General features: G+C 43.7%; 6 protein-coding genes across 6 annotated transcripts; 1 reads left to right on the plus strand and 5 right to left on the minus strand.

Moving 5' to 3' along the window:
• The first annotated feature begins 12,542 nt into the window (after nt 1–12,542).
• LOC115078440 (olfactory receptor 5V1-like) lies at nt 12,543–13,478 on the plus strand. The gene has a single exon (XM_029581354.1). The coding sequence runs from the start codon at nt 12,543–12,545 to the stop codon at nt 13,476–13,478; it is 936 nt and encodes a 311-aa protein (XP_029437214.1).
• A 10,919-nt stretch (nt 13,479–24,397) lies between these two features.
• LOC115078441 (olfactory receptor 1019-like) lies at nt 24,398–25,369 on the minus strand. The gene has a single exon (XM_029581355.1). The coding sequence runs from the start codon at nt 25,367–25,369 to the stop codon at nt 24,398–24,400; it is 972 nt and encodes a 323-aa protein (XP_029437215.1).
• Nucleotides 25,370–40,923: 15,554 nt separating this feature from the next.
• Nucleotides 40,924–41,892, minus strand: LOC115078442 (olfactory receptor 6M1-like). The gene has a single exon (XM_029581356.1). It carries the CDS (start codon nt 41,890–41,892, stop codon nt 40,924–40,926), a length of 969 nt encoding a protein of 322 aa, XP_029437216.1.
• Nucleotides 41,893–48,194: 6,302 nt separating this feature from the next.
• On the minus strand, nt 48,195–49,121 carry LOC115078443 (olfactory receptor 5V1-like). Its single transcript, XM_029581357.1, has one exon. It carries the CDS (start codon nt 49,119–49,121, stop codon nt 48,195–48,197), a length of 927 nt encoding a protein of 308 aa, XP_029437217.1.
• Nucleotides 49,122–58,828: 9,707 nt separating this feature from the next.
• On the minus strand, nt 58,829–59,755 carry LOC115077195 (olfactory receptor 5V1-like). The gene has a single exon (XM_029579465.1). The coding sequence runs from the start codon at nt 59,753–59,755 to the stop codon at nt 58,829–58,831; it is 927 nt and encodes a 308-aa protein (XP_029435325.1).
• An 8,061-nt stretch (nt 59,756–67,816) lies between these two features.
• LOC115077166 (olfactory receptor 1019-like) lies at nt 67,817–68,743 on the minus strand. The gene has a single exon (XM_029579416.1). It carries the CDS (start codon nt 68,741–68,743, stop codon nt 67,817–67,819), a length of 927 nt encoding a protein of 308 aa, XP_029435276.1.
• Between the last annotated feature and the right edge of the window lie 3,346 nt (nt 68,744–72,089).

The following is a 72,089-nucleotide window of genomic DNA, read 5'->3' on the forward strand; positions in this document are numbered from 1 at the left end:
AAGTACTAGGGTGATAGCAGGGGAAAAAGGGTGCCAGGGGGAGGTTTTGGTAGGAAATTAAGAGACAATAGGGGGACAAGAGAAGTTGGCAGAAAGTCAGAGCGGATGGCAGGAATTTGGCTGAGATGATAGGAATTTGGTTGAGATTGGGAAATCAAGGGTATGCTTGTTTGAACAGCCAAGTTTTAAGGTTCTGTTTGAATTTCCTGTGGCAGGGTTCCTGGCGTAGATTGGAGGGCATTTTATTCCATAGGGTGGTTCCAGCTATAACAGATGAGCACTCCCTAGTGGAAACATGTTTGGTTAGTTTAGGGGAAGGAGTCAGGAGTTTCGCTTGGTGTTGAGTTCTAGTTGGTCGGTACGGTATACGGAAAGTGAAGTGTTCGGAGAACCATTGCATATTCTGGTTATGTATGGCTTTGTGTATAAGAGGTAGTGATTTAAATATTATCCTGGTTGTTACTGGAAGCCAGTGTAGAGATTGGAGAACAGGGGAGATATGATCGTGACAGTGAGTGTTTGTGAGAATACGGGCAGTGGCATTTTGAGCATTTGTAAAGGTTGGATAGAATTTTTTGATAGGCCTAGAAGGATGGCATTACAGTAGTCAAGCTTAGATAAGATTGTGGCTTGTAGAACTGTGCGGAAATTGTAGGGGTGTAGCAGGGTTTTAATTCTTTTTAGCATTTGAAGTTTGAAGAATCCGTTTTTTATAGTGGAGGAGATGAAATTTTTAAAAGTAAAGTGGTTGTCAATCATTATGCCAAGGCTGCGTACTGGTTGAGGGGTGAAGGGGCAGGGTTGTGCGGGTGGAGAAGATTTGTTTGTGGTGTTGTTTAGGGGTGAAATGAAGAGCAACTCCGTTTTGCTGGTGTTGAGTGCTAGAAAGTTATCGGTGAGAAGTTTGTTTATTTCAGTGAGTGTTGCATTCCAGACTTTTAGAGCATTGGGAAGCGAGTCAGTTATAGGGATGAGAATTTGCACATCATCCGTGTAGATGAAGTGGAGGAAACCCAGTTTTGAGAGAAGTTTGCAGAGAGGGATGAGGTAGATATTAAAAAGTGTTGAGGAGAGAGACGAACCTTGTGGAACTCCTTGTGATAATTTCTTTGGTTTTGATTCACAACATCCAACCTTGACACTATAGCTTCTATCATTAAGGTATGATTAGAACCAGAGGAGGGCCGAACCGGCAATACCAATTTCTTTGAGGCGCAAGATGAGTGTGTTGTGATTGACAGTGTCAAAGGCGGATGAAATATCAAGAAGAGCGAGAATGTAAGAATGGGTGTTGCCATTGATGTCTATGGAGGAGAATGACTTGGTTAGGAGAGTGATACCATTGAAGTCTATGGAGGAGAATGATGTGGTTAGGAGAGTGATACCATTGAAGTCTATGGAGGAGAATGATGCGGTTAGGAGGGTGATGCCATTGATGTCTATGGAGGAGGAGGATGTGGTTAGGAGGGAGATACCATTGAAGTCTATGGAGGTGAATGATGTAGTAAGGAGGGAGATACCATTGAAGTCTATGGAGGTGAATGATGTGGTTAGGAGAGTGATACCATTGAAGTCTATGGAGGAGAATGAAGTGGTTAGGAGAGTGATACCATTGATGTCTATGGAGGTGAATGATGTAATTAGGAGGGTGATACCATTGAAGTCTATGGAGACGAATGACATAGAATTGGAGGGATATACCACTGAAGTGATGCATTAGTAAATAATATTAAATAATATATTAGAAGTGAAATCTAATGATTAGCAAAATAGATGAGTCATGTCCTAATAAAACATTGGCAACTAGAGGAGGCTTTTCTGTACACTCACTCAGTGAGGCATGCAGTCTATGAACCACTTGTGCTGATTACAAAGCTGCTACACCAGTCCTCCCTCTAAGCCAGGTCCTTCTAGTAAAGAATTAAGGCTGAAAAGTTACAAATAATTTTAGGTGAGAGGTGGGAGAGGACTTCATGGTAACTGGCACTGGGGGAAACAATCTTCATCGCTACCCACAATATGATGTAGATAGTTTCTAATAAAATATTCTAACAAGAACTGACACCAACTCTTGCGATGAACTGGAAGGTTTGATCTCTTTATCTGTTGAGGTGTATTACTGTATCTGTTTATTTTAGAGGTTTAATGTGCTCAAAACTTTGCCTTGAATAATTTAGACTTTCTATTCTTGTAGAGTACAGGACATTACATATTCAAACCAAACACACTCAGGAGAGCTCACTTTCTTTGCTGTGCCCTCTGCACTGGTGCATTTTCTGCCTCAGGGCTCCTTTCCCAGAGGGACCTGCAGGGAGTATTAATACTTCTACCTGCCGAGGATTCCCATATCAGACCTACTACAGTCTATCAGTTGTCCTGAAGGTAAGGATGCAAGCACAGTTTTATAATTTGTGTTAGTAGTATTATCAAGTTTGCAGGAAACTGTGTCATCTAGAGCATTCCGTGAAAAAAAGAAATAATAATGCAAGACACTGCGGTTGTACACAGAGAGCAGTAAGGAAGGATAGTGAGGTGCAGATGAAGGTAGCAGGCTCATTCCCAAAGCAGCTTAAGCTTACAATGTCAGAGAAGCAACCAATGAAAGTGAGTCACATATGGAAGGGAATGCAGCTCCGAGAGGGCTGGTATTGAATGGATGTGGAGAAGAGGACTATATCTTGTAAAGGATTTCTCTGAATCAGAATAAATGAGGCAGGATTTGGAGATGGGGAGAGAGGTGCATGGGTAGGAGAGAAGGTGATCTGTTAGTCAGAAGCCCAGAGGGAGAAGGCACAGAGGAAGGAATCAGAGCGGCAGACAGGAGTGATGTTTGTGCTGTGTTCAGGGCATGGGGGGTGAAAAGATAAACTGGAGTGGATAAGTTCTGAGACTAAGGAAGGGCAGTGGAGCAGAAGGCTAAGAAGGACATTTCAGAGGTTTGATTTTAAAAGAAGAATTTATGAAAAGAGGAAAGCAGACACAGAGCACTGGAACAGGAAAAGGGTTCTGGCAGCGGCAGTCGGCACTGATCATGCTGGGGTGAGGGAGCACTGCTAATCAGGACATAGCAATGAAGGTAAGGAATTAAGGGCAGCCTAAGTGAGGGACTGATGAGAGCAGGAATAAACTGATATGGAAGGTGATGAGGAGGAGGCAGAAACACAAGGACTGCTTTATTTGTGCTGCTAAAGTTATATTGAGAGCTGCATTGTAAGCAGCTACAACACTATGAATCCCAGCTAGGGTTGTCAACTGGCTCCAGATTTTTTAGGACAGGTTGAACCAGTCCTGGTTTTACCTCATTGTATGCTGGGCTTTACTCTGATTTCCCTATTGCATTCCCTATCAAAAGCAAGACTATAAGTAACCTTCATGCAGCGCAGTGAAACCAGGACTGGATCAACCTGTTCTGAAAATCTGAAATCAGTCAGCAACCCTAATCCTAGTCTAGCCTGAAAGGCTGCAGGCTACAGTGTGGCTCTCTGACCATTACAGTAATTGAATTAAAAGAATCCAGTGATGCTTTTCTGCACAGATTGCACATTGGTAGATTTAGGATGCTTTACAATTTTTCTCATCTCATGCCTGATATTCTATAGCACACAGTACACAAACCAATTGAGCCAGCAATGTCCCCACAGACAACACCCTTTCTACTCATGCAATCTCTTTTCTAAAACTGTAAAACTGTATTGTATGGAGATGATCCCACCGTGCTCCATTTCCATCTGCCTTCCTTGCTCATCAGACCCTCACTGCTTAAATTCTGGGTAACTGAATGAAGACCTTTGATGCTCCCCATTTTTTCCTTTGCCAAACTGCAATGTCCATCGTGTTCCCCTAGGCTTTGTCCTCTACACTTTCAGCTTTATCTGCCCTTCCACAGCATCTTGCAAAGAATGTACTAACTAGTTATCCAAATGTTCATCTTTTCAAGAGGTTTTAATTTGGTGAGCGGTTCTCATTATTCATATGCTTAACTAATTGAGAACATTTATTTATTTAGTTATTTAGTTGCACTTATTTGTATACTGCCCCTCCAGGCAAAGCAGATCAGGGTGGTTTACAATAAAACATCCATAATACATTGATAAGAAAATAAAACATAAAAGCATACAACATGAGTACTCTAGGTGTAGTATCAAATGCTGTCTGGAAGAGCTAAGTCTTCATGGATTTTTGAACATTTTAAAGTCTTTCATTTCTCTTAAAGACTCAGCATGGAGTTCCATAATCTCGGGCCAATGATGGAAATGGCTCTGTCTCTTACTTCACCTCGATGGGTGCGATGAATGGAGGGGCCTTCAAGTAACCCTTTATCAGCAGATCTCAGGATTATTGGGGCACCTTCATATGAAGCAATGCACCTGGCCAAACTCTACCTGGATGTATCAGTATTTTGTGTATTAAAGTCAACATTTTGAACTGGACATGGTATTGGATAGGAAGCCAAGGTAGGGAAGAAAGAATGGGGGTAACATAGTCATATTTTCTTTTCCCAGTTAATACCCATGCAGCAGCATTCTGTAACATCTGCAAAGGTCTTGGGCTACTTGCTGGGAGTCAATAGTCAATATTGCATTATCAGTATTCAAGAATATCAATGTATGTAGTACAGTTCTAAAATCATTCACGTTTAATAGAGGTTATAGGCGTTTGATTATCCAGAGCTTATTGTAGCCTGCTGTAATGCAATTACTTCTGACTGCTCTGGCTGAGGATGCATTTGGAGGTTACGCTGTTTGGTTTCAGAGTTCTCACCCAGACACAGACTAGTTTGAATGCCACAGGCCAACTGCTGAGTGAATTCATATTTACTGTTTTGCACTGTGAAATGTTTATGAAGAGGCAAGAGTCTGTTTATGGTAGTTATGCCAATAGTTCTATGGTCAGAAAGTACTAAAGTCTGAGAGAGTGAAGGTCGCTCAGCTGTACCTGAAAGTGTTAAGAATACAGAGGGAGGGAACATCACTGCTCTCAGAAGCATTTATTAGATAAGGAGTAATAACAGCTAGAGAGAGGGAGAGTGCACTTCTGGAATTGATTTCACAGACTGATTCTTTGTATGCATGTAATCTTTATATATATTGTTATTATCACTTCTTCTAGAGCTACCAAAAACATGATTAAATCAGTTCAGTTGTTACAAAATTCTGCAGCCAGAGTACTGTGTGGAGTGGGGATGTATGACCATATCATGCCTGTACCTAAGGACCTGCAATGGTTGTCAGTATCTTTTAGAATTCATTTTAAAGTGTTAGAAATAATACATAAGGTACTCTTTAAACTGGAAAATGGATGTTTGAGATCCAGATTACAGTGGTATGTGCCACAAAGGGAATTACGGTCTGTGAATAAAGGTCTTTTAGCGATTGCCTTAGTGAAGGAAGCTAACACGAACATGATGCATGAACGAGTGATTGCAGTGGCAGGACCAGTAGTCTGGAATTCAATGCCAGAGGAGATACGGATAATACGAGAGCATAAGCTATTTAGGAAATTGCTAAAAACCTGGCTTTTTAAGGAGGCTTCTAATATCTAAAGGTAAAGAGACAGGGCTGAAGAGTTGAGCAGCAAGGGGATTTGGTGGGGAAGGTCAAGAGTTGCTTATTCATGTGTGTTTTATATAATTTTATATTGGTATTGTATTTTATTTATTTTAAAATTTTATGTAAGTAAAATTTGTAAACTGCCTAGATTGATGAAAGGTGGTATAGAAAAAAAAGAGAAAATAAATAAATTTGTTCTATCCTCCTATTGCTCAAATAAACTCACTTTCCTAAGTACCTGGAACCGTGATGCACTGAATCAAAGTTGTGTTTCTCTATTTTTGCAGGGAATAAACTGCTGGGTTCAAGCCCCCAGGTATAATCCCAGTAATTGTATGTATATATATTGGGTAAGCCCCCGAGGTAATCCTGTGTGCATGCAGGCAACAATCCCCTCAGATATAACCTCAGTGATTTTGTGTGTTTACATTGGGTGAGCCCCCAAGGCAGTACTGTGTGCATGCAGGTGACAAGCCCTCAGGTAGCCCCAGTATAGACCTCAGTGAGATTAGCCTCCAAGGTCAGAGCCCCTGGGAAGAATGCCAGTGTGCACAGTCTGAACCCAGAACAAAATAGGCAATGAGTACGAATTCCAGGTGTATTTTAGGTGTATTTCTTGAAGGGCAGATTTATTTATTTTTCCATCATATAGCTTGTGTTAATGATTGTTCTTGTAATCTGCAGAATACAGGGTAGAACATAAGAAAACATATTGAGTACAGAATACTGTGTATATTTAACGTTAGCATCATGTTGTCACAGAATGTGTCATTTTATAAAAGTCAAAAGGACAGTAAGGTAGAATTAAAAGCAGAAAAGAAGGAAAAGCACCTTTTGGAGATTGCAGCAGCAGCATGTGGGAAGAAGCCATGGGTCTTAATGTTGCAGCAGACTTAAATTCTCTTGATGATGTAGAGAACAAGATTTCTGAGTATATCAATGCTATAATTCCCGAGAATAGGAATAACAGAGCATGGTCTTAATGTGGCTGTTGTTAACTATTACAAGAGCTTGGTCTCAGTACCTTGACAGATAAACTGAAACAAATGGACTATGATAGATTAACACAGGAAAGGTTATCTACTGAGCAAACAGCAGAAGATAGACAATGCTATGGGGAGCATGAGGCTGAATAAATTGAGAATCTAAAACTTGCTAGTAACCAGAATGAGGCTTTAAAGTCTAAAATTACCTGCTTAAATAAACAGTTAGTCGAAAAAGATGAAGAGTTAGAAATCCTTCGGGAATGCTGTAAACCCAGATTCCTGTCTGATTATGAGAATGAAAAAGAAGGTAGTAAGGAAAAAATTGATTGGACATTGATGAGTACTGATGAGTAGAAGTCTACATGTGTCAAGTGCAAATGATCTTTGAATTTCAGGTAGCATGATAACTGTAGAGTCATATTTTTGTTATTTTAATGTTGTCTTCTTATGTGTTTTAATTATGGATGTTTAATTTGTAAACCACCTAGAAATGTTGATAGGTAGTTAATACATTTTTTAAATAAATAAATAAATAAGGTGATATAAAGACTACTGGGGAGAGGGAAACAAATGATCCAGAACAGAGGGGGAGTGAGGATGTCACCACAGTATGCATCCATAACAGGACTTTAACCAGTAGTCCTGCACTTACTCAGAAGCATGAAACATCTTCTCAGTCAATGAAGTGTCATGGTATTTGCTTTCTGTATAGGAGAAACGGTCATATAACCAAGAATTATTATAGCCCCCAGATTTCACATTCATTACCTACTTCCCCCTTCCAGCAGGTCTGGGGGATTATTCCCAGACAGAAGATGATGTTAGCTGACTCCATTCCTTCTACTCTCTGTGTGGCACACCCAATACTTACTTAAACATGGGCCGATACAGTACAATGAGCTCTGGCGGAGCGCACTGTTAGCCCGGGTTTGGACGCAAGTTTTTGACATGCTAGCTTTACCCCTTATACGTGTCCAACCCCCCCGAAACTAATAGCGCCCATAACATGCAAATGCATGCTGATGGCCCTATTAGTTATTCCCGCGCGATACAGAAAGTAAAATGTGCAGCCAAGCCGCACATTTTACTTTCAGAAATTAATGCCTGCCCAAAGGTAGACGTTAATTTCTGCCGGTGCTGGGGAAGTGCACAGAAAAGCAGTAAAAACTGCTTTTCTGTACACCCTCCGACTTAATATCATAGCGATATTAAGTCGGAGGCCCCAAAATTAAAAAAAAATAAAATAAAATCGGCCGGTGGCCCACGGGTTGGAAGATGGACGCTCAATTTAGCCGGCATCCGTTTTCCTAACCCGTAGCTGTCAGCGGGCTCAAGAACCGATGCTGGAAAAATTGAGCATTGACTGTCAAACCCACTGACGGCCGCCGCTCCTGTCAAAATGGAGGCGCTAGGGATGTGCTAGTGACCCTAGTGCCTCTTTTTACCCCGGGCCCTAATTTACATGTTCTTCCCCCCTAAATCGTGACTTTTACTGAATCGGCCTGTTGAGGTATCTGGCCTCAGCGGATAACCTGAACTCTTCCTTGATTTTTGAGAAGCTGACAGTACTCAGGGCTAGACCAAAATGAAATGTTTGCTTGAAGTTATTTTGTTTCTCTTTGTGCGTGGCTCTGCATGCTGAGGGGCCAGTGCAATAAAATGGCCTCAATCTTGTGCATAGGTTAACCCGCAGTTGGATGCGTTGTTTTGGATGTGCTAGACTAACACCTGATGCAATAAGGGGGATCAGCACATCCAAAATGCACGTCCAAACCAATGCATAGCTAATAGCACTCATCACAAATAAATGCCATGTAGATGAAGCTATTAGTTTTTACCCCCAATGGAAAAAATAGCCATGCACCCAACACACACGTTTTAACTCAGCCCCAGAGCTGGCATTAAATCTTGCCACACATCAAGGACTCAACAAAAAGACACAAAAACTACTGCTTTTCTGTTGGGAGGGCAGCCCTGCCAAGTGCTGCTGTGAGACGACAAGCTCTCTTGATTCTTCGGGCTGGATATTTTTATTTTATGTTTTTGTTTGTACCAATGTAGATGTATTTTCTTCCAACTAAGCGTTCAAGTGAAGGGCATCACTCCTCCCACTGCAGTAAAGCCACCCTGCCCACCATGATCGCTCTCTCTCTCATTCCTGTGGAAAAAGAAAACAGAAGCTCATATTGAGTGCCTGTTTTCCTAATGTGCACATTTTATTTATTTATTTATTTATTTATGTATTTATTTAAGGGTTTTTATATACCGCGGCACGTTGGGAAACATCACCTCGGTTTACAGAGAACATTAAATTAGCAACAAGCTTTACAATCCACATCAGTTTACAATGAACATTAAATTAGCAACAATCTATACGATCTAGCAATTATAGAATTGTACATATCGGATAAAATTAAAAACTATAAACTAATTAACATTATAATACACATATTTACAATATTGGAATAAGGAGCGGGCGATGGAGATTGCACATAGCACAGCTCCCCTGTTCGCCTGATGCTTATTAATAAGACAGTTTATTAAAATATTGCATCATGCACCCAGGAGAGGTGGATGTATGTACATTGAAAAAATAGGAGCCCAGTTTGATGCATGCTTTTATGCATGTGATATTGCATCAGCCCCAGAGCTCTGTTTTTTTCTATGAAATTAGCTTCATCTTTTATTTGTTTTGGGATGCTTGATAGCAAAGCAGATGTGTGAGCTTTTTGCTCGTGCAAACAAAATTTAAAGTTTGCATTATAGTTAATTGTGCAGCTTTAGTACTTGTTTTAACAAAAAGGATTTATAGAAACAGGGAGAGAAGAGATGGGAAGTAATTTGTCTCATTGTAAACTGCTTTTTCCCTTACTTCCTTCTTACATGAACTGTTTATTGTCTATGACTAAACACAAAGGAATGTAAACTTTTTGCTTTCTTTGCTTAGAAATCAAAAACGTTGTTAGAAAAGAGTGAGATTTTTGTAACTATGTAAATTAATCAAAGTAGATGTTTTAGACTTTAATTGTTTTAGAAATGAAGATGTTTCTAGTTAACTCAATTGTTTATAGCTGTTCTTACCTTGTGATGTGGCTTGATTTAAAAGATTGAATTAACCTTTCGTTGTATGTGAGTTTGTTGTTTGTTTTTTTACAGATTGACAAGGATAAAGCATGCTCTGTCAGAAAAAGTGCAGAAATTGAAGGTTTATTTTTTCCAGTTATTACTTTTTGCTTTTTTGAATAGATCTGTTGTAAAACGTCTGAATTTTTGTTTAATTTTGGATCCAAATAATTGTTTCCAATTTAAAGGTCTACTTTTTGAGCTGTAATGTTTGATAACAGTTTACTGTTACTGGTTCTCTGTCATTATATATGTGTGTGTCATTATACCTTGTGTATGTTATATTGTGTACAGATGGAAACAGCAGAGTTTCACACAAACACAACTGTGTTTTACCTTGGTACTGAGTATGAAAAAAGTACAATGAATAAACAATAACTTCTGAAGTCATTTAAGTGAAACAGACACTATGCTTAAGTTCTATGGGCAAAATGTTTTAAATAATGTGTTCTACACTATAATATGTTAAAAGGTGATAACTGGGTTTTTTTTCCCCATTAACTTTTGTCTATATTCAGTTACAATCCATGAACCTGCAGATAAGAAAGTAGTGTTTTATTTGATTTCTTTTTTTTTTTTTTGCAAGTACTTGTGAATTTGTTTTCTCCTTTCCCTGTTCCTCCTTTTACTTTTTGGGCTTTACATTATGTGTCATGGTCTTCCATGAGCACCTAGGTCCCTTATGTCTGAATATTATGTGTTATCTTATAGAAAAGCGGGATTGAATATTATGCATCTGCTTCTTTGAACTATGACAAAACAATATTGGACTCCATATTAATAGTGTACATAGGGATTATTATGTACAAGAAGTTATTGACATTTATCATAGAGTTTCTTCATTACTTATACATAGACATAGAAATTGATGGCAGAAAAAGACCAGATGGCCCATCCAGTCTGCCCGACAATCTTATTTGAAATTGGATTCACAGAACTTTAGTCTGGGCTCTTTCTTTGCCATTATGGTTACATCTTCAATTTATTTATTTTGCTGCCACCCTCCATGGTTTTTGTTCATCTCATATTAGATATTAATCATTAGAACATAAGAACATGCCATACTGGGTCAGACCATTGGTCCGTCAAGCCCAGCATCCTGTTTCCAACAGTGGCCAATCCTAGTCACAAGTACCTGGCAAGTACCCAAATGTTAGATAAATCACAAGTTACTACTCCTTATTAATTAATATCAGTTTATGGATTTTTTCTCTAGGAACTTATCCAAATCTTTTTTAAACCCAGTTACACTAACTGCTGTAACCACATCCTCCGGCAAGGAATTCCAAAGTTTAACTATAGGGTCAGTGAAAATAATTTCCTTCAATTTATTTTAAATGAGCTACTTGTTAACTTCATGGAGTGCCCCCTGGTTCTTCTGTTATCTGAGAGAGTAAATAACCAATTTTCATTAACTTGTCCAAGTCCTTTCATGATTTTGTAGATCTCTATCATATCCCCCCTCAGCCGTCTCTTCTCCAAACTGAACAGCCCTAACTTCTTTAGCCTTTCCTCATAGGGGAGCTGTTCCATTCCCTTATCATTTTGGTTGCTCTTCTCTGCACTTTCTCCAGTGCAGCTATATCCTTTTTGAGATGTGGTGACCAGAATGGCACACAGAATTCAAGGTCTGGCCTCACCATAGAGCGATACAGAGGCATTATGACATTTTTCATTTTATTCACCATTCCCTTCCTAATAATTTACAACATTCTGTTTGCTTTTTTGATCACCACAGCATACTGGGCTGATGATTTCAATTTGTTATCCACTATGATGCCTAGATCTCTTTCTTGGGTAGTAATTCCTAAGTTAGAACCTAACATTATGTAACTACAGCAAGGATTACTTTTCCCTATATCCCTATATCACTTTGCCCTTGTCCACGTAATTGTGTGTGTTTACATTGGGTAAGACCCTGAGGCAATCCTGTGGGTATCCAGGTGACAGACCTCTCGGGTAACCCCCAGTAATTGTGTGTGTTTACAATGGGTAAGCCCTCAATGAAGTCCTGTGTGCATACAGGTGACAAGCCCCACAGGTAACTCCCAGTGTAGACCCCAGTGAGAGTAGCTCCCAGGTCAGAGCCCCTGGGCAGAATGCAGTATGCTTGTCTGAACCCAGAACCCATGCTTTGATGACTGATTGTATGTGAGGTTACAGGACACCAAGATTACAAGTGATAGGAATTTCATGAGAGCCTAGTATGAAACAGGATAGTTGTTCTAGAAGTGTTTTTTTGTGTAATGTAGACTATATCTATTATATATATATTTAATGTAAGCTTCTAATGGAATAGCCAGCACTTTAAAATATTTAATTCCTTTTCAAAATTTAAAGGTATGCTTAAGGGAATTTTCCATTGGGATAAAAAAATTGGACATCATCCACATATATTCTGTGATTATTTAGGTCTGCTAGTAGATTGCAAAGTGGAATTAAATAAATATTAAACAGAGTTGTGGATAAGGCAGATCCTTGAGGAAAACCACTTTTAATGGAGCTCCAGGCTGAGTTCTGAGTTTCATTCCAAATTTGTAGTGATCTATTATGTACAAATGAGTTTATCCAATTCAGAACTTGACCAGCAATGCCAATTTCATGTGGTCTGTTTGTAAGAATGGATTGGTCTATTGTATCAAAGGCTGTGGAAATATCCAACAGCTCTAAGAGATAACTATGCCCACTATCTAACCCATGCCAGAAAATATCAAAAACAGATAAGTATGGTCTCAGTTCTTCAGTGTTTTCTAAACCCAAATTGATTTGGATACAAGAAGTTATCTTGTATATTATTCTGTAGGTTTCAGGGAGTAAAAAACTTGTGTGCTCAGAATGAGCTGGAGTTCCAGTAATGTTTCTTAATTCTTAATTCCAGAATCCAATGGAAGAGGAAAATCTCACCACAGTGACAGAATTCATCATTCTGGGGTTTCCGGAATATCTAGAGCTACAAATCCCCCTTTTCCTTCTGTTTTTACTGATTTACCTGATCATCCTGATGGGGAACTTCACTATTATAGCCCTGACGTGCCTGGACCCTCGTCTGCACACCCCCATGTACTTTTTCCTCTGTAACTTGTCCTTCCTTGATATCTCTTCAACCTCAGTCACTGTCCCAAAACTGCTGGATATCTTCTTAAGGAAGCATCAGAGGATTTCTGCAATTGGGTGTTTTACACAGCTGCATTTTTTTCTGGTCCTGGCATCTGTAGAATTTTTCCTTCTTGCAGCCATGGCTTATGACCGCTATGTGGCGATATGTCACCCCCTGCGCTATGCCGTTATTATAAATCAGAGACTCTGTGTACTGATGGCTGCAGGGACCTGGATCTTTGGGTTTCTAGATCCAGTGATACACACTGTCCTTATTTCACATTTCTCTTATTGTAGATCAAATGAGATTAACCATTTCTTCTGTGACCCTTCAGCACTGCTGACAATGTCTTGCAGCAGAACACAAACCTTTGAAAGTATGTGCTACATTGCGGGTACTTTCATAGCACTTCCCTGCTTTATGACAACCCTGACATCTTACGTCTACATCATCTCCACCATCCTGAGGATCCAATCCACAGAGGGGAGATGCAAAACCTTCTCCACCTGCTCCTCTCACCTCACGGTCGTTATTCTCTTCTATGGGACTATATTGTGTTTGTATATGAGACCAGCTTACATGCAGTCATTGGACCAAAACAAGCTCTTTGCTCTGCTGTATAACATTTTAATTCCCATGTTTAACCCCATCATTTACAGTCTGAAAAACAGAGAGGTAAAAAGAGCCCTAAGAAATGTTTTTAAAAGGAAACTGGATTGCTAAGGATCAGAGAAACATGATGTGTTTATGAATGTAGAATATCATGGATGATAATGAGATAAAGCATTAAATCCTTGGTTTTTTATGGTTACATGGAAATGAGAATCTTCATCCACCAGTGAGCCACATCATATTGTATATTTCAATGATATGGGGAAGCTGAGATTTGAGTCACTTTCCCTTCACCATGGATGCCACAGAGAGGTCAGTGGGGTCTATGGTGAAGGGAAAGTGACCATCAGGATTCAGTAGGATTCACACTTGTTCTAATCTCCTTCAATGTCTTCATTAGTGAGGCTCATTGATTTGCCCATTAAAAATTATGGTGTATAGGAGACTGGTGAATAAAATGAGAAGCTTAGGAGTGAGTGCCGAGGTGGTGGCCTGGATTTCAAACTGGTTGATGGACAGAAGACAATGTGTGATGGTAAATGGAACTCTCTCTGAAGAGAGAGCAGTTTTAGCAGTGTACTGCAAGGATCAGTGTTGGGACCGGTCTTGTTCAATCTTTGTGAGCAACATTGCGGAAGGGATAGAAGGTAAGGTTTGTCTTTTTGCGTATGACACTAAGATCTGCAACAGAGTGGACACGCCGGAAGGAGTGGAGAGAATGAGATAGGATTTAAGGAAGCTGGAAGAGTGGTCGAAGATATGGCAGCTGAGATTCAATGCCAAGAAGTGCAGAGTCATGCATATGGGGAGTGGAAATCCGAATGAACTGTATTCGATGGGGGAAGAAAGGCTGATGTGCACGGAGCAGGAAAGGGACCTTGAGGTGATAGTGTCTAATGATCTGAAGTCGGTGAAACAATGTGACAAGGCGATAGCTAAAGCCAGAAGAATGTTGGGCTGCATAGAGAGAGGAATATCGAGTAAGAAAAGGGAAGTGATTATCCCCTTGTACAGGTCCTTGGTGAGGCCTCACCTGGAGTACTGTGTTCAGTTCTGGAGACTGTATCTCCAAAGAGACAGAGATAAGATGGAGGCGGTCCAGAGAAGGGCGACCAAAAAGGTGGAGGGTCTTCATCAAATGACTTACGAGGAGAGATTGAAGAATCTAAATATGTACACCCTGGAGGAAAGGAGGAGCAGAGGTGATATAATACAGACTTTCTGATACTTGAAAGGTTTTAATGATCCAAAGACAACAACAAACCTTTTCCGTTGGAAAAAAATCAACAGAACCAGGGGTCATGATTTGAAGCTCCAGGGAGGAAGATTCAGAACCAATGTCAGGAAGTATTTCTTCACGGAGAGGGTGGAGGATGCCTGGTATGCCCTTCCGGAGGAAGTGGTGTAGACCAGAACTGTGAAGGACTTCAAAGGGGCGTGGGATAAACACTGTGGATCCATAAAGTCTAGAGGACGTGAATGAAGAATGGGTGGCTCGCGGAAATGACGGCTACTACCTGGAGATAATACTCTTATTCAATAAACATACACACGGTAAATGTGACTACAATATTGCTCTAAGCTTCAACGGCAAGAGGAAATGTGGAACAAGGATTTGCATTCAGAAAAAAGTGGGGAGTAGCTTGCTTGTTACGGTGGTTACTACCCCAAACCAAATAAGCCTGATACTTCACTTTCAATGCATATCCAGCATAGCTCTCTGCTTCAACGGCAGGCGAGAACGATACTTCACACATATCCAGCATAGCTCTCTGCTTCAATGGCAGGGGAGAAAGACCGATACTTCACACATATCCAGCATAGCTCTCTGCTTCAACGGCAGGGGAGAAAGACTGATACTTCATGCATATCCAGCATAGCTCTCTGCTTCAATGGAAGGTGAGGAGGACCGATACCTCACGAATATCCAGCATAGCTCTCTGCTTCAACAGCAGGGGGAATGAAGAAAAGTGGATCTATATACAGACAACAACCAACAAGGACTGAATTACATAGTCTGGGTAAACAAATAAGCATGGGTGTAGCTTGCTTATTTGCGGTGGTTACTACCCCTAACTAATTAAGCTAGATATTTCACTTAGATGCAGTTCCAACACTGCTCTCTACATTAATGGTGGGGGTGGAAGGGAAAAAAACCCAAAAGGTTACTAAGAGCCAAGAGAAACAGATAAGTATGAGAAAAAAAAAGTGCAAAGCTTGCTGGGCAGACTGGATGGGCCGTTTGGTCTTCTTCTGCCGTCATTTCTGTGTTTCATTTCCTTTCTATAATTTACTCATTGAAACTTCAATTTGTGGCTTGGTCCTCTGACTCAGTAGCATTCCTGTGCCATGTGGATATTTTCTATTTTGTTCTCCAAGTCTGCTGTTCTGCTGCCTGGATGGGTTTGGGCTGGGGTTACTCTAGAGGCAGCATTTCCAGCTCCCTGGGGGAGGGAGTCAGATCACTGTTTGCCACCTGGTGTTGACTTCAAGGAAGTCCATGATTCAGGGTTCTGGATGGAGCGCTGCTGCATGGCTTCCAGGCCAGGCTGACACTACAGTGACCAATCTAGCTATGTATGGGAATATGATATTGTTTATGTCTGCACTTGTAGCTTAGTGTATTTCAGTATTTTTTACTGTTCCATCGACCTTCTATCCTGGTAAGATATTGTCTTTAGCATCTCTGTAACGTGTTCTCTCACCTAAGCAGTGCATGGAGAGTAGTAATAGACAAGCAGTCTCATAGTCACTAATCGCATGTTCATCTGCCTAGCATCTTACTTTGCATCAGGCGCTATGTTAATTTTTAGTCTTTGTTTTTAGGTGGTGATGCATTTCATTTTTTATATAGGTTTCAGTTTGCCCCCTGCCTCACATTGTCTGGGATGAAGGTTAAGAATCGAAGCTTTCTGTGAGGTTGGTGTGGCTGTGATCAATTAACAGAGTTAATATATTGGACTGGACACCACTGGAGAGTATTTACCCAACTGTGTGTCAGAAGCATCGACGATGCAGACTTGCACCATCTGAGACTCAAAACGTTTGTATTGGACTTGCCCTGGACATTGTGGGGTGAATTATCAAAGCTATTCATCAGGGTGGAGAAACACTTAGGCTTAGCTTAAACTCACCCTCCTTTCTCTGCTTACAAACACACGCCGGCTTCTACAGTGCTGCTCTCACTTTTAACTGGATTATATAGAAGAGTTGCTGGAGGCGGGTTTACATCAAGGGAGGAACACAGCTCATTGAACTGGCATTTTCAAATGTTTGCATGCAATTTTGCACCACCCTCTCCCTCCTTTGCCCCCATGGAGATAATTACATGGTCATTCTTAGTAAGTATACTTTGCAACTGCAAATGGTTAAAGGGAAACTATACCCATGGTTTCTTGCTTAAAAATGGCGCCGGCTGAAGACAACACAATTCAATTGCAGGAGGCCGTTCCGGACCGCTGCCGTTCTGGACCGCCGCTGGACCCCCAGGTAATTTAAGGCATTTGGGGGGGGGGGGTTCGGGATGGTGGGGGATTTAATTTAAAGGGTCGGGGGTGGGTTTTAGGGGGTTTTAGTGTGCCGGTTTTCCTGCCCTCCCCCTTCCCCCGATTTACGATTTTTTGACGATAAATCGGGGGAATTGGTATTGTATCGTGGCCCTAAAGATTTTTGACGATTTAAAATATATCGGACGATATTTTAAATCGTCAAAAAACGATTCACATCCCTACAATGGATATAGCTGGCTATCTTACAGTTAGACAGCTAAGTGTATCCAGCTAAATTTAGGGCAGATCTATGGAATGATCAGAGCTAGCCAGAGATATTATCTGCCTAACTCTGAATATTAGTTAGCTGGATAATTTGGCTGGTGAACCTAACTCCTCCCAGATATGCTCCTGCAATGCTCCTACATTATTTGGCTATATTTTAGTCAGATAATGGAATAACCAGGTAAACGTTAATCGGATAAGTGCACAAACTGTTGAAAAGTTGTCACTTAGCCAGAGAACATATCCTAACCCTGCACAGACTCAGTGTTTCCTTCCCGACAATGCCACTGTGAGAATGTTACATCGAGGGCCGTAGAGCTCTGCCACTGCACTGGCAGAGTCCTCAGGACCCTGTGTGGCAGGTCAGTGGAATTCCTCACACCCGCAGGTCATTCCTTCCCATTAGGCTGATGGCTCCCGGATAATTGCCCTGAACTTTAAAGGATTAGACAAGGATTGCACAAAGACAGGACTGGAGAAGGGCAGGACTAGACAAGCAACAGGAAACAAGAACATCTTAACAGGGCGCATGGCTGGCTAGGTGAAACTAGAAAGCCTGAAAGCCACAAAGTAGGACAGGCGAGCCCAAGAGGGCACTAAGCATGGCAGGTAGGTCAGGAAGGTCACAGTGTGAGGCCAGAAGTCCTATAAAAACCATAGCAAGGCAAGTAGGCTTTTAAGGCTGTAGAGTAAGGCCAGAAGGCCTGGAAGGGCCCAGAGCATGGCAGGTAGGCATGGAATGGCACAGAGCAGGGCAGGATGCCAAGTTAGGCTACAAGGCAAGGTAGAATAGCAAGACAAGGAAGGCCATGTCAAGGAGCCAGGGTGACTCAATGCAGAGGCACTGAGAGACTGAATATGATGGGCTAAGTAAGACTGGGGTTGAGGTTTCAGGTGATCAGTGAGGAGCTAACTTGCACAACAGGAAGTGGGGATCATTGGGGATCCCTGGTAAAGGGGAGGCTGCACAACAGGTGGAACCATAACATGGAAGGACCATTCCACATTGATGGAGACTGTTGAGTGTGTCCAAATCTAATCAGTAAAGGAGAGGGGATATCTAAAATATTTCATTGGCATGAATGCATTGGAGGGAGGATAACTAGAAAATGTGTTGGGATGAATAAAAATAGTGAGTAGGTTGATAAGAGTGGCAGGTAGCTCAAAACTGGGGAATAACCTTTCCACAAGGCTTTAAACACTAAAGAACAAAATCTTAAACCATAGCATATCTGATGAAGTTGACTCTTCCCTCGAATATTTATGCCTCAATAAACTGATTAGGCTATGCGGTGCTACCTGCCTCTTGCCATTTTAATAAACAAAAGTAATCAGAGATGCTTAAGTTAATAATGCTGTGGCTCAATCTTTTTTTTTTTTTTTTTGCCAGAAAAGTAATTTATTTGCCAAATTCATGTTGAAGCTGCCTAATTGTACATGTTTGATAAAAGAATTATAATAATCCAAGTGAGGAAGTTTTAATCAATGGACCAAAGACTCAAGATCTTTCTTGCCAACTAAACAACATATTTGACAAAGAACGTGTAAAAAGAAAAAAACATGTCCAAACTTCATTTGTGATTTCTTCATTCACAGGGATCAAGTTTAGTGTCAGGTTTTACAATAATCAAATCTTTCAGATTAATTCACTAATATAGGACAATTCTGTAAGGGGTGAGTAGCCTTGCTGATCCACAAAATTTCTGTCTTTGAAGGGTTAGGATTCAATCTATGTTCTTTTAAACCAGAGCCAGTTGCAGCTAGAGGTCAAGCCCCTCCTTCTGGTCATCCAATGAAAACCCAAAATAGGACTGGAGTGGCCTTGGTGATAAGAACCCAAAAGATCCATGATTTAAATAAGGGGAACTCCCTATTGGTGAGTGTCCCTCTGTCTTAAAAGGGTCTTGGTTATTTGCAGACAATGCCTGGTCTGTGAACAATCCCTCTACAGAATAATCTTCCAACCTCCCTCCCCAAATCCTCATGAAACTGTGAGGGACAGGAAGAAGCTCCTTTACTGCGGTCCTGCATTCTATTCATAGATGAAGGTTGCCATAGTTGTAATGTTTTCACAGCATTACCTGTGATGAACATTCACATCCTCAGTCCTGATCAGTACCACAAAGTATTCTTATCATTGTACAACCTTTATCTTGTTGTAATATTAGACTTACTCATACTGTTTTACCTGTTATACCTCGTTATATAGCATGCCTTCATATTTAACCCCCGGCTATGCCAGTTTACAGTTTTGCGTTTCTTTAGTTTCTGCAAATGTATTGCGTTGTTCATAATGTAAACCGGAGTGAAGGCATCTAGCTAAACCTGGGTATATAAAAACGATTAAATCAATAAACGAATGAATATTGTCATCCTCTGACATAACATCTTAGACTCCAGGCTCTTCTGAACATCAGTAATAAAAAAAGTGCCACGTACTAGAGCAGGGCTAGGCAATTCTGATCCTGGAGTGCCACAAGCAGACTGGGCCGGATTTTAAGAGATACGCAAGGGCGTGGATTTGTGCGTTCAACCTGGCGCGCAGAAATCTACGCCCGATTTTATAACATGCGTGCGCAGCCGCGTGCATGTTATAAAATCCGGGGTCGGCACGTGCAAGGGGGTGCACACTTGTGCAACTTGCGTGCGCCGAGCCCTAGGGGAGCCCCGATGGCTTTCCCCGTTCCCTCCGAGGCCACTCCGAAATCGAAGCGGCCTGGAAGGGAACTTTCCTTCCGCTCCCCCCCCCCCCCCACTTTCCTCTCCCTTCCCCTAAATAAACCGCCTCCCAGCCCTACCTAAATCCACCCCCCACCTTTATGTTCTTATTTACGCCTACCTCTGGCAGGCATAACTTGCGCGCGCCGGCCACCATGGCCGCTGTGCCGGAGGCCTGGGTCCTGCCCCTGGACTGCCCCCAGACCTCCACCCTGCCTATGCCCCGCCCCTTTTTCAAAGCCCCTGGACATACACGCATCTCGGGGCTTGCGCACATCGCCGGGCCTATGCAAAATAGGCTTGGCGCGAGTAACCCCCTGCACGCGTAGATCCAGCTGGCTTTACACGCGCAGGGCTTTTAAAATCTGGCCCATTGGGTTTTCAGGCGAACCCACAACGAATATGCATACAATGGAGGAAGAGCATGCAAATATGCCTCATGCATATTCAGCATTGGCAGAAAGGTTTGTGCACATCTGCGGGATAAAGTGTGTGCAAAGCTCTATGAACCTTATTGCCTCAGCCATTACCTTGGATAATTGACAAATAGATGAATTGAATGGCGCTTATTGAGATTAAAAACCATTTTCCCTCAATTACAGAAATTCATTAGAGGCATTTCCAGTGAAAGGAGACAGGCTTTAATGGATGTTGCACATGGTCAGGTTTCTCAGGGCTCAGGAAACCTTTGTATGTTTGTTTTACACCTAGTGTGGTCCCATATCAAGATTACAATCTCCTCACACTCACTGCAATGTCCTATCTTACATCTTAGCTCTCATCTTTTACTATGTCCCCAGTTGGCCCCTGCACACAGCTCAGGTGTCACTCAGGGCTGTCCTCTCTGATACTTATTTGCTTTACTTCCTCCGTGCTTTATCACATTCTGCTCCTCAACTTGTCTCTCCCTCTCTTAATCTGTCTCCACCTCCAGATCCTGCCTTAAGCCCCACTTATCTCCCGAGAACCTTTCCCACGTTGACCCTTCTGCCTTCCAATAACACAGACAGCCCAGTGATCCTGCACTGCACTCCCCTTCCTATGTAATTCCCCTGTCAGTGCCGTCTCCCATTTCACTATAAGCTCTTTGTGTTGCGGATGTAATGGAGGACCCTTGGACCAGGCTGGCGGAGTGGGATGGAAGAAGAAGAGTACTCCGCTGTGAAGAGGTAGGCCGGAAGGCGGAGGCAAACTGGATGTGGAGCCGAAGTCTTCACCCTGGAAGTCCGAGATCCCCCCGGAAGGAGTCTGTGAGGACCTGGGCAGCTGGGACTTAGGTGGCAGTGAGGCTGGAAGAAGAGATGACGTCTTCACCCTGGAAGCCCGAGATCCCCCTGGGAGGAGCCTGTGAGGACCCGGGCTGCTGGGACTTAGGCGAAAGCAGCGAATAGACGAGAAGACAAACCAAGGCAGACACGGAGAGTCAGAAGCAGGCAGGAGTCAGGAACCAGGGAAGCAAGCCAGAAGGAGTCCGGAACAGAAGCTGAAGATCCAGAACTGGAACTGAAGCGGAACTAGGAACAGGGACAGAAGATTCAGAGCTGTAACTGAAACGGGACCAGGAACAGGAACAGAAGTTCCGGAGCTGGAACTGAAGCGGGACCAGGAACAGGAACCAATGGAATATCCAAGCAAGAAGAGAACAGCACAGTGATTTTAGTGAAATGATTGATTATCCAATCCTTTCACTGAAATCACTGTATACTATCACCGATAGTTAAATACAACAATTGACTGTTATTCCCTTGACATCAGATGATAAACCCATTTGGCTGCTATGGAAGCCGTTAGATACAACATGTTTGCATTCGTTGTTATAACCGTTCCATATTGACTGTTTTACCAGTTATGTTGATTTTATCAGTCATGATATCTTGCCAGTTATCCTGTTATGCAAGTTATACTCTCAATTGTAATTCATTGTTTTACCTGTAACCGGGGGTGAAAGCCTCTAGCTAAACCTCGGAATATAAAAATGTATAAATAAATAAATAAATAAAATAATAAAATGTTTGCCACCCTAGGCACAAACACATTGGGCGCCTACTGACAAATCCAGTGCTGCAGCTTGGTCTTGGCATAAGGTATCTTCCAGTTTTATCCTTACCATGATTATTATAGACAAGGTCTATTCCTAGCAGCTTCACTGTATCTGAAGTGTCATCAAGGCTGCACAAAGAAAGGTCATGTAGCACAGGGCACAAAGGTCATTCAAACGTTAGCCAGAGATGCGCGGATGAAGGCTGGAGTCTCGGATCTTCTCCCAAAGAGCTTACAGTGAAATGGAAGACACCACAGTAATAGAAATTATAGGGAAGCAGGCTGGCTAAGATGTGTTGCCTTCCAGCTCTTCTGAAACTCATTTAGCAGAGAACAGACCTCCGCTTACCTGTAACAGATCCTTTCAGGAGATGGGGGAGTGAAACACAAAAAGTGCCTAGAAGCAGCAAAATCCTAAACAGTACCTGCCCTCTGGCTTTGAGTGCCAGCCTCCCCTTCTCCTGTCTTATCTTAGGTGGAGGAGTCTTTATGGTCATTAAATCCTATGTGGATATCATAAATCAGGTACAGGGAGAAGGAAAGGCAGAAATGCTCTTATTCAGTTTATCAGGAATTTTATTCTCTCTGAAAACGATCTTACTATTGACCTGCAAAGGCTCCTGTGCTGGTAATAAACAGCATTTCTACAGCCCTTACCTTCAGGATACCTGAGGGAGCAGGGGCAGCACCATCTCTGATGAGATAACCCTCAGGTCTCAGAAGTATTTATTATCCTCTCGGCAGGTCCCTTTGGGAAAGGATCCCTGAGGTTGAACGTGCGGAAACAAAGCCTGCACGGCAGAGAATCAAATGAGCTCTGCTTTGGCTGCAGTGAGCTATACCAACTGATCAATGACTGGGTCTTGTTATTCACAGCAAAAGGTACACATCTCTGCTTCAGGCAAGCGAGAAAGAGAGTGCAATATAACAGAGATGCAAATGCCATGGATCATTAGTTCTAGCCCACATACTATACTGTAGGGAACGTGAGCAGATGGAGTTCCCCATCTTATTCTGTAACGCTAGTCCTCAGTATAGGCAGCTCCTCCCTAGAAGAGTCTGTTATAGAGGTGGAGATCTGTAGCGCAATCAGCAGATGGAGTTCCTCATCTTATTCTGTAACTCTAGTCCTCAGTATAGGCAGCTCCTCCCTAGAAGAGTCTGTTATAAAGGTGCAGATCTGTAGCGCAATCAGCAGATGGAGTTCCCCATCTTATTCTGTAACACTAGTCCTCAGTATAGGCAGCTCCTCCCTAGAAGAGTCTGTTATAAAGGAGGAGATCTGTAGCGCAATGAGCAGATGGAGTTCCCCATCTTATTCTGTAACGCTAGTCCTCAGTATAGGCAGCTCCTCCCTAGAAGAGTCTGTTATAAAGGTGCAGATCTGTAGCGCAATCAGCAGATGGAGTTCCTCATCTTATTCTGTAACGCTAGTCCTCAGTATAGGCAGCTCCTCCCTAGAAGAGTCTGTTATAAAGGTGGAGATCTGTAGCACAATCAGCAGATGGAGTTCCTCATCTTATTCTGTAACGCTAGTCCTCAGTATAGGCAGCTCCTCCCTAGAAGAGTCTGTTATAGAGGTGGAGATCTGTAGCGCAATCAGCAGATGGAGTTCCCCATCTTATTCTGTAACGCTAGTCCTCAGTATAGGCAGATCCTCCCTAGAAGAGTCTGTTATAAAGGTGCAGATCTGTAGCGCAATCAGCAGATGGAGTTCCTCATCTTATTCTGTAACGCTAGTCCTCAGTATAGGCAGATCCTCCCTAGAAGAGTCTGTTATAAAGGTGCAGATCTGTAGCGCAATCAGCAGATGGAGTTCCTCATCTTATTCAGTAACTCTAGTCCTCAGTATAGGCAGCTCCTCCCTAGAAGAGTCTGTTATAGAGGTGGAGATCTGTAGCGCAATCAGCAGATGGAGTTCCCCATCTTATTCTGTAACGCTAGTCCTCAGTATAGGCAGCTCCTCCCTAGAAGAGTCTGTTATAGAGGTGGAGATCTGTAGCGCAATGAGACTCAGGTCTCTGCTTCCTGTGCCTCCAACACTTCCCATTCCACTATTCAGTAAAAATCTTTTTTTTTTGTTCTCATTTCGGACCTGAACATCTCTTCCATCCATTACTTTAACATTTTAAAGTGATCCTCAATGTGATACAAGAGGTTAATCAGATTCCTGCCAGCACTTTCTTTGCTAAAACACATAATGCACCCAGTCACTTATTTATATTGTTTAAAATATTTTACTCACTGTATCCCACATTCAGAGCAGGGAACATAAAAAACCATGCATAACCCCCAAAAAATCCCCATACAAAACCTTACATCAGACATTAAATAAAAACAAAAATATCTACATGATCATTAACAAAGTAAAAAAGAAACTGCCATTATCATATAAACAGGAAGGCAGAGCACGAGGAACCACATCAATTATTTTCCTTACAAATGAGCTATGTTTGATACACAGGGGTTGCACTGGAGCTCTTTAAATTTCTCCCCATATCAGTTATCAAACAGAGAAAAATGTTTTCTAATAAATAGCAAAAAGTATTTCCTATGAGAAACTTTCTGTAGGGCAGCTTTAACATCTCTGTTTCTTAGGCTATAAATGATGGGGTTAAACATAGGAATTAAAACATTGTACAGCAGAGCAAAGAGCTTGTTTTGGTCCAGTGACTGCATGGATGCTGGTCTGATATATAAAGACATTAAAGTTCCATAGAAGAGAATAACGACCATGAGGTGGGAGGAGCAGGTGGAGAAGGCTTTGCGTCTCCCCTCTGTGTAACGGATCCTCAGGATGGTGGAGATGATGTAGACGTAAGATGTCAGGGTTACAGTAAAGCAGGGCAGGCCTAGAAACCCACCCAAAATGTACGTTGCACAGTCAATAGTGAAGGAACTGGAGCAGGAGAGTTTTAGCAGAGCTGAGACATCACAGAAGAAATGGTTAATCTCATTGGAACCACAAAAAGAGAAACAAGTTAAAAGGACAGTGTGTGTTGCTGGTTCCAGAAAGCCAAGGATCCAGGACCCAGTGGCCATCAGCACACAGAGTCTCTGATTCATAATCACACCATAGAGCAGGGGCTGACATATTGCAACATAGCGGTCAAAAGCCATGACAGAAATAATAACAAATTCTACATATGAAAAACACATAAATAAATACATCTGTGTAAGACATCCTTGAGGAGAAATACTCTTACCCTTCCTTAAGAAGATGTCCAGCAGTTTGGGGAGGGTGACTGAGGTGGAAGAAATGTCAGCAAAGGACAAGTTACAGAGGAAAAAGTACATGGGGGTGTGCAGGCGAGGGTCCAGGCACGTCAGGGCTATAATAGTGAGGTTCCCCATCAGGATGATCAGGTAAATCAGTAAGAACAGAAGGAAAAGGGGGATTTGTAGCTCTGGATATTCAGGAAACCCCAGAATGATGAACTCTGTCACTGTGGTGAGATTTTTCTTTTCCATAGGAGTCTGGGAGAAATGGGAAGGGATGGAGAGAAAGAGTTGATTAGAAATCCAGCTCATTCCAGGCAGTGAAAGGGTGCGGCTGTGAAGTTTGCTGCCCTCTGAGACATTCACTGTAACTTGGGTTATTAAATAGATGACAGCAGTGAATGTGATTCAGCCTTCCTGAAACTCCTCACAGTTGGGTAATTGTTGAGTAGATGACGTGTACAGGAGTTGGGAAGAGATCTCATCTAGCGACATTAGCTCTATCCCACCCCACAATACAAAGGCTATGGTGTCCATGAATTGCACAGTAGGTTTGGCAGTGACCATACACAAGGTTTAATGCACTCTCCTCATGCTTTCTTTGAAAGTCCCGATCTCCACTGCCCTTTCTTTCATTTTAACCCTCATTTATTCCTAGGTCCCTGGATGCCCCTGCACATAACATGGAAATCGAGTACATCTGCTCTCTCTGCTTCCTTAGTGCTTTCCTTTCTTTGCTCCAGAGCTTGGACCCCTCTCTATCATTCTCTCCACCGTCCAATCTTGCCTTTAATCTGACTTCTCTGCTGAGAACCCTTCCCATGCAGGCTCTTCTGTTCTCCCTTACAGCAGACTGCCTATACCCGTGCTCTCCTCTCCTCCCTGTACCTCCTCTGCCACTGAAGGCTCTTTGGCGGCAGGTCCTCTCTCTTCTGCCTATTTGGCAAAGCTTTGTACCAACGTTTTGCCCTGTGTTTTATGTCCTGATGCCACTGCAGATGTGCTGAAGACCCTGAGGATAATCATGCTAAGGATAAAAATGGATGATACCTTTGCCAGTTGGGACTTGTAATGTGGAGCAGTGAATGAGATTGAAAGTGTGCGTCTCAAACCAAGACCAAGCAAGCTTTGAGTTCCACTTCTCCCCCAGCCTGTCTGCATGGCTGACCTGATCATAGGTGCAGGAATCTTAAGGCATCCATCAAATAAATAAATTGTGACCATTAATCCCAGCATGAATATATCAGATTTTGGGAGAAGAGGTAGAAAGAAAGTAAAATCTTTATGCAATTTCTCAGGAAGATTCATGTAAGTGTAACTCAGTATCAGAGGTCAATATTAACTATTTATTGGGAGAAATCCTTTTTTTTTTTTTTTTTTATTAATTCTCCCAACTCAGAGGATAAATTTTTTCCAGGTGAATTGCTGCCTGGATGAAAAGTACTCACATAAGAAGAGGCAGGGTTGAAAGTACTCTGGGAGGAGGGAAAGATTTAACTGGACAGCTCTGATCTTCAGCTAAAGGTGTCTGGGCAGGTGGTCGAGATGAAGGTCAGTCCTAGAAATCACTAGATAACTCTGTCCAGATATATTCAGTTGCTCTTTCCACAAGGTTAGCGTCACTGAACATCTAGGGAAAGTGAACCAAATAATGCTAGCTGGTTAATTTTGCTGTGCCACTGAATATGATCTCATAGTAACTGTAAAACAGTGAACCCAGACGTCTGCACATTTCATTCACAGTCCTACAATAGAAAAATGCAGCCAACCAGACAAAAACCACCAGTGATACAACAGATGTAACAGGCACTCAGTCTGCTCAGAAGATTCTTGGGCTCTGCTCTGGCTGCCCATAAAGCCCCTCCAGTCCCAAGACGAAAGTGATAATGATATGCAGCATCCCTACAGCTCTTACCTTCAGGATCACTGACGGGAAAACACCGATTCTGCAGGCAGTCCTGTGCAGTTACTCACTTTTATCTTCACTGGCGATCCCTTTGGGGAAGGATCCCTGAGGATGAACATGTCAAGTCACACAGAAGGAAGGGAGCTCTGCTTTGGGGGAGACTGCAGTACGTACTGATTGAAGAAAGGGTCTTAACTATCCACAGCCAATGAAAATCATCAAAATTTCAATATATGGACATACGTAAGAAAGAGAGACAGAATGCAAAATCCTTGGGAAAAGATGCCATGGATAATATGTTTCATTGTTGATAAAGTCTTTGCAGGCAATTTTGTAGCATCATGATGTGAGCTATCAGACACAGAATAATTTTTAAAGTGTGTCCTTGGCATTCATGGCTCTGAGGCCTCATGTTTCTAAATTTAGCTTTTATTTTTGGAGATATTGACGAGCACAGTTTATTTTGAATTTCAGTAAGCAGTCTTGTGCATATGAGTTCCCTTTGAAAACTATGCAAGCAAAAATGCACACACTTACACCTGCTATTTGGTGCACTTTATTTTGCAGAGAGAATTTACATGCATACTCGTTTTAGATGCGAATTCTATAACAGCGAGCTGAGGCTTTCTGTGCAGCAGTCAGCTTAGAAAATGTAGGGGATTTCGTGCACATTCAGGCACCATAGGCAGGCCCATTTCAGCATTGCTAGGGAGCAGACAATTATGTGCAAGCTCCAGAAAATAGAAAGAGGTGCACAAAAATGATTTTCCTGTCCCAGAGAAAGGCTCTTTCCTTTCAGCATTAAAGCAAGCAAGAAATCTCTGCCGCATGCACTTTTACACGCACAGACCCTGGCCCCAACTTTCAAAAGTACTTTTAGGAGCCTTAAATTCAGTTTTATGTGCATAAATGCATTTGAAAATTCAGCCTTAAAATAAAAAGATATGCGCATGAGTCTCGACCTCACCCAGTCTTCACCTCTGGAACACCTCTTCTATATGCACATAAAAATATGCCTTCACAGTCTGTATGCACATTAAGTCCCAACCTCACCCAGACACAATCCCAGAACACCTCTCTCCAATAAGAAGATAAGAACATAAGATACTGGGTCAGACCAAGGGTCCATCAAGCCCAGTATCCTGTTTCCAACAGTGGCCGATCCAAGTCACAAGTACCTGGCAAGTACCCAAACGTTAACTAAGCCTCAAACTACTATTGCTTATTAATTACTAGCAGGATATGAATTTTTCCTCTAGGAACTTATCCAAACCTTTCTTAAACCCAGTTACACTAACTGCTGTAACCACATCCTCTGGCAATGAATTCCAGAGCTTAACTATGCGATGAGTGAAAAAGAATTTTCTTTGATTTGTTTTAAACGAGCTACTTGCTACCTTCATCGAGTACCCCTGGTCCTTCTATTATCTGAGACAGTAAATAACTGATTTACATTAACCTGTTCAAGTCCTTTCATGAATTTGGAGCCCTCTATCATATCCCCCGTCAGCCGTCTCTTCTCCAAGCTGAAAAGTCCTAACCTCTTCAGCCTTTCCTCATAAGGGAGCTGTTCCATTCCATTTATCATTTTGGTCGCCCTTCTCTGTACCTTCTCCATCGCAATTATATCTTTTTTGAGATGTGGTGACCAGAATTGTACACAGTATTCAAGGTGCGGCCTCACCATGGAGCGATACAGAGGCATTATGACATTTTCCGTTTTATTCACCATTCCCTTTCTATAATTCAACATTCTGTTTGCTTTTTTGACTGCTGCAGCCCACTGAACTGACGATTTCAATGTGTTATCCACTATGACGCCTAGATCTCTTTCTTGGGTTGTAGCACCTAATATGGAACCCAACATTGTGTAACTATAGCATGGGTTATTTTTCCCTATATGCATCACCTTGCACTTGGCCACATTAAATTTCATCTGCCATTTGGACGCCCAATCTCCCGGTCTCACAATGTCCTCTTGCAATTTATCAGAATCCATTTGAGATTTAACTACTTTGCATAATTTTGTGTCATTGGCAAATTTTATCACATATGCACATAATAATATGCCCTCACAGTCTGTATGCAAGTTTTATTTGCACAATTTTCTAATGAGCCATTTCTGCGATTGAAGAGCTACTTTACTCCAGAACTCCCTCTTAAAAGTACTATCTAAATTTTAGCCCCGCCCTCACTGCTCTCTGTCCCTGTGTCTATATGTTCACTGTACCTGGGTAGGGCAGTTTAGGGGTCAATCAGACTCTTACTGGAATGTTTTGCAAAAAAAGATGGAGAAGGATGAGAATAATTAATTAGATGTTTCCATCATTGTACCCACAGCAGTCAGTGTGGGCAGATGGAGTTCCCCATCTTATTTTATAAAGGTAGCCCTCAGTGTAACCAGATTTTCACAAGAATCTCCTAACATAAAAGGGGAGAGGTTCACATAATTTTCTACACATTTTTCCCATAAACTATCTTCATACCTGGGATTATTCTGTAGTGCAGTATCTTTTATAGTATAGTGGATTATGATGCTGTGGACTAACAAATAGTGGAAAAATACTATATTTTTTATTATATATGATAATTCTTTAACTTGAGAACTGAAGAAAATATTAAAACGGAATATTATTAAACCGATACGATGTGCAAACGGTTGTCGGTATATAAAAATGCTAAATAAATAAATAATAATAAATAAATTATGACTTAGAATGGTGTACTATGGAAAGGTGAGGTAAGGTAGGTTGTTTATTAGAGGACAGAAATATTTAGAAGAAGATGGTAGCTACTAAAATGGTCAGTGGTCTTTGTTCTAAACCATATGGTGACAGACCTAAAGATCTAAACATGTAAACCCTAGAGGAAAATGAGATTGGAGAGATATGATACAAACATTTGAATACCTTCAAGGTTTTCATGCATAGGAGCCAAGCCTCTTTTAAAGGAAAGGAGGCTCTAGAAAGAGGGGTCATGAAATGAGGTTGAAAGGGAGAAGACTCAGAAGTAATCTTAGGAAATATTTATTTAGAGAGATAAAACCCACCTCCAAGAGAGCTATGAAACCAAGCAAAGGAAAACCCTCCTACCAAGGAAGAAAAGCCTAATGATAGTGGTGGATCTGGAGTTAGATTCTGCAGGAGGGCACGGACCATGAAGCAGGTCCCCAGGAGGACATGGACCCCAGTGGCAAACCAGGAGGTGGTAAGGTCCCCCAGAAAGGTATGGACTCCAGTGGCAAACCAGGAGGTGGTAAGGTTTCACAGAAGGGTATGGACTCCAGTGGCAGACCGGGAGTCAGAGTCATCCCCTAAGAAGGGCACAGACCTGTCAGCAGAGTGGAAGTGGCACAGAGGAGATTGAAATGGTTTAGACCTTTCCCCCAGCAGCACCACCCACCAGCCTGGCTGCATCCTTTCACATGAGTGAGACTTGGGATAAAATGGGGAGGATAATAATAATACTTGATTAAGCGGGACAGTATGAGGTCCCTCCTATTCCATAAGGTGTATAAGGTGAGGCATATACAAGGTGGAGAAGATAAGCGGTACATGCACATGTAATCCCAAGATATAAAGGTGTAGCACTGAGTGGTAAATATTCCTTTTTGTAAAAAGAGGAACCAACTCAAATGTTTTAGACACAGTAAACTGCAGCTTTAATGTGCATCCATCTGTAATAACATGCAGCCTGTCTTTCGGTGTCTCACCAGACTTCATTTTTAACCATTTATAGAAGTTATTACAACCTCTCTGTGATACTTAAAATGCTGACACAGTCACTACCAGTTACTTATTTTAGACTATGGCTCTCTTGTTTCTGTAAAACTGGTCCCTGCCAATGTAGCCGATGTGGAGAAACATGGTCCGTGTCAGAGGACTAGAAACCTATTGTTTCTCAACACACTTTTTGGATATGAATTAGTAAAAAGACTTATTATAGATGAATGTACATTAAAGCTGCACCTTACTGTGTCTAAAATGATGGGGGTTGGTTCCTCTTTTTACAAGAAGGGATCTTTACTGCTCAGTAGGGATGTGAATCGTTTTTCAATGATTAAAATTATCGTCCGATAATGTTAATATCGTCTTAAATCGTTATAGAACACAATACAATAGAAATTCTAACGATTTATCGTTAAAAATCGTTAAATCGTGTTAGTGCGCACTAACTCCCGTTAGTGCGCACTAACAGAAAATGATACGAATTGACACTTTCCAGGTCAGTAAAGGTCAGTTAGGAATGAATATGTGTTCCTATTGGCTGGCTGCCCTCTTATCTATTGATGTTACCAAGGTTCCCACTGAGGTGATGGTTGGGGGGATGGGAAATGGAACTGGAAACTCACGAACACCAACAGAAAATGAAACAAAGTGTTGACACTTCCCAGGTCAGTAAAGGTCACTTAGGAATGAATATGTGTTCCTATTGGCTGGCTGCCCTCTTATCTATTGATGTTACCAAGGTTCCCACTGAGGTAATGGTTGGGGGGATGTGAAATGGAAACAGTTGGAAGCTTGACAAAAAAAGTAACGTGATGATCATCACTCACGTGACTAGAACTTGTTTGTTTATTATTTTTGTCAGGAAGCTCCCCCCTGTCTGTGAAGCCAGCCTCTCACTAGTAATGCAGGCGGGATAGGGCACTGCATGCAGGAAGATCACAACACCCCTGGTGTTAGGGTTAGGGCACTGTGTGCAGGAAGATCACAACACTCCTAGTATAGGATAGGGCACTGTGTGCAGGAAGATCACAACACCCCTGGTGTCAGGGTTAGGGCACTGTGTGCAGGAAGATCACAACACTCCTGGTATTAATAGGGATAGGGCACTGTGTGCAGGAAGATCACAACACCCCTGGTGCCAGGGTTAGGGCACTGTGTGCAGGAAGATCACAACACCCCTGGTATTAATAGGGATAGGGCACTGTGTCCAGGAAGATCACAACATTCCTGGTATTAATAGGGATAGGGCACTGTGTGCAGGAAGATCACAACACCCCTGGTGTCAGGGTTAGGTCACTGTGTGCAGGAAGATTACAACACTCCTGGTATTAATAGGGATAGGGCACTGTGTGCAGGAAGATCACAACACCCCTGGTATTAATAGGGATAGGGCACTGTGTGTACATGAAGATCACAACACTCCTGGTATTAATAGGGATAGGGCACTGTGTGTACATGAAGATCACAACACCCCTGGTATTAATAGGGATAGGGCACTGTGTGTACATGAAGATCACAATACCCCTGGTATCAGGGTTAGGGCACAAGTTCTAGTCACATTGACTGATCACATTACTTTTTTTGTCAAGCTACCAACTGTTTCCATTTCCCATCCCCCATATACTGTCAGTGGGAACCTTGGTAACATGAATAAATAAGAGGGCAGCCAATAGGAATACATATTCATTCCTTAACTGACCTGAAAAGTGTCAAATTGTATCAATTTCTGTTAGTGCGCACTAATCGGAAAAAACGATTTTTAACGATTTTTCAACGAAATAATCGTGCCTAACACGATTTTCTTCTCCTGCCACACGATTTCAATCGTTAAGACGATATGGCACACGATTCACATCCCTACTGCTCAGTGCTACACCTTTATATTTTGGGCTATATTGTGAGAACCAACAACCCCAAACAGCCAAATATTAAATGTTCTTGCTTTCTTGTAGAAATGTATATAGCAGCATGGCTTGAGCCTAATAACCGTGAGTGTGCTGTTTGATATTCTATAGTGATGTACATAGTCTTGTAGAAATGTATATAGCAGCATGGCTTGAGCCTAATAACCGTGAGTGTGCTGTTTGATATCATTAGTGATGTACATAGTCTTGTAGAAATGTATATAGCAGCATGGCTTGAGCCTAATTACCATGAGTGTGCTGTTTGATATCATTAGTGATGTACATAGTCTTGTAGAAATGTATATAGCAGCATGGCTTGAGCCTAATTACCATGAGTGTGCTGTTTGATATCATTAGTGATGTACATAGTCTTGTAGAAATGTATATAGCAGCATGGCTTGAGCCTAATTACCATGAGTGTGCTGTTTGATATCGTTAGTGATGTACATAGTCTTGTAGAAATGCAAATAGCCACATGGCACAAGACTGGTAACCACAAGTGGATAAGTGTGTTGTCTTATATTCTGTTAGTGATGTACACAGTCATGTAGAAATGTATATAATCATATAGTCTAATAAACCTGCCAGTCCTGTTCACATTCCCATTTGTTTTTCTGGGGTGAAGGGAGGGAAATCCCACCCACTAACACCTTCTGATGGAGTCTGCCCTAGGAGGGCTCCTGCCAGGTTGATCCTAAAACCAGGAATGCCCCACAAGGGGGTGTTTTAGAGAGTGTAGTGGATGCATGGAACGGCCTCTCAGTGAAAGCGGTGCAGGCAAAATCCGTATCTGAATTCAGGAAAGCCTGGGATATAAATACAGGGGATGTCTGAGTGGGAGGTAGGGACTGTGAAGCTGAGCACTTGAGTAAATGGGCACATATCGTCTCGTGTTTTTGTGCCACAGTATGAGGGTGCAGGGGTAGATTCAGGAGAAACACCTGAGAAATTGTCTTCAGAGAAAGGACAGTGGTTGCATTTAGTTTAACTTGGTTTATTAAGGAGAAAACACTGCATAAACACATCTGTCCAGATCCAACAATTACACTTTTCATTTTGCATTGCCCTTTGCCCTGCCCTACCTTTTCTGGATCCAGATAACTATGTCCTGGACAGAACCACAGACTGCTCATAAATAGCTGATATTTCCTTTATAAGGGTGTAAAGCATTCTTAATAACATGCAAGAAATGAATCTACGGGGGAGTCCACTCTGTGACTGGTGCAGCCATTATGCATTCAAGACTTTGCTTTCTCACTTTCTGAGATTGTGAATAAAAGGAGGCGAACCGGGCTCGTCCCGGTATCGCCGAAGATAACGCGGGATCGGGCGGGAGGCAAGGAGACAGGGAGAGGTGGAAGGGGGGGGGGGGGGGGCGGGCGCAAGCAAGGGGAAGGACCGGAGGACCAATGGCAGCGCGGCAGTTCGAACTGCCGTGCTGCCATTGGGTAACAATCTAAGACGGGAGCGAGGACAGTCGAGAGCGGGCACTGAGGAGTTAGGCAGCGAGGCAAGTGGAGGTGACTTGGTTTGCTGTCCGTTGTTTCGCTGCCTGAGTCCTCGCTGTCGCGCTTTCGGATCTTCCCGGTTGCGACCTGTGTCTCGGGACCCCATGCGGCGCGCAAAAACGCGGGGCTCTGCTAGGCCAGCCTCGACCCCGCGATCTCGTACACCGGCTAGGCCCAGGATGCCCCGGGTCCCGGCTCTGCCGCCGGCATCGAGCCCCAGCGCCGTGAGTACTGTTGCTTCCGCCGGTGCCCCCCCGCCTGCCCCCCCTCTCCCGGCTCCTCCTATTGCCTGCCTCATTCCATATCTCTCCGACTCGGGCGAGAGCGGCCCCGAGCCGGACGCGTGTCCGCCTGCCTCCTCACCGCCTCGCCTTTCCGCCTACCCTCCCTTAACTGCCCCCCCCCGAGTCCGCTTTAACTTTTTCTTTTTTGGGCCCTACCCCCCGCGACTTCCCGACCCCCCCAGCCCTGCCGGCCCTGCAGCCCCCTGCTACCCTCGCCGCTAGCACTCCGGGCGCCCGTGTCACCCCCCCCCCCTCCCTGCCAGACCGGCGTTGGTGCACGTGGCCGCCGCTTGAGCATTTCCCAGGCAGCCCGTGGAGGTCGCCCCCCTGCCCCCCCTAGGGCCTCGCCTCGGAGCCGCCAGATGCTTCCAGCCGGGGGTTCCGCTGATAGGAGCAGGGGCTCCCGCGTGCCGACCGGCAGGCCCAGCAGGGCTCGTACTGCTCGCTCGGCCATCCCATGCAGTGTCCCAAGCATACATAGCCCCCGTGACCCTCGGGGTCCTTCGTACTCCGTACCCGTAAATTCTACAGCCACCCAAGAAGCAGCGGTGGTGGAGGCTTTTTTGGAGCGCATGGCTAAGGCCGGGTACGGTTTTTTCCCGGTGGCCGATGCCCCGCCGCGCGCGGATGCTGCGCTGCCCCGCGAAGGTTTAGGCTTGGGGGCCTGGCAGCGGGGCCCAGCCCCCATCCCCTCGGGAGGGCTTATTTTTCCCCCAGGTGGGCACCTAGCCCCCTGCGGGGCATCCCCCATGGCGGGCAGCCAGAGGCCCCCCCCCCCGAGTTGCGGGGGGCTTGCGCCGGGCACCTTGTGCGGCCGAGGAGCGCCCAGGGCCGTCGTGTCAAGAGGCCTGGAGGGACCGGGACCCGACCGGTTTCCGCGGAGTCTGGTCTGATCTTGGCGGTGATCCTGCTCTTGGTGGTGATCCTGGTACAGGTGTTCGTGGAGTGCCACCCGGCCCCCGGGACAGGGAGGTCGTCCGGACTGCGGACGGGGCAGGTAAGTCTAATGTCGAAACTGGTGATTTGGGAACGAACGTTAGGGCCAAGAGGTCACGGTTGCGGTCTAGTTCCTCGTCTACCACCTCGGATTCGGATATCAGCGAGGGTACCGAGCGCTCGAGTTTAATTGCCGCCGAGGGCCAGCAATGCGACGTCGGCCCCCCCGCATTGGCGTCCTTGACTGAACTGTGGGAGGAAGTGCCACGGCGGTTGGTTAAACGCATCCGAAAACGAAAATTTGTCAATATTTTCCGGCTTTTGGAGGGCCGTCGAGGTGGAAAGAAGGGTTCCAGGAAGGCCAAGAAGCGTTATCGCCGGCGTGGTGTAGGGCCTCGCATTGCCAAGAACATTGTCAATTGGGTGCGTGGGTTCTTACGGATGGCCAGCGTAGTTAGCCATTTCGATGCTTCTCAGTATGGCTCCTTGTTATCTTATGCGGATAGTATTTTAGGCTCCTTCAGGGATTACGATGGTTGGGCGTGGCTCAACTACGATGAGAAGTTTCGCGATAAAATGGCGGGTAATCGGTTTATGTCCTGGGGGACTCAGGACATTCACTTGTGGCTCACACAAATGACTAATAAAGGTGTCGTGTCCTCCAGGGGTGCCTCAGGGGCGGGGGGCGCAGGCAGTGGCCCTGCGCGTCTGGATTCCGTCGGTGGAACCGCGGTTCAGTCCTTTCGGCCCGGATCCGGGGGAAGGGGCGAGTCTGGGGTCAAACTTGGGGGGGGCGGGTCCAACGTTTGCTGGAGATTCAACAAGCTTACGTGCTTGTTCCCCGAATGTAAATTTCGCCACGTGTGCACCACGTGCGGGGGAGCCCATTCCGCCCTTAGGTGCCCTCAGGGCCAAAGCGCTGGGGCCGGTAAGGGAGCAAAATGATTTGTCCATTTACTGCAAAGCGGATTCGCCGATACGCTTGGACCAGTTGGAAGCGACGTTACGGCTTTACCCGGATCGTCGGGCGGCTACCCTTTTAGCTGATGGTTTTCGTTATGGTTTTCTCATCCCTTATGTAGGTCCCGGGGTTGGGGGGAGGGCGAGGAATTCTCGATCAGCCGCCAGATTGGCCGCGGTTGTTCGAGACAAGCTGGCAGATGAGCTTGCCTTGGGTAGAATAGTTGGCCCCTTCTTACGTCGGCCTTTTGAGGCCATGCACCTCTCGCCGCTCGCGGTCATACCCAAAAAGATTCCGGGCAAATTTCGACTCATACTTAATTTGTCCTCCCCGGATGGTTCTTCCGTCAATGATTTCATTCCCTCGGAGGCTTGTGCCGTCACCTATGCTTCCTTCGATGATGCCGTTGCCTTGGTCCGTGCTGCGGGTCCGGGAGCACTTTTAGCGAAGGCGGACATTGAATCCGCTTTTCGATTGCTCCCCATTCGTCCCTGTTGTTTTCCGCTCCTTGGATTTTATTTTGAAGGTCACTATTTTTTAGATCGCTGCTTGCCCATGGGTTGTGCTGTCTCCTGTGCGTTGTTCGAAGCGTTTAGTACCTTTGTTCATTGGGCCACGAACATGCATAACGCTTGTGAGGCCTCCGTGCATTATTTGGATGACTTCCTATTCGTAGGACCGGGGACGGACGATACGTGCCAAAGACAGTTGGATGGTTTCATGTGCACAGCCGAGCGTCTGGGTGTCCCCATAGCTCCTGATAAGACTGAAGGTCCAGTTACTAAATTGACCTTTCTCGGCATAGAGTTGGATTCGGTTAGCATGTCTTGTCGCCTGCCGGCGGACAAACTTCTGCAGCTCCAGGGTTTGATCGAGCTTGTCAGAGGCGCGGTGAAAGTTACGTTGCGTCAGATGCAAGCTCTAATCGGCTCCCTTAATTTCGCGTGCAGGGTCATTCCGATTGGTCGGGCGTTTATTCGTCGCCTTTCGGCGCGAACTGCGGGGGTCAGGGCGGCACATTATTTTATTCGGGTTACGAAGGCGGTTCGGGATGAGTTGGATATCTGGGCCGCGTTTTTGGTCTCTTTCAATGGAGTTTGCATTATGCAGGAGCCGGAGGTGTCGAATGTCGATCTCGAATTGTACTCGGATGCGGCGGGTGCGGCGGGACTGGGCCTTTATTTTCAAGGACGATGGTGCACCGAGCGTTGGCCGGCTACTTGGGTGACGGCTGGCACGGTTCGGAATATTACGTTCCTGGAACTTTTCCCCATTTTGGTAGCCTTGACTCTGTGGGGCGAGGACCTAGCCCACAGACGAGTGGTTTGGTGGTGCGATAATTTGGGTGTTGTGCAGGTGGTTAACAAGTTGGCAGCGAAGTGCCCACAGATATCCACGTTGGTTCGGGAATTAGTGATGTTGTGTCTCCGTTGGAATGTGACCGTCAAAGCGCGCCATATGCCTGGCACTCAGAACTGTCTTGCTGATGCTCTCTCTCGTTTTAAGTGGGATGTCTTCCGAGCTGCGGCTCCACATGCCTGCCCGACGGGGGAGAAGGTGCCCGCTGGCCTCTGGAAGCTCGGCATCCCCTGACGTGGAACCTGATTCGGCACTCTGTGGCGCCAGCTACCTGGAACTCATATCTCTCCGGCGGACGTTATGTGGCTGGTTTTCTTTACTCTTCCGGGTGGGCGGGGGGGGACGTGGGCGTAGACGACCTCGTGCGGTTTATCCTGTGGGCGAAACGGTCGGGGTTTTCGGTCGCCACGGTCCGGAGCCAGTTAGCGGGATTTGCCTTTTTCCAGAAATTGGCTGGGTTTGGCAGTCCTTTTCGTAGTTTTTTGGTACGTAAGTTGTTGGCGGGCTGGCGCCGCGGTTTGGGTCACGTGCCGGATCGGCGGCGGCCCATCCGGTTCCCCGATCTGCTTCAACTCTCCGCGGGTCTGCGGAGCATCTGCCGTTCGCCGTTCGAGTTGGCTTTATTCCGGGTGGCCTTCGCTTGGGCCTTCTTTGGTGCGTTTCGCATTGGAGAGCTTGTAGCACGATCGGCCCGGCCAGAGGGTATGGGGGGTCTATTGGTTGGGGACGTCTGTTTATACGAGCATAGCGTGATGCTGTGCCTTCGGTCCTCAAAAACGGATCAAGGGGGCACTGGGGCGTGGTTATCCCTGAGGCGCGCCCCGCACATCCTAGCGTGTCCAGTCCGGACGGCGCTGCGGTACGCGGCCTTGCGGCCTCGCGTTGGGCTACAATTCCTGGTGCATGAGGACGGGGCCCCGTTGACACGCTATCAGTTTGCAACCGTGCTGCGGAAAGTCGTGGCGTCTTTGGGGTGGAATGCGGGACAGTACACTCCGCATTCCTTCCGTATAGGGGCTGCCACGGTGGCGGCTGACTTTGGGTGGCCTGCGGATCGCATTCGAGCGTTGGGTCGCTGGAAGTCTGCTGTTTATCGCCGATATATCCGGTAGCGGGGGTTCCGTGGCGGTCGCGGTTTTCCCAGGTGGGGTTCCGGGGGTCGGCGAGCTTGAGCGGTAATGTCTGTGTTTTTCTTTCAGATCAGCATGGACTCGAGTCACCTGGGGATTGTGCTTGGATCGTGGGCCACTCTTTTGTTCATCGGGCTCAGCGTCGAGCTCGGAGGCGCCCGTACGGGGAGAATCTGCACGTGGCTGCCCCCGAGGGACGGGTGCGCTGGCTGGGCAAAGGAGGAATGCGATGGGGTAGTCTCTGTGACTTCTTACAAGGCCAGGTTGTGGTTTTGGGCGCGCCCCGGTTTATTGTTGTTCACCTGGGTGGGAATGACATAGGTCACCTCACCTGTCGTGAGTTCATTAAGATTATCCGCAAGGACTTTGCGTTTCTCCTGAATCGCTTGCCCACTACGAAATTGGGGTGGTCGGACATCATCATTCGCCTGCGCCACCGTGAGGAGCCCATGTGGCGCCATGGCGTCAAGAAATTGAACCGCCAAATTGGCAAATGGTTAGTCCGGGAAGGAGGGTTTTGGATTCGGCATGACTGGTCCTGGGAGGTTTTAGACGGGTACTTCTTGGGGGATGGGGTTCACCTTTCCGACATTGGTATGGATCTCTTCAACAATGCCTTGGAGGAAGGTCTTATGTTACAGTTGCAAGCGTGGCCGCAGTGGGGGAACAAGGCCATTTAATTTGCCTTGTTGTTGGCGGAAACCCGAGCCTTATTTGTTGTGTATTATGTTGAATTGGGATGAGCACGTTGAAAGAGGAGGTAATGCTCCTGCAGCTTGGGGTTGCTGCACGGGAAGGCCTAAAGAGCAAGGGGTGGACCGATGCTCAGGCCGCAAGCCTACCCTCGCTGATGACGCGGCGGGGTAGGAGTAAAAGGGGGGGGGAAGTTCCAAGCTGCTTACCATTGGGCCGCGATGGTGAGTGAAGAATTGACATGCGGCAGAGGAGGTGGAGGTGGGGGAGTGGTTTGGAACATTGTTAAGTTGGCTCGGGTTAGGTTAATAAACTGCGGCCTTTATTTTGTATCCAATCAGTTGTAGTGTCTAATTTGTAATGGTTATGGGGTGCAATGTTGTGTGAGCGCCTGAACGACTGGTCCCGAATACCTGCGTTAAAGGAGGCGAACCGGGCTCGTCCCGGTATCGCCGAAGATAACGCGGGATCGGGCGGGAGGCAAGGAGACAGGGAGAGGTGGAAGGGGGGGGGGGGGCGGGCGCAAGCAAGGGGAAGGACCGGAGGACCAATGGCAGCGCGGCAGTTCGAACTGCCGTGCTGCCATTGGGTAACAATCTAAGACGGGAGCGAGGACAGTCGAGAGCGGGCACTGAGGAGTTAGGCAGCGAAGCAAGTGGAGGTGACTTGGTTTCCCTCCCTCCCGCCCTCTTGTCGTTCGGTGCTGTTTTTGGTGTTGTGTTCATGGAATGTCGCAGTTGGCGGAAACCCGAGCCTTATTTGTTGTGTATTATGTTGAATTGGGATGAGCACGTTGAAAGAGGAGGTAATGCTCCTGCAGCTTGGGGTTGCTGCACGGGAAGGCCTAAAGAGCAAGGGGTGGACCGATGCTCAGGCCGCAAGCCTACCCTCGCTGATGACGCGGCGGGGTAGGAGTAAAAGGGGGGGGGGAAGTTCCAAGCTGCTTACCATTGGGCCGCGATGGTGAGTGAAGAATTGACATGCGGCAGAGGAGGTGGAGGTGGGGGAGTGGTTTGGAACATTGTTAAGTTGGCTCGGGTTAGGTTAATAAACTGCGGCCTTTATTTTGTATCCAATCAGTTGTAGTGTCTAATTTGTAATGGTTATGGGGTGCAATGTTGTGTGAGCGCCTGAACGACTGGTCCCGAATACCTGCGTTAATGTATCAGCTTAGATATTTCTTATTTATTAATTTTGTTTCTTTGTTTTATCAGTCCTCTCATATGGTAATTCACGTCCATCCCAGTCACCACAGAAACAGGAACACAGAACATGAGGCACCAGATAATAAAACATCACTGCACATTGATAACAACAAGATCTATTTAATAGTCAGCATTGATACTGGAGCTGATTCACTTTTTCTTTTTAATAGTGATTAATGCACACAGAAAAGTTCATTTGATAAACAGGACATTTGTTTTTCCATTAAAAGGTTTTCTTACAGCAGCTTTCACCTCTCTGTTTTTCAGGCTGTAAATCATGGGGTTAAACATGGGGATTAAAACATTATACAGCAGGGCTAAAATCTTGTTTAGATCCAGTGACTGCATGGAAGTTGGTCTCATATACAAAGGGAGTGCAGTCCCATAGAAGAGAATAACGACCGTGAGGTGGGAGGAACAGGTGGAGAAAGCTTTGCGTTTCCCTTCCATGGAACGGATTCTCAGGATGGTGGAGATGATATAGACATAAGATGTAAGGGTTAACGTAAAGCAGGGAAGAGCTACAAAAGCACCCAAAATGTACGTTACACTTTCAGTAGCAGAGGTCCTGGAGCAGGAGAGCTTTAGCAGTGCTGCTGGGTCACAGAAGAAATGGTTAATCTCATTTGACCCACAGTAAGAGAAATGAGATATAAAGAAAGTGTGTGCTACAGGGTCCAGAAACCCAACAACCCAGGTCCCTGTGATCAGCAGTAGAAAGCATCTCTGATTCATAATGAGAGTGTAATGCAGAGGGTGACAGACTGCGACATAGCGGTCATAAGCCATGACTGAAATTATAACAAGTTCTACACATGCTAAAAACATAAAAAAATATGTCTGTGTAAAACACCCAATTACAGAAATCCTCTGATGCTTCCTTAAGAGGATGTCCAGGAGTTTGGGGAGGGTGACTGAAGTGTAAGAGATATCGAGGAAGGACAAGTTACAGAGGAAAAAGTACATGGGGGTTTGCAGGCGAGGGTCCAGGCACGTCAGGGCTATAATAGTGAGGTTCCCCATCAGGATGATCAGGTAAATCAGTAAGAACAGAAGGAAAAGGGGAATTTGTAGCTCTGGATATTCAGGAAAGCCCAGAATGATGAATTCTGTCACTGTGGTGAGATTTTCCTCTTCCATTGGACTCTGGGAGAAATCCATCGGCTCTATGGTAAGTCTGAATATCAAGACTAAAATAAGAATAATATGTAGAAAGAAATATCAGTGATATAGAAATGATTTGCTGATAGAACAAGTTAAATAAAGTACATATGTAGGTATCTGCATCTTGGAAGACTGAACATGTCAGAAGTGAAAAAAAATCTTTAAGCAAATCGGATTCTCGGATTTAATTGTTTGTTCAGACTATTGTTGTTATTATTTCTATGAATGTATCACTGTAAGCTGCTTAGAATTTGAAATAATGTGGCATATAAATATTTTACATAAATAATAAATCCCCCCCTGCATAAAAGAAAAGAGATGGAAAGAATTGATTAGAAATTGTGCTCTTGCCATGCAGAGGAAGGTTGAAGCTATGACGTTTTCTGCCCTGAGACACTGGCAGAGTACCTTTGTGTTTTGGGTAGAAGACAGCAGTGAACCTCTTCAGCCTTCCTGAAACAATCCATGTTTGGGTAATTGTTGGGTAGATGGATTCCATGGAGATTGGGAAGGGTTCCCACCTAGAGACATTAGATATTCCTCTCCCAGACGTCCCCCCACTAGACAAATTTAAGAGAGGCCAGTCCTTGCTGAGAAGTTACCCCCATGGCTCTTAAGCTTGGGCTCTAAGTTAAGTGGCAGACAGTTTGCACTATTCTCTTGCTATGTGAGTACAATAAGTTTAATGCAATTTCCTCACATTTAATTCGAGAACCATCCCCAAAATATACTGCTGTTCCTTACATTTTAATTCTCATCTAGTGCCCAGTTGCTTCATGCAAATATCACAGACTCTCTGCTCTTTCTGACTTCCAGGCACTGTCCTTCCACCATATCATATCCCTTCCTACTCCTCACCTTGGTCCTATTATCATTCTCTCTCCATTTCCAAATTCTGCTTCAAATTCCTCTTCTCTCCTGAAAACCTTTCCCATATAGGCTCTTCTGTTCTTCATTAACACAGACTGCACACCCCTCAACTGCACTCCTCTCCCTATGCAAATGCTCTGTCATTGGCGTCTTCCAGTATAGGCTCTTTGGGGTAGCCCTCAGCCTTCTTCGGTACCTCTTTGGCTATGCCTTGTACAACTCTTGTGCTCTGTGTTGATGTCCTTTCTGCATGTAGCCCTGCTGCTTGTGACGACACTTCAATATGATAAAAACACAAGGAATACATTATAATATGTTTGTGAGCTAGATGGAAAGGGTGAACATGAAGTGTTCTGGAGGAGAGTACCTAGAGGATAGTAAAGTCAGAAGAGACTCTCATTTCTCTGATAGAGAACCACAGGTTGAGTTGGTACATTCTGGAAACTGATGTGTATCCAATGTCATAAAGCAGGAAGAATGTAAAATTCACCTGATATATCTCTCACGTCATGAATAAGTATGTGAATGAGAGACCATCATATTAAATGCCTTCAAATAACACTCATGTTCATGCTCGATTCATTTAAATGGTGTTTGATATGATGGTCTCTCATTCACATACTTACTGATGGTTGTGTGGGATATATAAGGTGAATTTTATATTGCATTTTTGTCATTTGGTTTGTCACCATAACAGTCTCATATTTTTGTGTGAAAGTAGGAGAGGACATATATACCTGGTAAAAAGGTGTAATAAGGTAGGAGCAGACATATATTGAATTTAGGAAATCCACAAAAATACAGTGCTGGACATAAATATAACACAGATCTTCCTGACTCAGGTAGATTCAAAAAGCATGAAATTGGGATCCTGTTTTCCAAACAAGTTAGCTTTTCTTGACATCAGGACATTGCATATAGAAATGGTACATTTATGCCTAATCTGTGCTGGAATCCTAGAGGAGGAGCAGTAAATTAGAGCAAAAGTTTACCTGCCAAATCAAGATCAAGCTGCCTTTGTGTCTCAGCTCTTCAATTTTCTGTCTACATGGCTGACCTGACCTTAGGAGAAGGAGAATTAAAGTGGTCATTAGTCCCAATGTAGATAAACCAACTTCTGATGGAAGTGACAGAAGACATAAAGAGAGCAAAACCAGCATTCAGTTTGTCAGGTATCTGAATCTCTACGTAAAGAAAGGCACCCAAAAGACAGAGGTTACACATGTCACTCTTGCCTGCAATACTTGAAAACATCCAATGACAATGAAACCACCAATAATAATTAAGGTAAACTTGCTAGGCACAGAGTTTGCTCAGATGATACGAGTTCTGCTCTGTCTACATCTGTCCATTATATTCCACTCAATAGCACTTCTGCTCCAAAGATGAATCAATGAGCTACTAATACGCAGCATTCCTACAGCCCTTACCGTTAGGATACCTGATGAGTCTGCACCAGCAATAGTCAGGTTATGTTCAGTTCTCAGAAGTATTTATTCTCACTGCAGATCCCTAGGGTAAGGATCCTAGAGGTTGAACATGTAAAATCAAAGCATGCAAAGCAGAGAAGCAGGTGAGCTCTGCTTTCACTGCAGCATGTTGTACCAAGAGATCAATGAATGGTTCTTACTTATTCACAGCAAAAGATAAACATCGAAACTTTAAAATCTGTAAAAATACTGCATATAAAACATAAATCAAGAGAGAGAGGGTGCAAAATTATACAGAACAAAATACCATGGATAAAATCCTCGATGCATATCCAGCATGGCTCTCTGCTTCATGGCATGGGAGAGGCTGATACATCAAGCATTTCCAGCATAGCTCTCTGCTTCAACAGCAGGGGAATAAGAAAAGCTGAGGCTTCACGCATATCCAGAATAGCTTCAACTGCAGGGGAGAAGAAAAAAAAAAAAAAAGATTCGCACTCACAAAGCAGGGAGTAGCTGGCTTGTTATGGCGGTTACTACCCTAAACCAAAAGGGCCGGATACTTCACTTTCAATGCATAACCAGCATGGCTCTCCGCTTCAACGGCAGGAGAGAAGAAAAACAACCAATAGGGGCTGTATGACATAGTCTGGGTAAAGGGAATAAACATGGGTGTAGCTTGCTTATTGCAGCAGTTACTACCCCTACTACCCCTAACTAATCAAGCTAGGTATTTCACTTGGATGCAGCTCCATCACTGCTCTCTACATTAATGGTGGGGGTGGAAGGGAAATAGAACCAAGAGTTAAGAGAAAATGATAAGTATGAGAAAAAAATGTGTGAAGCTTGCTGGGCAGACTGGATGGGCCGTTTGGTCTTCTTCTGCCGTCATTTCTATGTTTCTATGTTTCTATAAAAGAATATCTGTCCACATAAATATCAACATAAAAGGATGTGTTGTAGCTCTATTTTAGGAGGCAGGCACAGAACCAAGGCATAGACATAGCTACAGGTATCAGGAAGCCTGAGACCCACATGGCCTAGCTAACCATTATCAAACCTTTCAATCATTTACCTTACAATTTTCTCTATATTTAATATTGTTTTAGGAATTAAAATTATTTAGAAGGCAATCAAGCTTAACTTTCTTAAAACAGTTTCCCTTTCTTCCAATTTTAATTAATGTTGGCATAGCAGTTTAAACTACTATGATAATGTTGGTTAATTAGTTGAAAGGGGAACTATTTTAACTAATTACATAGTTACATAAATCTATAAGATTTGTCATACTGGGTGAGACCAAACATCCGTCAACAGTGGCCAATCCAAGTCACAGGTACCTGGCAGGATCCCAAAAGGGTTGATAGATTCCAAGCTGCTAATTCTGGGGATAGTGGATTTTCCCAATTCCACCTTAATAATGGTTTTTCGAATTTTCCTCCTGAAACTTGTTCAACCTATTTTAAATGCAGCTACACTAATAGCTTTTACCACATCCTCTGGCAATGAATTCCAGAGCTTAATTATATGTTCAGTAAAAAAAAAATCTCTCTTATTAGTTTTATATTTATTACCAAGTAACTTCATTTTGTGTCCTCTGATCTTTATACTCTTGGAAGAGTGTGATTAGCATTTAGACATTCCACTCTACTCATTATTTTATAGACCTCCATCATATCTCCCCTCAGCCGTCTCTTCTACAATCTGAAAAGTCCTAACCTTTTTAGCTTTCGTCATAGGGGAATTATTCCATCCCCTTTATCATCTTGGTTGCCCTTTTCGTACTTTTTCTAATTCTGCTATATCTTTCTGAGATGTGGTGATCAGAACTGCACACAATACTCAAGATGAGGTCACAACATGGAGAGATACAGAGACATTATGAGATTCACTTTTTTCATTCTAATCCTGTATACTCTCGGTAAAAGATACCTCCTTATCATCCTTCTTCTCCTCCTCTGTTCTCTCTCCCTCCTAAGCTATTACCATAAATAATCATAAGGCAATTAGAGTCATTTTGAAATGGTATTCTCCATCACTGACTCCCACCCCCACAGTAGGTCTCAGGATGTCCCAGTAACTTGCACGCCCATTCCCCGGTATAGCCCTGTGTGTCCCATGTATCCCACAATCTGTTCCAGTATAAAACTGTATGTCCCAGTTATCACTCACCATGGCCATGTTTGTCCAATTATACACCTGCCCACCAGCCTAGCCTGCTCCTGTGTCTAGACACCTGGAGAAGTCCATCAGCCAAAGGTCAAGCTCGAAATAAAAGGGAAAGTTAGCACTTGTTATGTGTAAATGAGCCCGATTAAGTTGCATGACATTCGTGCATATGTGACTTTTAAAATACCTCATTAGGCGCATCTGTGCAAGCTACCCAGATACAGCCCTTTGTCATGTGTCTACTTGTGTCTGTGCAAGTGAATATACACGCGTTTGTGCCCCTTGGGGCCACACATGCACATATATTGTCTTTTTTTTACGCAAGTACACCTTCAAAAATGCACTTTTTCTTCAGTTTTATTTTATCTTTCCCAGGAATGTCTCAGTGGGAAAAAGATGACCTGTTTATTTTTCCACTGTCTTTCTCCCTGGGGAAAATAAAATCAAAACTGAAATGGAAGGTCCCTACTAATGCTGGATACAAGGTCATAGATGGGGGAGATCTGAATTCCTGCCAGCCTGTTTTCTGGGTCACCCACACGCACCCCTGGTCATCACAGCAAGAGGAAGGGAAAATGAGGCACCAGTTAGAGACCACTCTGAGTCTGTCCTTGATAACCAGACATATGTAATAGTCAGAGGCTGCTTCAATTTATCCCAAAGGCAGAGCATCCTTTCTGAGAGCCAAGAAAGCCTTCCTTGTTTGCTGTGTCGGCTGCGAGAGAGCGGGAACAATTCTCAGAAAATCCGCATTTACATTTTGGAAATATGCTTCCATTACCTTACTCAAATCAGCCTCAGGGGAAAAGGAAAGTAATAAAGTAACTCTCTCAATTATTTCTGGACCGGACCTTTCCAAGAGATCCGTTAAATTTAAGGAGGAAACTGCAGGAGCATCTTGGCCAAACACAAAACGCTTTTTAAGGAAGTAATCCTGCCTGTTTTCAAGAAGAAACAAATATCTTTTGTAACTGGTTTTGATATTTGTTACTGGTGATGTTTTATTATTTATGTGAATTTATAATCTCCCAAGTATGTTGGATTGTGTGAGATAAAAGTATTTTTTAAATTAAATTAAATTAAACAGAGGAGTGCAGAGTAGGTCATTTGTTTCCCGACCCTAATCAGATGGGTTCTCAGAACATCCATAATGAGTCTGCATGAAACAGATTTGCATACATTGGAGGCCTATCTCATACATATTCTTTATGGAAATCCTGAAAACCCATCCAGGAGGAGGATTGGGATGAACAAGAGGACAATGTGCGAGGCTCCAAAGGGCTCGATGCAGTAAAACATCTACATCAGTTTAACTTTGTGTATTAAAGAGAAACAGTAAAGCAACAAGTTCTGCAATTACATTTCCTGTTTTCATTTCCTCCTGCCTCCGCCTTATCTTGTTCATATCCAGAGAATTATTTCCAATACAGAACCACAAACTGCTGACAAATACCTGAAACGTCCTTTATAGTACTTTAAAGCATTCTTAATAATGTGCAAACAGATTTTGCCCTGTCCACATGACATCACTTGATTAGTAAAATGAAGTACAATAAGCACACGGTCATTGATTTATTTGTTTATTTTATTTTAAAGGATGTTTTACCCACTCTACCCAATGTTCAGAGCAGGGAACATCTAAAAAACGTAAATCAGACTTAAAATAAGATAAAATACATGGGCTGATCATGGTTAGTGAAAAAGAAACTCCACCATCATCACAGAAACAGGAACGCAGAACATGAGGAAGCAGGTAAAATGCTGCTTCATGTCAATTATACCCTTAAAAATGAGCTCTGTTTGAAATGTTCTTCTAATAAATAGCAAAATCTATTTTCTATAAATCACTTTCCTTAGGGCAGCTTTTACCTCTCTGTTTTTCAGGCTGTAAATGATGGGATTAAACAAAGGAATTAAAACATTATACAGCAAAGCAATGAGCTTGTTTTGGTCCAGTGACTGCATGGATGTTGGTCTCACATACAAACAGATCAGAGTTCCATAGAAGAGAATAACGACCGTGAGGTGGGAGGAGCAGGTGGAGAAAGCTTTGCGCCTCCCCTCCTTGGAACGGATCCTCAGGATGGAGGAGATGATGTAGACATAAGATGTCAGAGTTGCAGTAAAGCAGGGCAGGCCTAAAATCACACCCATGATGTATGTTATACTATCAATGGTGGAGGTGCTGGTGCAGGAGAGTTTTAGCAGTGCTGAGAGGTCACAAAAGAAATGGTTAATCTCACTGGATCCACAGTAAGAGAAATGAGAGAGAAGGATAGTGTGTGTTGCTGGTTCCAGAAAGCCAAGGATCCATGACACAGTGGCCATCAGAATGCAGAGTTTCTGATTCATAATCACACCATAGCGCAGGGGATGACAAATTGCGATGTAGCGGTCAAAAGCCATGACAGAAATAATAACAAATTCTACATATGTAAAACACAGAAAACAATACATCTGTGTAAGACATCCTTGTACAGAAATACTCTTACCCTTCCTTAAGATGATGTCTAGTAGTTTGGGAAGAGTGACTGAGGTGGAGGAGATATCGAGGAAGGACAAGTTACAGAGGAAAAAGTACATGGGGGTGTGCAGGCGAGGGTCCAGGCATGTCAGGGCTATAATAGTGAGGTTCCCCATCAGGATGATCAGGTAAATCAGTAAGAACAGAAGGAAAAGGGGGATTTGTAGGTTTGGGAATTCAGGAAATCCCAGAATGATGAATTCTGTCACTGAGGTGAGATTTTCCTTTTCCATAGGAGTCTGGGAGAAATGGGAAGGGATGGAGAGAAAGAGTTGATTAGAAATCCAGCTCATTCCAGGCAGTGAAAGGGTGCGGCTGTGAAGTTTGCTGCTCTCTGAGACATTCACTGTAACTTGGGTTATTAAATAGATGACAGCAGTGAATGTGATTCAGCCTTCCTGAAACTCCTCACAGTTGGTTAATTGTTGAGTAGATGTCTTGTACAGGAGTTGGGAAGAGATCTCATCTAGTGACATTAGCTCTATCCCTCCCCACAATACAAAGGCTATGGTGTCCATGGATTGCACAGTAGGTTTGGCAGTGACCATACACAAGGTTTAATGCACTCTCCTCATGCTTTCTTTGAACTCCACTGCCCTTTCTTTCATTTTAACTCTCATTTATTCCTAGGTCCCTGGATGGCCCTGCACATAACATGGAAATCGAGTACCTCTGCTCTCTCTGCTTCCTTAGTGCTCTCCTTCTTTATCTCTTTCTACTCCTCAGCTTGGTCCCCTCTCTGCCTCTCTCTCCACCTTCCAATCTTGCCTTTAATCTGACTTCTCTGCTGAGAACCCTTCCCATGCAGGCTCTTCTGTTCTCCCTTACAGCAGACTGCCTATACCCGTGCTCTCCTCTCCTCCCTGTACCTCCTCTGTCACTGAAAGCTCTTTGGCGGCAGGTCTGAACCTGCAGCCTTCTTCTGTGCCTATTTAGCTAAGCTTTGAACAATTCTTATGCCACTCCAGATGTTATAAAAATGTTGAAAATAGAATATAAAAAGGACCTTGCCTTGCTAAGTCTAAAAATGGATGACACCTTGTGCCGACTAGGACTTGTAATGTGGAGCAGTCAATGAGATTGAAAGTGTGCGTCTCAAACCAAGACCAAGCAAGCTTTGAGTTCCACTTGTCCCACAGCCTGGCTGCATGGCTGATTTTAGGTGCAGGAAACTTATTTATTTTATTTATTTAACACTTTTCTATACCGACCTTCATGAAAAATGTCATATCAGATCGGTTTACATGTAACAAAGGGTATAACTTAAACAAGAACAATTCACTAGAAGCGGAAGTTACATATAACAAGGGTAGATAAATTGGAGGCTAGGCTTCAATATGAATAACTTCAATATGATCTTCAAATAAATAAATACATAAATAAATACATAAATAAATGTGACCATACTCCCAACATGAATACATCAGGTTCTGGGAGTGGAGGTAGAAAGAGAACAAAGTCCTTATGCAATTTCTCAGGAAGCTGAATCTAGATGTAACATTAAATCAGAGGTCGATATTAACTATTTATTGGAAGAAATACTCTTTTAAAAATTTCTCTTCAGATGCATTCTTGCCTGGATAAAATGCACTCACATAAGATAAGGCATGGTTGGAAGTACTCCAGGGGATGGGAAAGCTTTAGCTGCAGATGGACAATGCTGATCTTCAGCCAAAGATATCTGGGCAGGTGGTTGAGATGAATGTCAGTCCTAGAAATAACTGGATAACTCTGTCCAGGTATATTCAGCGGCTTTTACATTTGGTCCATTCCTTGCTGAGAAGCTTGCCCCATTGTTCTTAAGCTTGAGTTCTAATTCTATTTACACACAATAAAAGTTTCCTTTTGGGCTTAAATTATTCTCTTGATATGGGACAATTCTAGGTTTAATGCAATCTCACATTTAATTCAAGAACGCCCCAACTGCACTACTCTTTCTTACATTTTAGCTCTCATCAATTCCTAAGTCTCCAGTTGCCTCCAGCAAATATCACAGGCTCATCTGCTCTTTCTGATTTCTAGGAACCCTTCATGTCTTATCCCTTTCTACTCCACATCATTCTCTCCCCAAATCCAGCATTCTGTCCTGGCAACCTTTCCCACGTAGACTCTTCTGCTCTTTATTCACACAGAGTGACCACCCCTGCACTGCACTCCCCTCCCTATGCCACTGAGATCTTCCAGTGTAAGCTCCTTGGGGTAGGTCCTTGACTACAGCCTTCTTCTGTATCTCTTTGGCTATGCCTTGTATATCTCTTGTGCTCTGTGTTGATGTCCTTTCTGTGTGTAGCCCTGCTGCTTCTGATGATATGATAAAAACACAAGGAATACATTATAATACGTTTGAGACCATGAATGCAAGACCTTTGACCAACTTTTAGTGGACTTCTGAATTCTCTCTTCACAGCCCCTTAGGACACTCTCTAGTTTTAGATAATGTACTATATATATTGTCTCTTTATTCATTTTATTTTATTTTATTTTATTATTTAAACACAATTTTATTTTATTTTCGCTCTCGGTTTTCTATTGTACCTTGATTCCAATTGTTTCAAATGTTCAATTGTTAATGTTCATTGTTCAATGTATTGCCTCCTACCGAAAGTTTTGTTCCATTGTAAACCGGTGTGATCTATATTCTTTATAGGAATATTGGTATATAAAAATTCAAAAATAAATAAATAAATAAGGTGGGAAGGGTGAACATGAAGTGTTCTGGAGGAGAGTACCTAGAGGATAGTAAAGTCAGAAGAGACTCTCATTTCTCTGATAGAGAACCACAGGTTGAGTTGGTACATTCTGGAAACTGATGTGTATCCAATGTCATAAAGCAGGAAGAATGTAAAATTCACCTGATATATCTCTCACGTCATGAATAAGTATGTGAATAAGAGACCATCATATTAAATGCCTTCAAATAACACTCATGTTCATGCTCAATTCATTTAAATGGTGTTTGATATGATGGTCTCTCATTCACATACTTACTGATGGTTGCGTGGGATATATAAGGTGAATTTTATATTGCATTTTTGTCATTTGTTTTGTCACCATAACAGTCTCATATTTTTGTGTGAAAGTAGGAGAGGACATATACACCTGGTAAGAAGGTGTAATAAGGTAGGAGCAGACATATATTGAATTTAGGAAATCCACAAAAATACAGTGCTGGACAAAAATATAACACAGATCTTCCTGACTCAGGTAGATTCAAGGAGTATGAAATTGGGATCCTGTTTTCCAAACATGTTAGCTTTTCTTGACATCAGGACATTGCATATAGAAATGGTACATTTATGCCTAATCTGTGCTGGAATCCTAGAGGAGGAGCAGTAAATTAGAGAAAACGTTTACCTTCCAAATCAAGATCAAGCTGCTTTTGTGTCCCAGCTCTTCAATCTTTTGTCTACATGGCTGACCTGACCTTAGGAGAAGGAGAATTAAAGTGGTCATTAGTCCCAATGTAGATAAACCAAGTTCTGATGGAAGTGACAGAAGACATAAAGAGAGCAAACAAAGCATTCAGTTTGTCAGGTTTCTGAATCTCTACGTAAAGAAAGGCACCCAAAAGACAGAGGTTACACATTGTCACTCTTGCCTGCAATACTTGAAAACATCCAATGACAATGAAATCACCAATAATAATTAAGGTAAACTTGCTAGGCACAGAGTTTGCTCAGATGATACTTGAGTTCTGCTCTGTCTACATCTGTCCATTATATTCCATTCAGTAGCACCTCTGCCCCAAAGATGAATGTGCTAGTGATAAGCAGCATTCCTACAGCCCTTACCGTTAGGATAACTGATGAGTCTGCACCAGCAATAGTCAGGTTATGTTCAGTTCTCAGAAGTATTTATTCTCACTGCAGATCCCTAGGGTAAGGATCCTAGAGGTTGAACATGTAAAATCAAAGCATGCAAAGCAGAGAAGCAGGTGAGCTCTGCTTTCACTGCAGCATGTTGTACCAAGAGATCAATGAATGGTTCTTACTTATTCACAGCAAAAGATAAACATCGAAACTTTAAAATCTGTAAAAATACTGCATATAAAACATAAATCAAGAGTGAGAGAGGGTGCAAAATTATACAGAACAAAATACCATGGATAAAATCCTCGAGACTGGTGGATGCATTCTTAGCTCAAGCTAATTGACTGTATCCTGCCTCCGAGCCTACAGTATTATCTTGGTGAGGCAGAGCAGCATAAGGGTCAGTGAGAGTAAGAAGAAACTTAGGCTTAAATAAAGGAGAATGATGGAGCCTCCATCACAATGCCCACTACAGAGAGCGTGAGTAGATGGCGTACCCCAGCTTATTATATAAAGCTAGTCCTCCATATAGCCAGATCCTACCAAGAATAGCCTCTTATAAAGGGGGAGACGGTATAAAGGAAGGGGACGCAGGCCTCTGGGTTTGTAAGCTCAGCTTTCCTCGCAGTCCTGAGTTGGTTCAGAGAGATGCCTCTAACTGTTATTTTTCAATTACTTACCTAAATCTGTTTTCCCTTTCAGATGACTATCTCTTGCCTAGACTACTTTAAACATTTAATTTCTTCTAATACTACCTTAGTCCTTGCCTCTTTAAAATCCTTTCTAACCACATCATTCACTTCCATAGACTTCAATGGTATCACCCTCCTAACCACATCATTCACCTCCATAGACTTCGATGGTATCTCCCGCCTAACCACATCATTCACCTCCATAGACTTCAATGGTATCACCCTCCTAACCACATCATTCTCCTCCATAGACTTCAATGGTATCACCCTCCTAACCACATCATTCACCTCCATAGACTTCAATGGTATCACCCTCCTAACCACATCATTCGACCTTCATAGATTTCAATGGTATCTTCCTCCTGACCACATCATTCACCTCCATAGACTTCAATGGTATCTCCCTCCTAGCCACATCATTCACCTCCATAGACTTCAATGGTATCTCCCTCCTAACCACATCATTCACCTCCATAGACTTCAATGGTATCTCCCTCCTAAACACATCATTCTCCTCCATAGACTTCAATGGTATCTCCCTCCTAACCACATCATTCACCTCCATAGACATCAATGGTATCTCTCTCTTAACCACATAATTCAACTCCATAATCTTCAGTGGTTATCACCCTCCTAACCATGTCATTCACCTATATAGTCTCCAGTGGTACCTCCCTCCTAACCATATCATTCACGACTATATACCTAATTGGTATCACCCTCTTAACCATGTCATTCACCTACATAGTCTTCAGTGGTATCTCCCTCCTAACCATGTCATTCAGCTCTATAGACTTTATTGGTATCACCCTCCTAAGCATGTCATTCACCTACATAGTCATCAGTGGTATCTCCCTCCTCACCATGTCTTCCACCTGCATAGTCTTCAGTGGTATCTCCTGCCTAACCACATCATTCTCATCCATATACTTCAATTGTATCATTTTCCTAAGCACAGAATAAAGAAGTAAAAGAATATCTGTCCACATAAATATCAACATAAAAGGATGTGTTGTAGCTCTATTTTAGGAGGCAGGAACAGAGCCAAGGCATAGACATAGCTACAGGTATCAGGAAGCCTGAGACCCACATGGTCTAGCTAACCATGATCAAATTTTTCAATCATTTACCTTACAATTTTCTCTATGTTTAATATTTTTTTAGGAATTAAAATAATTTAGAAGGCAATCAAGCTAAAGTTTCTTAAAACAGTTTCCCTTTCTTCCAATTAATTAATGTTGGCATAGCAGTTTAAACCACTATGATAATGTTGGTTAATTAGTTGAAAGGGGAACTATTTTAACTAATTACATAGTTACATAAATCTATAAGATTTGTCATACTGGGTTAGACCAAACATCCGTCAAGCTCAGTATCCTGTTTCCAACAGTGGCCAATCCAAGTCACAGGTACCTGGCAGGATCCCAAAAGGGTTGATGGATTCCAAGCTGCTAATTCTGGGGATAGTGGATTTTCCCAATTCCACCTTAATAATGGTTTATCGAATTTTCCTCCTGAAACTTGTTGAACCTTTTTTAAATGCAGCTATTCTAATAGCTTTTACCACATCCTCTGGCAATGAATTCCAGAGCTTAATTGTTGCGGTCCCGACCTCTCCCCTCATGTTCGGGGTCAGGCCCGCTTACCGTCTCTTCAGTTCTTGCAGGATTCCGCGGGGATCCGGGCTCGACAGGGTCTCCGCCCGAGGAGTTCTCCCGAGGAGGGCGCCATTACCGGCTTGCGCGTGCGAGGAGGGTTCTCTTAAGCACACAGCACCCGGAAGCCCGGCTCCGCCTCTTCTGCTGATGTCACACCCCGCTCCCGATTTAACCGGTGTCCAGTCCTCCACTAGACGCCTTGCAACGAGGTTCCCTGCTGACTAGTTGCTTCCTGTACCTGCCTTGCTGACTCTTGTCGTGTCCTTGGTTCCTGATCCCGGTTTGCCTAAAGGACTTCTCTGCTAACCTGCTGCCTGCCTTGACCCCGGTTTGCCCAACGGACTTCTCTGCTAACCTGCTGCCTGCCTTGACCCCGGTTTGCCCAACGGACTTCTCTGCTAGCCTGCTGCCTGCCTTGATCCTGGCTTGCCTAAAGGACTTCTCTGCCTGCCTGCCGCCAGTCCTGTTCCCGGGTTGCCTCACGGCCTTCTCTGCTAACCCGCCGCCTGCAGCTACTCGGGTCTGCTTTGCGGCCCAGCCTCCAGCTCACCGCCGGTGCAGACTCCGCCTACCTCTCTGATCTGCCTGCCAGCCAGCAACCTCCCTTGCTCCCGGTGCCTTCTCTCTGAACTACCTGGCCTCTCTCCTGACCGCCCACGGACTCGCCCTCTCTGGACTTCCTGGACTACTCTAGCCCCAGGGCCTGGGTCCCTATGGGCCCCTCCCGGGGGGATTCCAGGCTCCGGGTATCCTTGCCAGGCACTGACTCTGCCCCCCGGTCTGCCCCATGTTCCACCTGCAGGCCGGCCTAAGGGTCCACTTCTTGTTTTACCTCAGCCTACTTACAACATTAATTATATGTTCAGTAAAAAAAACTTCTCTTATTAGTTTTATATTTATTGCCTAGTAACTTCATTGTGTGTCCTCTGATCTTTATACTCTTGAAAGAGTGTGATTAGCATTTAGACATTCCACTCTACTCATTATTTTATAGACCTCCATCATATCTCCCCTCAGCCGTCTCTTCTCCAATCTGAAAAGTCCTAACCTTTTTAGCATTCTTCATAGGGGAATTGTTCCATCCCCTTTATCATCTTGGTTGCCCTTTTCGTACCTTTTCTAATTCTGCTATATCTTTCTGAGATGTGGCGAGCAGAACTGCGCACAATACTCAAGATGAGGTCACACCATGGAGTGATACAGAGGCATTATGATATTCTCTGTTTTATTCTCCATTCCTTTCCTAATAATCCCTAGCATTCTGTTTGTGTATGATATATGAACACAAGATGAGGATGCACCATGGAGCGATACAGAGGCATTATGATATTCTCTGTTTTATTCTCCATTCCTTTCCTAATAATCCCCAGCATTCTGTTTGTGTATGATATATGAACACAAGATGAGGATGCACCATGGAGTGATACAGAGACATTATGATATTCTCTGTTTTATTCTCCATTCCTTTCCTAATAATCCCCAGCATTCTCTTTGTGTATGATATATGAACACAAGATGAGGATGCACCATGGAGTGATACAGAGGCATTATGATATTCTCTGTTTTATTCTCCATTCCTTTCCTAATAATCCCCAGCATTCTGTTTGTGTATGATATATGAACACAAGGTGAGGATGCACCATGGAGTGATACAGAGGCATTATGATATTCTCTGTTTTATTCTCCATTCCTTTCCTAATAATCCCCAGCATTCTGTTTGTGTATGATATATGAACACAAGATGAGGATGCACCATGGAGCTATACAGAGGCATTATGATATTCTCTGTTTTATTCTCCATTCCTTTCCTAATAATCCCCAGCATTCTCTTTGTGTATGATATATGAACACAAGATGAGGATGCACCATGGAGTGATACAGAGGCATTATGATATTCTCTGTTTTATTCTCCATTCCTTTCCTAATAATCCCCAGTATTCTGTTTGTGTATGATATATGAACACAAGATGAGGATGCACCATGGAGTGATACAGAGGCATTATGATATTCTCTGTTTTATTCTCCATTCCTTTCCTAATAATCCCCAGCATTCTGTTTGTGTATGATATATGAACACAAGATGAGGTCACACCATGGAGTGATACAGAGACATTATGATATTCTCTGTTTTATTCTCCATTCCTTTCCTAATAATCCCCAGCATTCTGTTTGTGTATGATATATGAACACAAGATGAGGATGCACCATGGAGGGATACAGAGGCATTATGATATTCTCTGTTTTATTCTCCATTCCTTTCCTAATAATCCCCAGCATTCTGTTTGTGTATGATATATGAACACAAGATGAGGTCACACCATGGAGTGATACAGAGGCATTATGATATTCTCTGTTTTATTCTCCATTCCTTTCCTAATAATCCCCAACATTCTGTTTGTGTATGATATATGAACACAAGATGAGGATGCACCATGGAGTGATACGGAAACATTATGATATTCTCTGTTTTATTCTCCATTCCTTTCCTAATAATCCCCAGCTTTCTGTTTGTGTATGATATATGAACACAAGATGAGGTCGCACCATGGAGTGATACAGAGGCATTATGATATTCTCTGTTTTATTCTCCATTCCTTTCCTAATAATCCCCAGCATTCTGTTTGTGTATGATATATGAACACAAGATGAGGATGCACCATGGAGTGATACAGAGACATTATGATATTCTCTGTTTTATTCTCCATTCCTTTCCTAATAATCCCCAGCATTCTGTTTGTGTATGATATATGAACACAAGATGAGGTCACAACATGGAGCGATACAGAGGCATTATGATATTCACTTTTTTCATTCTAATCCTGTATACTCTCGGTAAAAGATACCTCCTTATCATCCTTCTTCTCCTCCTCTGTTCTCTCTCCCTCCTAAGCTATTACCATAAATAATCATAAGGCAATTAGAGTCATTTTGAAATGGTATTCTCCATCACTGACTCCCACCCCCACAGTAGGTCTCAGGATGTCCCAGTAACTTGCACGCCCACTCCCCGGTATAGCCCTGTGTGTCCCATGTATCCCACAATCTGTTCCAGTATAAAACTGTATGTCCCAGTTATCACTCACCATGGCCACGTTTGTCCAATTATACACCTGCCCACCCACCTCGCCTGCTCCTGTGTCTAGACACCTGGAGAAGTCCATCAGCCAAAGGTCAAGCCCGAAATAAAAGGGAAAGTTAGCACTTGTTATGTGTAAATGAGCCTGATTAAGTTGCATGACATTCGTGCATTTGTGGCTTTTAAAATACCTCATTAGGCGCATATATGCAAGCTACCCAGATACAGCCCTTTGTCATGTGTCTACTTGTGTCTGTGCAAGTGAATATACACGCGTTTGTGCCCCTTGGGGCCACACATGCACATATATTGTCTTATTTTTACGCAAGTACACATTCAAAAATGCACTTTTTTTCAGTTTTATTTTATCTTTCCCAGGAATGTCTCAGTGGGAAAAAGATGACCTGTTTATTTTTCCACTGTCTTTCTCCCTGGGGAAAATAAAATCAAAACTGAAATGGAAGGTCCCTACTAATGCTGGATACAAGGTCATAGATGGGGGAGATCTGAATTCCTGCCAGCCTGTTTTCTGGGTCACCCACACGCACCCCTGGTCATCACAGCAAGAGGAACGGAAAATGAGGCACCAGTTAGAGACCACTCTGAGTCTATCCTTGATAACCAGACATATTTAATAGTCAGGGGCTGCTTCAATTTATCCTTCATCAGTACACAGAGAAATGTTCTTTTGATAAATAAGAAATTTTATTTTCTATTGAAAGCTTTTTGTAAGGCTCCTTTTACCTCTCTATTTCTTAGGCTGTAAATGATGGGGTTAAACATGGGAATTAAAACATTATAGAGCAAAGCAAAGATTTTGTTTACATCCAGTGACTGCATGGACGTTGGTCTCATGTACAAACACGTCATCGTCCCATAGAAGAGAATAACGACCGTGAGGTGGGAGGAGCAGGTGGAGAAGGCTTTGCGTCTCCCCTCGGTGGAACGGATCCTCAGGATGGAGGAGATGATGCAGACATAAGATGTCAGGGTTAAGGTAAAGCAGGGCAGTGCTAAAAATACCCCCAAAATGTACGATACAATTTCTATGGCGGAGGTGCTGGAGCAGGAAAGTTTTGGCACTGCTGCTGGATCACAGAAAAAATGGTTAATCTCCTTGGAGCCACAATAAGAAAAACATGACACAAGGACAGAGTGAGCGACGGGTTCCAGAAGCCCCAAGATCCAGGTCCCTGCAGCCATCAGTACACAGAGTCTCTGATTCATAATCACAGCATAGCGCAGGGGGTGACAGATAGCCACATAGCGGTCATAAGCCATGATTGAAATAATAATAAATTCTACAGTTGTCAAATACATAAAAAAATACATCTGTGTAAGACACCTTTTTACAGAAATACGCTGACTCTTCTTTAACAGGATATCCAGCAGTTTGGGGAGAGTGACTGAGGTGGATGAGATATCGAGGAAGGACAAGTTACAGAGGAAAAAGTACATGGGGGTGTGCAGGCGAGGGTCCAGGCACGTCAGGGCTATAATAGTGAGGTTCCCCATCAGGATGATCAGGTAAATCAGTAAGAACAGAAGGAAAAGGGGGATTTGTAGCTCTGGATATTCAGGAAACCCCAGAATGATGAATTCTGTCACTGAGGTGAGATTTTCCTCTTCCATTGGGCTCTGGGAGAAAAGTAAAGGGATGCAGAGATGGAGATAAATAGAAATGCAGCTCATTCCACACAGAGGAGACGTGGAAATATAAAGTCCATTGCCTCCTGACACATTTATGATGACTTTGGTATCTGGAACGTGCATCAAGCAGTGAATCTAGTTCAGCCCTCCTCAGACTTCCCATGTTTTGGGTAATGATTGAATAGATGGATCCCACCTAATGACATTAGGGACCCTCTCCACATTCAAGTTTAGTAGATCCCATCCCTTGCTCAGAAGCTTGTCCCATGGCTCTTATATATGACTGACTAAAGTGGGACACGATACTTTCATACGGGAGCATTTTAGGTTTAATTCAGTCTTCTCACACTTGCTGTGAAAACCCCCACAACTCTACTGCCCTTGCCTACATTTTAGCAACTTAACTATTCCTTTCTCCCCCTGCAAATATGCCAGACATTGGACTTCTCTAACCTTTCTGACTTTTAGGCTCTCTCTTTCCTCTGTGCCTTATCCTTTTCTGCTCCTCATTTTGGTTCCCTTTTCATTCTATTTCGGGGTTCACATCCTGCCTCAAATATCACTTCTCTCCTGAGAACCTCTCCCTTTCCATTGCCCCAGACTGAGCACTCCCGCCCTCTGCTCCCCTCTCAATGTGACGCCTCTGTCACTGGAGTCTCCCAGGGTAGGTCCTTGCCTCCAGCCTTCTTCTGCTCCTCTTGGCAATGCCTTGACTAAATCTTGTGCCCTGTGTTGCATGTCCTTTCTGTGTGCAGCTGTGCTGCTTCTGAAGAGCCTTCAAATATGATAAAACACAAGAATACTTCATAATAACTTTGTGAAAAAGATAGGAAGGTGAATATGACAAGTACTGAAGGAGAGTGCCTAGCAGATAGACAAGTCAGAATAAGCTCTCATTGCTCTTATTGTGAGCTCTGCTTTGTGAAAAAGATAGGAAGGTGAATATGATGTGTACTGAAGGAGAGGACCTTGCACATAGACAAGTCAGAATAGGCTCTCATTGCTCTTATTGTGAGCTCTGCTTTGTGAAAAAGATAGGAAGGTGAATATGACGTGTACTGAAGGAGAGGACCTTGCACATAGACAAGTCAGAATAAGCTCTCATTGCTCTTATTGTGAACTCTGCTTTGAGTTGGTGCATCCTGGCAACTGATGGGTACAAAGTCTCTTATTTTGGGAGCAAATTTATATATTTAATTTCAGGATACCCACAAAAAATGAGCCGATGAATACAGAGAGTGGGATGAGAATTTAATACAGATCTTCCTGACCTCTGGCAGGGATAAGAAACATTGAGGAGGGATCCTGCATTCCAAACAGGTTAGGTTTTCCTGAAATAAGGATGTTACATATAGAAATGGACAATCAACCACAACAAAGAACCACACTGCGAATCTGTATACACCAATACTGAAATCACAAAAAGTATCACTCAAACTCTTTCCAAGATGCTCTTCACCATCCAAAAAAATTTTTTTTAATGTAAAACGGAACCGCATCAGCAAGCCTTAGACGACGTGCTTAGTCATGAGCTAAGCCATCCAGTCTTATCAATCATTTGCGGTCCGAGTGACAGGTTTTATTTTGACACTATCCGGTGGTCTAAGTGTCTCTTATAGATTATCAATGCCCTTTATGTATTTCTTTTGTTTATAAATCCATTTCACATTTCTAAAAATGGACTTGAAAATTGACTTGACAGTGGCCGTGTTTCGCAACTCTTAGGTTGCTTCATCAGGAGCCAATACACAACAAAAGATCTAAAAAGGAAAAAAGGCATATTACAAGCTGTAATATTTCAAAAATGAAACAACAAGTACTTAACTCATGGACTGGTGTAGCAACCTCTTGAAACGGAACGCTGAGTTTCCATGAATTTTCTCACAATCCGGGCTAGAGACCGCTTCAAACTAGTATAGAGGATTAACTAGCCCGCTCTTTCAGGGTTGTGATGACGTCACTCGACGTCTGTTATCTTAGAACAATTCTTTCCCTCTTGGCGAGGAGGTGACTTTAACAGATTATTACTGCAAGCTGAACAGCGATGGATTCATACCCTAAACACTGTACATCCAGCCGGTTTGAATAATATGCTTGAACTTAATATCTTTCTGTGAAGCCCTGGCCTGTTTGCCTTGACAGGTTCCTTAACCATGAGATTTTTCACTACTTGAAATAGCACTGTAGCAGCAGCAGTGTCGATTTACCTTGGAGATAACAGATGTCGGGTGACATCATCACAACCCTGAAAGAGCGGGCTAGTTAATCCTCTATACTAGTTTGAAGCGGTCTCTAGTCCGGATTGTGAGAAAATTCATGGAAACTCAGCGTTCCGTTTCAAGAGGTTGCTACACCACTCCATGAGTTAAGTACTTGTTGTTTCATTTTTGAATTATTACAGCTTGTAATATGCCTTTTTTCCTTTTTAGATCTTTTGTTGTGTATTGGCTCCTGATGAAGCAACCTAAGAGTTGTGAAACACGCCCGCTGTCAAGTCAATTTTCAAGTCCATTTTTAGAAATGTGAAATGGATTTTTAAACAAAAGAAATACATAAAGGGCATTGATAATCTATAAGAAGACCACTGGATAGTGTCAAAATAAAACCTGTCACTCGGACCGCAAATGATTGATAAGACCAGATGGCTTAGCTCATGAGTAAGCACGTCGTCTAAGGCTTGCTGATGCTGTACATATTACCTGACTTTGTACAGCGGCGCTTCTCTGCAGATATTTGGACACAAGGATATTTACAAATAATTTAGTTGAGGCAAAGATTAATTTATTATTGCATATCCTTGGGAGACACAGACTGCCAGACCTTCAATACAGATAGGGCATTACTGTGTCTCCCAGCATCTTGTACAAGCTGTATTATATAGGTTCAAATCATGCATAGAAAATGCTTGTGAAGAGGATCACGGTTCCATTTTATATATAAAAAAATTTTTGGATGGTGAAGAGCATCTTGGAAACAGTTTGAGGGATACCTTTTGTGATTTCAGCACATATAAAAATGGTACATTTATTTTTTTATTTTTTATTTATTTAAGGCTTTTATATACCGATGTTCCTGTATTAGTACATATCACATCGGTTTACATAGAACCAAAGTTGGAAATTTATGTCAAATACTGATTGGAATCCTAGATGTGGAGCAGTAAATGAGAGTAAATGTTTACTTCCCAAATTAAGAGCAAGATGTCTTTGTGCCCAGCTCTCCTCTCACCTGCCTGCATAGCTGGCCTGATTTTATGTACAGGGAACTTTAAAGTGGGCATTAAACCATTCGTGGATAAATCAGGATCTGGGAGGTGGCTGAAGATACAAAGACAGCCAAGCAAGTTTTCAAGTTATATATATTTTTATTTCAGGTGTTTGAAGGTATAAAGGAGAGCAATACATGTAAAAGACAGGGATTACACAGTTCACTCTCAGCTGTGTTACTAAACAATATCCAATCATATCAAACCCACCAGTTATAATTATGATAAATTTGCAAGGTTTGATCAGATGATACTTAAATTCGCTCTACTGTCCATATTATTATCTCTAAGTAACCATTGACCTCCAGCAGCGTCTCTACTCCAAAGATGAATGAGCTAATGAGAAGCAGCATCCCCACAGCTCTTACCTTGAGGATCACTGATGAGACGGCACCAGCTCTGCTCATATTATTCTCAGCCCTCAGAAGCATTTATCCTCGCTGCAGGTCCCTATGGGAAAGGATTCCTGAGGCTGAACATGAGAAATCAAAGTGTGCACGGCAGACAACCAAGTGAGCGTGCTGTACCAATCTGTTCAATGAACGGATCTTAATTATTCTCACATCACAAGAGGGAGAGAGAGAGGGTGCAAAATCATAGAGACAATCTGTTAGACCTATGGATGCATTCAGTATTTGCCCACTTACTGTATTTTGACCGGGTCCTTATTATAATTTTGCTGGGGCAGGGCAGCCTCGGGGTCAGTGAGTTTGGTGACTTTGGCATCTGGCAATAAGTCACAGCAGTGAATCTAGTTCAGTCCTCCCCAGACTCCCCATGGTTGAGTAATGTTTATGTCAATGGATTACATGCAGCTTGGGAAGGGGTCCCACATAGCAATATTAGGGGCCCCTCCCCACGATACAAATTCATCAGACCCCATCCTTTGCTCAGAAGCTTGCCCTGTGATCTTAACATGACAGCCTATATGTTAAGTGGCACACAGTGCTCTTCATCTGGGACCCTAAGAGGTTTACTGCAATCTCCTCACACTTTCTGTGAGAACCCACAGGCTCCACTGCCCTGGCTTACATTTTACCACTTATTCTATTCCTTTGCCCCCCACAAATATCCCAGACGTTAGACTCATCTGCCCTTTCTGACTCCCAAGCACCCTCTTTTCTCCATGCCTCACTTATCCCTCGCTGCTCCTCACCGTGGTTCCCTTTTCATTCACGCTCTGCTTCCAAATCCTGCCTCAAATCCCACTCCTCTCCTGACAACCTTTCCCTTGTGGATTCTTCTGCTCCTCGTTAACACAAACACTGCTCTCCCCTCCCTCTATCACTAGCATCTTCCAATGTAAGCTCCTTGGGGTGGGTCCTTGCCTACATCGTTCTATCGCACACCTCTGGCTAAGCCTTGAATCCTGCATTACATGCTTTTTGTGCATGCAATGCTTTTGCTTCTGATGCACCTTCCAATATGCCCAAAACACAAGGAATACATTATAATGTTTGTGAGCATAGTGGGAAGGGTGAATATTATGAAGTGTGCTGAAGGACCCAGCGCAGCAGATAGTAAAGTCAGAATACACTCTCATTTCTCTTATGATGAACTATGGGTTGAGCTGGTACTTCCTGGAAATTGATGTGCACTGAGTGTCTTAAGGTAGGAATGGACATCGAGTTAATTCAAAGGGGGTGACAAAAGAATTTAATCACAGATCTTCTTGATCTCTCACTGAGTTTAAGAATCATGGAGTAGGGGTGCGGTTTTCCAAACGTGTTAGTTTTGTGTGAAATGAGGACGTTATGTACAAAAAAATGATTATGCTTATAAAAATGATACAGTGCATCTAATACTACTGGTTGCAGTCCTAGATGTGGCACAGTAAATGAGGATAAATGGTGATTTCCTGGATCGAGATCAAGCTGTTTTTTGTCCCAGATCTCTTAACTTCCAGCTACATAGCTTACCTGATCTTAGGTGCAGGAGACTTTAAGGTCATTCCCTAGGTGGATAAATCAAGCTCTGAGGAGGTGGCTGAAGATACAAAGACAGCCAAGCAAGTATTACATTTATACCTCTATCTCTTGAGATATTTTATTTATCTCTTGATATTTATAATATATATTTGTATACTTTTATTTTCAGACGTTTGACTCTGTAAGGAGAGCAACATATCTAAAAGATAGTGACGACACAGTTCACTCTCACCTGCAGTACAAAAATCATCCAATCCAATGAAAACCAGCAGAAGTAATTATGATAAACTTGCAAGGCACTCAGTCTGCTCAGATAATACCTGAGTTCTGGTCTCTCTACTACAGTCCATTATATTCTCTCTAACGCACAGTACCATTGACCCCAACAGCAAAGATCAATGTGCTAGTTTAAAGCAGCATTCAACAGCCCTTACCTTTAGGAAAACTGATGAGACTGCACCAGCTCCCATCAGGTTATCCTCAGTTCTCAGCAGATTTTATACCTGCTCCAGGTCTCTGTGGTTAAGGATCCCTGAGGATGAACAGGCAGAATCAAAGCACGTATGGCAGAGAATCAAATGAGCTGTGATTTGATCGGAGCATGCCGTACCCTACCAACTGATCAATGATTAGGCCTTAACTATTCACAGCACAAGATACAGATCAAACTTTAGAATCTATGAAAACAGTTAATATACATAAGAACATAAGAAATTGCCATGCTGGGTCAGACCAAGGGTCCATCAAGCCCAGCATCCTGTTTCCAACAGAGGCCAAACCAGGCCACAAGAACCTGGCAATTACCCAAACACTAAGAAGATCCCATGCTACTGATGCAATTAATAGCAGTGGCTATTCCCTAAGTAAAATTGATTAATAGCAGTTAATGGACTTCTCCTCCAAGAACTTATTCAAACTTTTTTTCATCAAGCACGAGAGAGAGAGAGGTGCAAACTGATAGAGATCCATGGATAATCTTTCTGTTGGGTGGATGCACTCTTACTGTATGTTGACTGTGAGTCTATATTATTATTATTTTGGTGGGGCAGTGCACCACAAACTTCAATAAGGGGAATGATGAAATCTTTCATAAGCAGAGTCTTAGGGTCAAATAATGGAGAGAGAGGGAGATAATTAGCTGGTGAAAAAATCCTATCCATCCTAGGAAAACAGCTTACCTACAGAAGGGAAATCAACTGTACAAAAAAAGCAATATTACTCATCCCAAATTCAAGCTGCATATGGCAGCCAGGCCATATTGTTCATCATAGTAAATTCATTGACTACATCTCAAAGCAAAGCTATAACTGTACCTTCAGTGGATTCCTGTAACGAAATAGCTTTGTCCTGTTCAGAAAAAATATGTAACATTTTCAAACAGTTTTTCAGATCTAAATTTACCAATCATAATTCCTGATACTACTCGTGTGTATAAATGGCATCTGTTGATACGATTAGTCACAATCTAAGTTAAAACCCTACACGTGCACTTCAAGCCTTGCTGAAATTCTCCAAAGACAAAATATCTGCATACATTGCCAAAGCTGCAGTGTTTTATTTTAAATTTATGTTTAATATTTGACTCTGGTTATAAGGTTCACTTCCTTATGTATATTTTCTAACATGTGAACCATCTCGGAATGTTTTTTTTCTAGTAGAGCGTGGTATATAACGTTTAGAAATAAATACATAAAATAAATGATGCCTCCGTCATTGTGCCACTTACAGACAACGTGAACAAATGGCATTCCCCGTTATTTTATAATGCTATCAGACAGTACAGCCAAAGCCTTCCAAGAATAGCCTGATATAAAAGGGTCGATGTGTAAAGGAACGAGACATATGCCTCTGGCATTTAAGCTCTGCAGTGACCATAGATGATGGAATACTGGTCGCCGCATCTAAAAAAAGATATAGTTACAATGGAGAAAGTGCAGAGAAGGGCAACCAAAATGATAAAGGGGATGGAACAGCTCCCCTATGAGGAAAGGCTGAAGAGGTTAGGGCTGTTCAGCTTGGAGAAGAGACGGCTGAGGGGGGATATGATAGAGGTCTTTAAGATCATGAGAGGCAAAAATGAGCAAATGTGAATCAGTTATTTGCTCTTTCAGATAACTGAAGGACTAGGGGGCACTCCATGAAGTTAGCAAGTAGCTCATTTAAAACAAATCAGAGAAAATTATTTTTCATTCAATGTAGAATTAAGCTCTGGAATTCATTGCCAGAGGACGTGGTTAGAACAGTTAGTGTGGCTGGGTTTAAAAATGTTTTGGACACATTGCAGGAGAAAAAGTCCATAAACTGCTATTTATCATTTGACTTAGGGAATAGCCACTTGCTAGGTATCTGTAACCTGGATTGGCAAGTATTGGAAACAGGATGCTTCGCTTGATGGACCTTCAGTCTGATCCAGAATGGCATGTTGTTATGTTCTTATTCTAAATTCACCAAATAAAATATAATGTTTGTAATATAGTGGTATGGTGAAGATTGTCATCGTTAAACATTTCATCTGAGACTCTTTGCTCTTCATGAAATTAGTCATTTATTTGTTTATACATCTTATATTCCATGAATCATTCATTCAATATGGATTACAATAATGCAAACACCACAAAACATCATTAATGGTGCATACTAGATTATCCAAACAATGCATTCAGAGACTTTTCTTTTTTTGTGCCTCTATCATTATAAAAAAAGATCACAGATTAAAATGCTACTCCGTACTGAGTCTATTCTTAATAATACAATAAGTTAAAAATGCAGGGTCTGAACTGGAGCTGTTTCACTTTATTCCTGTGTAAGTCACCAAACACTGAAAAATCTTCATTTGATAAAGTGAAATATTTATTTTCTATTAAAAACTTTTCTTAGGACAGCTTTTACCTCTCTGTTTTTTAGGCTGTATATAAAAGGGTTAATCGTAGGAATTAAAACATTATACAGCAAAGCAAAGAGTTTGTTCTGATCCAGTGACTGCATGGACGTTGGTCTCATATACAAACACATCAGACTCCCATAGAAGAGGAGAACGACCGTGAGGTGGGAGGAGCAGGTGGAGAAGGCTTTGCGTCTCCCCTCTGTAGATCGGATCCTCAGGATGGCAGAGATGATGCAGACATAAGATGTCAGAGTTGCAGTAAAGCAGGGAAGAGCTACAAATGCTCCCAAAATGTATGTTACACCTTCAATGGTGGAGGTGCTGGTGCAGGAGAGTTTAAGCAGTGCTGAGAGATCACAGAAGAAATGGTTTATTTCACTAGAGCCACAATAAGAAAAATGAGAGAGAAGGACAGTGTGTATCACTGGGTCCAGAAAGCCAAGGATCCAGGTCCCTGCAGCCATCAGAATGCAGACCTCTTCATTCATAATAACAGCATAGCGCAGGGGGTGACAGACTGCCACATAACGGTCATAAGCCATCACTGAAATAATAATAAATTCTATGCATGCAAAACACAGAAATAAATACATCTGTGTAAAACACCTTTTTACAGAAATACGCTGCTCTTTCCTTAAGAAGATATCCAGCAGTTTGGGGAGAGTGACTGAGGTGGAGGAGATATCGAGGAAGGACAAGTTACAGAGGAAAAAGTACATGGGGGTGTGCAGGCGAGGGTCCAGGCACGTCAGGGCTATAATAGAGAGGTTCCCCATCAGGATGATCAGGTAAATCAGTAAGAACAGAAGGAAAAGGGGGATTTGTAGCTCTGGGAATTCAGGAAACCCCAGAATGATGAATTCTGTCACTGTAGTGAGATTCTCCTCTTCCATTGGATTCTGGAAAAAAGGAAGGGATGAAGAGAAAGAGGAGATCAGAAGTCCAGCTCATTCCTTGCACAGGAGGGGTGAAGCTGTGAAGTCTGCTGCCCCCGTGACTTTAGACTTTGGGCTAAAGTTGCAATGAATCTCGCACAGCTTTTCTCAGACTCATCGCAATTGGTCATTAGCCGAGTAGATGGATTACAACGGGCTTGGAAAGATTCTTCACCTAGTCGTGTTAGTTCCCTACTACACTAATGCAATAGGGGCCATTATTTGCCCAAATGCTTGGCCAATGGCTTGGAAAGGAGACGGCCATTAAGTTATGCAGTACATAGTCAGTAGGGATGTGAATCGTTTTCCATATCGTCTTAACGATAGAAATCGTGTGGCAGGGCAAGAAAATCGTCTTAGGCACGATTTTTTAGTTAAAAAATCGTTAAAAATCGTTTTTTTCCGATTAGTGCGCACTAACTCGAGTTAGTGCGCACTAACGGGAGTTAGTGCGCACTAACTGAAAATGATACAATTTGACACTTTTCAGGTCAGTTAAGGTCAGTTTAGGAATGAATATGTATTCCTATTGGCTGCCCTCTTATTTATTCATGTTACCAAGTTTCCTACTGACAGTATATGGGGGATGGGAAATGGAAACAGTTGGTAGCTTGACAAAACAAGTAATGTGATCAGTCAATGTGACTAGAACTTGTGCCCTAACCCTGATACCAGGGGTATTGTGATCTTCCTGCACACAGTGCCCTATCCCTATTAATACCAGGAGTGTTGTGATCTTCCTGCACACAGTGCCCTATCCCTAATACCAGGGGTGTTGTGATCTTCCTGCACACAGTGCCCTATTCCTGATACTGGGGGTGTTGTGATCTTCCTGCACACAGTGCCCTATTCCTGATACCGGGGGTGTTGTGATCTTCTTGCACAAATCCCGATATCAGGGATAGTGCACTGCATGCAGGAAGATCACAACACTCCTGGTATTAATAGGGATAGGGCACTGCATGCAGGAAGATCACAACACTCCTGGTATTAATAGGGATAGGGCACTGCATGCAGGAAGATCACAACACCCCTGGTATCAGGGATAGGGCACTGTGTGCAGGAAGATCACAATACCCCGGAGGAGTGAGGGTCAGGCAGCTCCCCCCTGTCTGTGAAGCCAGCCTCTCACTAGTAATGCAGGGAGGGAGCTGTCTCAGACTTCACCATCCTCCCCCCCCCCCTTACCCACACACCATTCACTAGCTGGGACATGGGGGAAGTCAGGAGTGAGGGTCAGGCAGCTCCCCCCTGTCTGTGAAGCCAGCCTCTCACTAGTAATGCAGGGAGGGAGCTGTCTCAGACTTCACCATCCACCCCCCCCCCCCTCACCCACACACCATTCACTAGCTGGGACATGGGGGAAGTCAGGAGTGAGGGACAGGCAGCTCCCCCCTGTCTGTGAAGCCAGCCTCTCACTAGTAATGCAGGGAGGGAGCTGTCTCAGACTTCACCATCCTCCCCCCCCCCTCACCCACACACCATTCACTAGCTGGGACATGGGGGAAGTCAGGAGTGAGGGTCAGGCAGCTCCCCCCTGTCTGTGAAGCCAGCCTCTCACTAGTAATGCAGGGAGGGAGCTGTCTCAGACTTCACCATCCTCCCCCCCCCCCCTCACCCACACACCATTCACTAGCTGGGACATGGGGGAAGTCAGGAGTGAGGGTCAGGCAGCTCCCCCCTGTCTGTGAAGCCAGCCTCTCACTAGTAATGCAGGGAGGGAGCTGTCTCAGACTTCACCATCCTCCCCCCCCCCCCTCACCCACACACCATTCACTAGCTGGGACATGGGGGAAGTCAGGAGTGAGGGTCAGGCAGCTCCCCCCTGTCTGTGAAGCCAGCCTCTCACTACTCACTAGTAATGCAGGGAGGGAGCTGTCTCAGACTTCACTATCCTCCCCCCCCCCTCACCCACACACCATTCACTAGCTGGGACATGGGGGAAGTCAGGAGTGAGGGTCAGGCAGCTCCCCCCTGTCTGTGAAGCCAGCCTCTCACTAGTAATGCAGGGAGGGAGCTGTCTCAGACTTCACCATCCTCCCCCCCCCCCCTCACCCACACACCATTCACTAGCTGGGACATGGGGGAAGTCAGGAGTGAGGGTCAGGCAGCTCCCCCCTGTCTGTGAAGCCAGCCTCTCACTAGTAATGCAGGGAGGGAGCTGTCTCAGACTTCACCATCCTCTCCCCCCCCCCCTCACCCACACACCATTCACTAGCTGGGACATGGGGGAAGTCAGGAGTGAGGGTCAGGCAGCTCCCCCCTGTCTGCGAAGCCAGCCTCTCACTAGTAATGCAGGGAGGGAGCTGTCTCAGCCTTCACCATCCTCCCCCCCCCCCCCTCACCCACACACCATTCACTAGCTGGGACATGGGGGAAGTCAGGAGTGAGGGTCAGGCAGCTCCCCCCTGTCTGCGAAGCCAGCCTCTCACTAGTAATGCAGGGAGGGAGCTGTCTCAGACTTCACCATCCTCCCCCCCCCCCTCACCCACACACCATTCACTAGCTGGGACATGGGGGAAGTCAGGAGTGAGGGTCAGGCAGCTCCCCCCTGTCTGTGAAGCCAGCCTCTCACTAGTCATGCAGGGAAGGAGCTGTCTCAGACTTCACCATCCACCCCCCCCCCCCTCACCCACACACCATTCACTAGCTGGGACATGGGGGAAGTCAGGAGTGAGGGACAGGCAGCTCCCCCCTGTCTGTGAAGCCAGCCTCTCACTAGTAATGCAGGGAGGGAGCTGTCTCAGACTTCACCATCCTCCCCCCCCCCCCTCACCCACACACCATTCACTAGCTGGGACATGGGGGAAGTCAGGAGTGAGGGTCAGGCAGCTCCCCCCTGTCTGTGAAGCCAGCCTCTCACTAGTAATGCAGGGAGGGAGCTGTCTCAGACTTCACCATCCTCCCCCCCCCCCTCACCCACACACCATTCACTAGCTGGGACATGGGGGAAGTCAGGAGTGAGGGTCAGGCAGCTCCCCCCTGTCTGTGAAGCCAGCCTCTCACTAGTAATGCAGGGAGGGAGCTGTCTCAGACTTCACCATCCTCCCCCCACCCCCTCACCCACACACCATTCACTAGCTGGGACATGGGGGAAGTCAGGAGTGAGGGTCAGGCAGCTCCCCCCTGTCTGTGAAGCCAGCCTCTCACTACTCACTAGTAATGCAGGGAGGGAGCTGTCTCAGACTTCACCATCCTCCCCCCCCCCCCCCCTCACCCACACACCATTCACTAGCTGGGACATGGGGGAAGTCAGGAGTGAGGGTCAGGCAGCTCCCCCCTGTCTGTGAAGCCAGCCTCTCAC

This window comes from Rhinatrema bivittatum, chromosome 16 (assembly GCF_901001135.1).
Source record: "Rhinatrema bivittatum chromosome 16, aRhiBiv1.1, whole genome shotgun sequence".
NCBI lineage: Eukaryota > Metazoa > Chordata > Amphibia > Gymnophiona > Rhinatrematidae > Rhinatrema > Rhinatrema bivittatum.

Coding starts and splice junctions, on each gene's coding strand:
- LOC115078440 (XM_029581354.1), top strand. CDS start 12,543: ATGGAAGAGGAAAATCTCACCACAGTGACAGAATTCATCATTCTGGGG.
- LOC115077195 (XM_029579465.1), bottom strand. CDS start 59,755: ATGGAAGAGGAAAATCTCACCTCAGTGACAGAATTCATCATTCTGGGG.
- LOC115078442 (XM_029581356.1), bottom strand. CDS start 41,892: ATGGATTTCTCCCAGAGTCCAATGGAAGAGGAAAATCTCACCACAGTG.
- LOC115078443 (XM_029581357.1), bottom strand. CDS start 49,121: ATGGAAAAGGAAAATCTCACCTCAGTGACAGAATTCATCATTCTGGGA.
- LOC115077166 (XM_029579416.1), bottom strand. CDS start 68,743: ATGGAAGAGGAGAATCTCACTACAGTGACAGAATTCATCATTCTGGGG.
- LOC115078441 (XM_029581355.1), bottom strand. CDS start 25,369: ATGGAAAAGAAAAATCTCACCACAGTGACAGAGTTCATCATTCTGGGG.